The 71,107-nt window shown below is 34.3% G+C and overlaps 7 protein-coding genes and 2 long non-coding RNA genes across 11 annotated transcripts in view; 6 read left to right on the top strand and 3 right to left on the bottom strand.

Annotated features, from left to right (window-relative positions):
• The window catches only part of LOC114398044 (squamosa promoter-binding-like protein 9), a 4,876-nt gene extending 2,436 nt beyond the window's left edge, over positions 1–2,440 (top strand). The window contains exons 2-3 of the mRNA XM_028360157.1: positions 1,245–1,384; positions 1,522–2,440. Coding sequence (XP_028215958.1) covers positions 1,245–1,384; positions 1,522–2,114 — 733 coding nt within the window. The 3' untranslated portion in view covers positions 2,115–2,440. The remainder of the gene's footprint in view (positions 1–1,244; positions 1,385–1,521) is intronic.
• A 3,551-nt stretch (positions 2,441–5,991) lies between these two features.
• LOC114400025 lies at positions 5,992–10,063 on the top strand. The gene is made up of 6 exons (XR_003663886.1): positions 5,992–6,159; positions 6,571–7,012; positions 7,668–7,743; positions 8,476–8,547; positions 8,677–9,409; positions 9,657–10,063. It is a non-coding gene; the product is annotated as an uncharacterized LOC114400025 (long non-coding RNA).
• A 6,767-nt stretch (positions 10,064–16,830) lies between these two features.
• On the top strand, positions 16,831–19,929 carry LOC114400803 (outer envelope pore protein 16-3, chloroplastic/mitochondrial-like). 2 transcript variants are annotated; one of them, XM_028363438.1, is made up of 3 exons: positions 16,831–16,944; positions 17,556–17,904; positions 19,465–19,929. In XM_028363438.1, the coding sequence occupies exons 2-3, from the start codon at positions 17,571–17,573 to the stop codon at positions 19,611–19,613; spliced, it is 483 nt and encodes a 160-aa protein (XP_028219239.1). In that variant the 5' UTR covers positions 16,831–16,944; positions 17,556–17,570; the 3' UTR covers positions 19,614–19,929. The 2 variants fall into 2 exon arrangements, with proteins under 2 accessions (XP_028219239.1, XP_028219240.1); XM_028363439.1 differs by having other exon boundaries at positions 16,835–16,944; positions 17,563–17,904; positions 19,465–19,925.
• A 1,867-nt stretch (positions 19,930–21,796) lies between these two features.
• Positions 21,797–25,873, top strand: LOC114398290 (rhodanese-like domain-containing protein 9, chloroplastic). The gene is made up of 6 exons (XM_028360473.1): positions 21,797–21,955; positions 22,196–22,455; positions 22,542–22,692; positions 25,063–25,148; positions 25,225–25,329; positions 25,408–25,873. Exons 1-6 carry the CDS (start codon positions 21,849–21,851, stop codon positions 25,476–25,478), a joined length of 780 nt encoding a protein of 259 aa, XP_028216274.1. The 5' UTR covers positions 21,797–21,848; the 3' UTR covers positions 25,479–25,873.
• A 1,951-nt stretch (positions 25,874–27,824) lies between these two features.
• LOC114399651 (probable pectinesterase 8) lies at positions 27,825–30,315 on the bottom strand. The gene is made up of 5 exons (XM_028361859.1): positions 29,896–30,315; positions 29,350–29,521; positions 29,044–29,250; positions 28,459–28,718; positions 27,825–28,167 (listed from the first exon to the last, which is right to left on the bottom strand). The coding sequence occupies exons 1-5, from the start codon at positions 30,288–30,290 to the stop codon at positions 28,014–28,016; spliced, it is 1,188 nt and encodes a 395-aa protein (XP_028217660.1). The 5' UTR covers positions 30,291–30,315; the 3' UTR covers positions 27,825–28,013.
• Positions 30,316–38,545: 8,230 nt separating this feature from the next.
• On the top strand, positions 38,546–39,741 carry LOC114400030. The gene is made up of 2 exons (XR_003663887.1): positions 38,546–38,958; positions 39,094–39,741. It is a non-coding gene; the product is annotated as an uncharacterized LOC114400030 (long non-coding RNA).
• Positions 39,742–39,747: 6 nt separating this feature from the next.
• Positions 39,748–48,507, bottom strand: LOC114400029 (TBCC domain-containing protein 1-like). The gene is made up of 9 exons (XM_028362271.1): positions 47,745–48,507; positions 47,368–47,508; positions 45,574–45,954; positions 44,213–44,317; positions 42,452–42,592; positions 41,342–41,545; positions 41,045–41,137; positions 40,803–40,914; positions 39,748–40,247 (listed from the first exon to the last, which is right to left on the bottom strand). Exons 1-9 carry the CDS (start codon positions 48,219–48,221, stop codon positions 40,204–40,206), a joined length of 1,698 nt encoding a protein of 565 aa, XP_028218072.1. The 5' UTR covers positions 48,222–48,507; the 3' UTR covers positions 39,748–40,203.
• Positions 48,508–49,298: 791 nt separating this feature from the next.
• Positions 49,299–58,653, bottom strand: LOC114400028 (TBCC domain-containing protein 1-like). The gene is made up of 9 exons (XM_028362270.1): positions 58,029–58,653; positions 57,581–57,721; positions 54,436–54,819; positions 53,496–53,600; positions 51,517–51,657; positions 50,426–50,629; positions 50,195–50,287; positions 49,946–50,057; positions 49,299–49,637 (listed from the first exon to the last, which is right to left on the bottom strand). Exons 1-9 carry the CDS (start codon positions 58,503–58,505, stop codon positions 49,594–49,596), a joined length of 1,701 nt encoding a protein of 566 aa, XP_028218071.1. The 5' UTR covers positions 58,506–58,653; the 3' UTR covers positions 49,299–49,593.
• Positions 58,654–65,757: 7,104 nt separating this feature from the next.
• LOC114399669 (FT-interacting protein 3-like) lies at positions 65,758–69,522 on the top strand. 2 transcript variants are annotated; one of them, XM_028361877.1, is made up of 2 exons: positions 65,758–65,996; positions 66,773–69,522. In XM_028361877.1, exon 2 carries the CDS (start codon positions 66,921–66,923, stop codon positions 69,246–69,248), a length of 2,328 nt encoding a protein of 775 aa, XP_028217678.1. In that variant the 5' UTR covers positions 65,758–65,996; positions 66,773–66,920; the 3' UTR covers positions 69,249–69,522. The 2 variants fall into 2 exon arrangements, with proteins under 2 accessions (XP_028217678.1, XP_028217679.1); XM_028361878.1 differs by lacking the exon at positions 65,758–65,996 and adding an exon at positions 66,173–66,475.
• Positions 69,523–71,107: the final 1,585 nt, after the last annotated feature.

Genomic DNA, 71,107 nt, shown 5'->3' with positions numbered 1-71,107 from the left:
AGCTCGTTGAATTTGGTTCATGAACCAAATGAGCTGAATTTGAGCTCGTTAAATAAATGACCCAAACTTGAGCTGCTAATAGTTCAACTCATTTGATTCATGAATTGGCTCAATATATATATATATATAATTGATTGGGTTTTCTATTATTTTATATATATCTAGGGCAGGGTAGTTTTTATTTATGCAGACTTTGGTTATAATTATGTTTTTTTTGTCATACCTTGTGGCCCTACAAAGCTAATAGAATAAGTTCAGTTTTGTCTTTTCACAAAAATTAAACAATCATTTTATCTAAAATCTACCAATAAATTGAAAATTTGAATTGTATAGGATTTAAAAAATTTGACTTTTGGTTCATGTGATCCAAGCTAACAAGCTGAATTGAACTGTTTGTGAGCTTGAACTGAGTTGAGTTCGAGCTGAAAAATAAAGGTTCATGAACCAAAAGTCAAATTTTTCAGCAAAAGATATTAATGAGCCGAACTGAACTCGACTCGTTTCCGGACCTACTTCTGAATATTCTAAGTTAAAATACATATCATGAGAAAGATCGTGAAAAGATATTTAAGATGGACTTTTTAGCATCCAATCTCCCAGCATTTCAGATGTACTATCGGTGGATATACATTGTGGTTTATCCCCTGTATTTAAGCTTGATGACTTCTCTTTTGAATTATTCTGGTGTCTTTCACTAAAGAGTAAATACAATGCCATCCCTTTTGGTAATATAGAAGATAAACAACTTCATTGGTATTGTTTTGGTCTTATTTTACTAATACGTTAAAGCTGAATTCCAAGTATCATGGAGCCGCAGAATGTTACTTGAGCAATGTTTGAGGATTGCTTCAGTAAAACAGGGCTCAAGGAGCATCTTATACTGCTAATATGCCATCTCATTCAATGCCAAACAAGCTCACATGATGTGCATCATATGGAATACCCTTGTTCTTGGGTTTATACATATTGCTTATGTTCTGCAATCTTTGCAATGATGACTAATTCAAATAAGTTAGAAATTCCATCTCATTTGCATCTGCATTTAATGAAACAACAAATATTTTAAGTGCTTCCAATTTGTGGCAACAACAGCATGTCATGCTAAGGTAACAGTAGACTTGTCATGTTAGCATTTCTTAAGTCTTGGCACTTGGGTATGCTTGTACTCATTCACCTCTCTTTGACATAAATTGGAATCATTTATATTTGTAAAAGATAATATCATGTTTCATAGTCTTGCACAGGTTTCATCAGCTTCCTGAGTTTGATCAAGGAAAAAGAAGTTGCCGTAGGCGACTAGCTGGCCATAATGAACGTCGGAGAAAGCCCCCAACAAGCTCCCTCTTAACCTCTCGCTATGCCAGACTTTCTTCGTCTGCTTTTGGTTAGAAACTATCAGTAAAATATCAGTTTCATGTCTCTTCCAATTTTTTCATAGGGAAGCATATTTAGTTTCAGCTTGTGTCATTCCTGGCATACAAAAGTAAAACAAACTCTAATGTCTGGCACTTTTATTGACAGATAATAGTGGCAGAGGTAGCAACTTTCTGATGGAATTGACTTCATACCCAAAGCTTAGTCTGAGAAATTCACTTCCAACTCCTAGATCATCTGAGCTAGCTCCTGGAAATCAAACCTCCACACTTAGCTGGAATGGCAACTCAGAGACATCATCTGACCTTTTCTTGCAAGGTTCGGTGGGTGGGACAAGCTTCGCCAGCCCGGGACATCCTCCAGGGGAAAGTTACATTGGGGTCACCGACACGAGCTGTGCTCTCTCTCTTCTGTCAAATCAAACATGGGGTTCTAGAAACACAGCACCAAGTCTTGGGTTGAGTAACATGATAAATTTCAACGGGACACCCTTGACACAACTTGCTGCATCATCTCATGGTGCATCAATCCATCAACTTCCAAATACCTCGTGGTTTTTCAAGGGCATTGATTCTGGTAACTGTTCGCCCGAGGTGGTCCCTGATCTAGGTCTCGGTCAGATTTCACAGCCTCTCAATAGCCAACTTCATGGTGAGCTGGACCTGTCCCAACAGGGCAGGAGGCATTATATGGATCTAGAACAGTCCAGGGCATATGAATCTGCTCATTGGTCACTTTAATGCACTTGTTTTTTTTTGTCAGCTTTGTAATAACATGTAGCAGAAACCTGTGCCTACTTGGTTACTTACCAGATTGATGATAACTATTGCTTGTTGTTTTGTTTTGTTTTAACTGATAAGCAAGGTGGGTAGCCTTGCCTCATTTGTGGAACTTTCAGGCACCGAATGAATCTCACCTGAGAGTGTGTTTTGTTAGTAGTGTCTTAAACACAGGTATGGTGTTTTCTGCCATTGCCGTCACCTCTGGAATTATTTGTGATTGGGAGGACAGCCTCTTTGATGTTTGCTACCACCGCTCCATTTTATTTGATATTATCTTTTGACTATCTGTCAACTAAGTGTTGCACACATTGCTTGCCTAAGAACATTTTGCACAGCATTAAGTTGAATGACTTGGATAACAAGGCATGCTTGGTTTTCAGTTGGGAGGTGCTCAACGTACATTTCAGAAGGTAAAACTAAAAAAGCTCTTTGTATGGTTTTCAATTGAATCCAATTGTAAATTGGGTTTTGTCTCAAAACTTAGTTTCAAATGAAAGAAAAGGTAGGGTTGTTTTTGCAAAATGAAGTTCATATAAATTGAGGTTTGTAAACTTTAATTAAAACATGCAACCTGTTCAAAAATCACTTCATTTTTTCAACACAATATTAGGGTCACAAAACAATTCAGTGCATGTTTACATTAGAGTTTGTAAATCTAAGTTTGAACTCAGAATTTCATTTTGCTAATTGAGTTAGCAAAAAGAATCTTTTCTTCTTTCATTTCAAATTGAGTATCAAGACAAAATTGAGGTAGCTCTCAGTTTATAATATGATTTTTGGTATAAATCATAAGCATCCTCTAGTGTAGGTAATTTAGTTTGAGTTAGATAAGATTACTATAAGAAGCAAAGTTTTCTCTCCGTAGTTGCATATCTAGGACTCATTTGGAATCTTTGGTTAAGTTTGAATGATCTGGTGTAGTTGATTTACGTGTTGGACAGTAGTTTACAATAAAACTAAAACTAGTTTTTCAGTTTTACTTTTTGAATACATGTTGGGGCCTCCTAGATCAAAAAGAGATTAATTTTATTTATTAATGAATTTCGGTATGCAAATCGTTTAGAAGTTACAACTATTGGAAGTGATATTTCTATGAATACCATGATAGGAAAGGGAAAAAAACTTAAAGGAGTCTAGAATAGAATGAAACAAAAGGGGTGGGGATGCAGGTAATCAAAATTATGGAAATTCCAAAAATGTTATCATGATGAGTGAAGAAGACATGTTAAATGACTTTTTGTTGTTTTCAGAATTTTTGAAGATTTGGAGTGAATATTTTTTCGTTGCAAGTGTGTGCACTAAGGATATTCCCTAGATAATTTATGTTGAACTGAGGTGGACGGGGTGTTGGGAGCACGTGTTGAGGTTGGTTGTTGGATGTTGAGATCCTCTGGTGGTTGTGACAATAGTAATTATTTGCACTTTAACACTCAAGTTAATAAGAATTTTGGTAGAGTAATAACAATATTAACTGATGCGTATCTAGAGAAGGGAGGGTTCTGCTATTTATAGGTGTTGGGTGGTTTGAATTAAATGAGATTGGATTAGTTAAGCTGTCAATCTACTGTCTTAGAATCCCATACTTCATCTGTAAACACACATGGTGTTTATGCAATTGGTATGACTTATAAGGTAGTTGCTTAAAACAGTAGTGAGAATGACACTCCTATCAAAGTAAGTGTCCCACCTTACAAGGTATATGATGTGTAGGGCTTGGAATTCGTTTAGAATGGATAATGGTCGAATCTTTTTCATGTAAGCATCTGAAATCGAACCCTTAAAAGACTTATTTATTTACCAATTATGTTGAGTTTTGTTGGTGAGTTTAATTTTTAAAATTGAAAATAAAAATACTCAAACATATTTTCTTTTACATTTTATGTTTCACTGAAAATATAAAGAAAAACAGAGATGATGAAGCAAATAAAATAGGCGTCGGTTGATGGCTTATTTTTGCTTGGCTTTCGGGATTATAAGCTTGCCATTAATACCTTACAAGAAGTATTTGAATAATCTATTTTTATTATCATTTTTATGGTTGGTTCACATGCTTCCAAGGAACCCAACAGTTAGTGCGGAAATTATTGTTTGGTATTTCAAATAAAAGAACCCAATAATTAGTGTGAAATTATTGCTTGGCATTTCAAATAAAAGAGGTTGACTTGTTTAGCTTATAAATGATTTTGTTATCAACTTTGTTCGAAATTATTTTTGATAAATATTATAGGATAAGCAATAATTTTTATTCATATTATTATCATTTTATAAATTGGTTTGGCATAGAGCAGCAACTCAATCATGCGATTTTCTTCTTGCACTCAACATTTTTCCAATACACCCAACGATGAGAGGAAAAAAACCAAAAATACTCTGACATATACAACAACAACAACAACAACGCCTTATCCCACTAGGTGGGGTCGGCTACATGGATCAACTTCCGCCATAATGTTCTATCAAGTACCATACTTCTATCCAAACCATTAATTTCGAGATCCTTTTTTATAACCTCTCTTATAGTCTTTTTGGGTCTTCCTCTGCCTCGAATTGTTTGTCTTCTCTCCATCTGGTCTACTCTCCTCACTACAGAGTCTACCGGTCTTCTCTCTACATGCCCAAACCACCTAAGTCTATTTTCCACCATCTTCTCTACAATAGGCGCTACTCCAACCCTCTCTCTAATAGCTTCGTTTCTAATTTTATCCTGTCGAGTCTTACCACACATCCACCGCAACATCCTCATCTCCGCTACACCGACTTTATTCTCATGTTGGTTCTTGACCGCCCAACATTCTGTTCCGTACAAAATCGCCGGTCTTACCGCAGTCCGATAAAACTTTCCCTTTAGCTTGATCGGTACCTTTGCATCACATAACACCCCCGATGCTTTTCTCCATTTCATCCATCCTGCTTGAATGCGATGATTCACATCCCCTTCAATTTCCCCATCATCCTGTATTACAGACCCAAGATATTTAAACCGTGTGACTTGAGGGATAATATGGTCTCCTATTTTCACCTCTGAGTTAGAAACCCTCCTTCTTTTGTTGAACTTACATTCCATATACTCCGATTTGCTTCTGCTTAGGCGAAAGCCATGTGTTTCTAGAGCTCGTCTCCAAGTTTCCAACCTCTCATTCAATTCCTCTCTCGACTCTCCAAGGAGGACTATGTCATCTGCAAAAAGCATGCATCTCGGCGCTATCTCTTGGATTTGTTCCGTGAGGACATCCAAAATTAAGGTAAAAAGGTAGGGGCTAAGGGTTGACCCTTGATGTAAACCAATTGTGATGGGAAAATCGTCTGACTCTCCAAAAATACTCTGACATATAACCAATTTTTTTTTATTAAACCTGTGATTTTTATTTAAAATCTATATATGTAAAAAAAAATACATTATTAGATCAAAATTCGTTGTTACAAAATTTATTATGTAAATTTAAATTTGTATTAAATATACATTATAAATTTTAGTGTTATATATAGTGATGTTAATTATTTTTTAACATACTTGACCTATTAATTCAGTTGGTTAAATTACTTCGTAAAATACATTTTTAACAATCCATATCATATGAAGTAAAAAATGATAAAGTTAAAATTTTTAAAAATATATTAGGTGTAGAAGAAATTTGAATAGTGTAAGAAGAATAACCTCCATCATTTATACAAGGGCCCAGTTACCCCACGAAGCCCAGACCTAATTACTCAAATTGGGCTCAGGAAAAGTTGAGTGAACAAAAGCCTATTAACAGACCCAATAGCTTGTTTCGCGCCTAAACCAATATAACGGACTCAAACAGTTGAAGACACCAACCTCATTGTCACAGTTTAATGCAATGCAATCTTGATTCTTTCTTCCTTCGATTTTGTTTTCCGTTAAAAATCATTCTCTTCCATTCAGCTCTGTTCCGAATTCCGCTCAAGAACAAATTGCATGCATGTTTGGGAACTCAGAAAAAGAAAGCAAAGAAAATATATTAGCGTTCACATCCACCTGAAGGTAACTCAGATAACTATTTATTAACTCTTTTTAGTCTTTTATAATCATAGAATTTGTTCTTAATCTTGGAAACAAAGTTGGAAATTTATCCGTTATCATCATATTATGCGTTTGGTTGCTACGAAAATTGACAGATTATGCTATAGAATTTTAATTTTCATCGTCACTGAATCCGGTTTAATAATTTAGATTTACAATTCTGTTGTCCTGAACTGAATGGATTCTAAAACTTCGTTTCATGCTTCTGAATTGTATTGAGGACTGTGCTTGGTTATTGATATCATCTTTTAGAGTTGCATATTCAGATTTTGTTATTATTCTAAAATTAAGATCCATTTTAACTTAATTTGACGATGGACTAATTTTCTGATCATTCATTATATATTTGTTGTAATTGTTTTGGATAAACAGTGTTAGCTCTTCAGGATCTATACAGAACCTTTAACTACCCACCGATGCTCAAAGGATGGAATGGTAGCGATCCTTGTGGGGAGTCTTGGACAGGAGTTGCTTGTTCTGGACCATCAGTCATACAGCTGTAGTGCACAAAGTTCACTGATTATATTTCCTATTTAGATCATAGTTAATGTCACTAATAACTGTTAGTAATTCGCTCTGTCTACACGCACAAAATTTCAAGGATTAAACCTCACTGGGTATCTGGGAAGTATGCTATATAATCTACCTAACTTGAAGCAACTGTGAGAGTTTGTATGGCATTAGCCTCTTATCTGGATTTATTGTCAAGATCTGATATTTATTTATTTCCATGTTATGGTTTCTGCAGTGATGTCAATTCAAATAACATCGTGGGCGAAATACCATTCGGTCTAACCCCCAATGTCGTACATATGTAAGCCAGCTTATCTTCTTCACCTTGTCCCCCAGAATTAAATTCTATGCTTGCTGATAAGCATACCTGTACATGTATATATGTGTGTGTGAGAGTGCGCGCGTGTAGCGGTGTTGTTCTCATGATCATGATTTTGTATCGCAGAAATAAAATAAAGATTGTACCATTGCAACTATTTGAACCAAAATATCCCACACACTCATTGGGAATTGTAAAAATTTATGGCATCTGTGAGTTACATTAGGAGTAAAATGGAATTTTGTTCATTGATATGAAAAGGGTAAATATCCCACGTTTGCTATTTAGTTCCTGAGGTAAATTATGTTTTAAGTTATCTAAACTTGTTTCAAGTTACTGGCCATCAGAGATAATAAAAGGGGTGATATGAAAAGGTTTTTGTTGATTTACGGACCGAAACATGCAAGTTAAAATTTAGGACTAAATTGTGAGCAAGTATACTTTTCTAGGGTCCAGAAGGCTAGTTTACTTACTACATTATTGTTGATTTAGACTAAGCTCGGTAGAGATGGTACTACAAGGAAACATGCTTAACCTGCATATCAATTAAAGTTTATTCTTCACATTATCTCTTCTCTTACGCATGTCATAGTGATTGAGCTTTACTAATAGCTGTGAAATCATCATTGTCTTGCAGGAATTTAAACCACATGCAATTTACTACATGGACCCATTGGTGATGTATTTACTGGTATAGATAATCTCAAAGAAATGTATGTATTTTCCTCCTTGTTCTTTTGATGTATAAAATGAATAAGCAATTCAACCACTACAATATTTTAGGTACTTGAAAGTTGAAACCCTCCATATCCATGAGAAAAAATCTTGAATACAATCTAAACCTTTCCAATTTATAAATATTCTTGTTGGACCAAAATGGTATGTGGAAAACTATAACTACATAAAATATATTTAAGTAAAAGTAAATCATTCATCCAAAAAATAGATTAAAAAAAATCAAAATATAGATTGCAAGTCATCTTTACTGTTATCTTTTGTTGAATTAAGACAAATGATAGTTGAGAAGCGCCAGAGAAAGGCGGCTGCTTATAAAATTATAAAATATTTTCATAGGTTAGCTGAAGTCAAGCACTATGATAATACTATATAATGAAAATTGATTTGATGGAGTTGTGTGAAAAAAGACAGCCAAATGCAAACCCTTCGATTATTATTTTTCCAGAGAGAAGTGCTAGCAACACAAATTTTCAAACACATTATTATTAGGTGAAATTCACTAGGGAGCAGGACTCTCATGAATTCCACCCGATTTTAAAAGTCTGCCAATAACATCCTTCTTTGTTCAAATTTCATGGTTTGGATAGAAGTATGGTACTTGATAGAACATTATGGCGGAAGTTGATCCATGTAGCCGACCCCACCTAGTGGGATAAGGCGTTGTTGTTGTTGTTGTTGTTGTGTAAAGGATTATTTCCTTTCTTCAGGGACCTCTCATACAATAATTTCTCAGGAGATCTGCCGTGTTCATTTGGTTCCTTAAGAAACCTTGACAGATTGTTAGTTTCTTCTATCTGATGCCTTATTCATTTTTCTAATCTTGATTTATGTTTCATCATACACTTAAAGGCAGAATTATACTTTATTAGGGTCTGGTTTTTTATCTGTAAAGTGGTGCTTATGTGCAGGTTCCTGCAGAATAACGGATTCACTGGATCAATTACTAACTTGGCTGAACTTCCACTAACAGATTTGTAGGGTTATCATTCACATTTTCCCAATGTATATTTTCAGTTCTATAACTATTACTTTGCTCATTTGCCTATACTTCCAGGAACATTCAAGATAATCTGTTTAGTGGCATTCTTCCACAGCATTTTCAATCCATACTGAATTTATGATTAGTGATAACTATTTCAAGTGTTGATCACCTCTAGTTTCTTGCATCAAATGAAATAATGAACGTATAACATTGAATAATCACACTATACCTTCAATTAGGATTGGAGAGAATAAATTCTGTGTGGCGGACAACACTCCTCCCTGGAGTTTTCCTCTGGATACTGTATCAGTTGAGCATAACACTAGTAGCCCACCCACAAATCAAGCAAATGCCATAAAGAATTATTCCCCTCCCAGGGTAAGTGTGGCTACTCCCAGAGTAAATGAGGCTCCCCCTAGATTAAGTGAGGCTCTTCCCGGAGTAAATGAGGCTCCTCTCAGAGTAAGTGAGCACAAGAAGAAACGTATAGGTCCTGGAGGCATGGCATGTATGATTGGTGGAGGAACACTGGTGGCCACAGTGGTGGCACTCTTTGTTGCCAACCTGTTTGAATAAAATTCGTGAAGAGAGCCCAAACTCGAAGACCTCAGAAAGCAATCATGGCTCATTGCATTCTCATCCGACCAGTGCAACCATAGGTAATTCATACAGAAATGAATATGGACTGTGAGGCCCTTTATATGCCATCTGTCATGGTTGCAAACTGAGGTGCCCTTTTGAAAATCTAGAACAAAAAATACAAGTAAATTTTGATCTTATTGAAAATTCACTTCTACCTTTATATAAATTCAATTAGTATTTACTATACCATTCAATTTAGAATTTGTATGAATTCATTTATTATATCGTTAATCTTGCTTCTTTTTTTTTTCACTCTGGTGATAGGGATCTCTTCTACCGCACTAGAGGAGAGACAGAGCCCACAAATCCCCCCATTAATTTTGCATCCCTTTTGGGCCCTGTGGGATTGCCTTCCCTGACCATAACAATACAGAGGAGCCATTAAGAAGTTATTCCAGTACAAAATTAGATAATAAGAGGATGTTACTATAAGTTTTTCAGCAATAAGGATTGTATTTTATAAGTTATAGTAGCTAAAAGCTGCTTAAATTTCATAAACCAGCTGTTTCAAAGTGAATCAGAAGTTTGATAACAGTCTTCTTTAGTATGCTTATTGCAGGCATATATAGGTTCATTGATCGCTTAGGTGATTGTTGGAAATAGGCTAATGAGATTAATATTGAAGAGATATCTTAGCATTATGTAACTAGAGTTAGCTTAGTTGGTTAATCTCTACGTAACTAGAGTTAGTGTAGTTAGTTATGAGTTAGTTACTCTTGCAACTAACTATATCAATTGTAATAACCAACTTTATGAGCTAATTCATTCATGCTATTCTATATTTGTTTCTCTCTTTAACTTCCTCTGCAAGCTTTGCATTTATCCATGGCAGGCACAAGATTCATGATGGTATCATTGAAGAGCTCTGTTGTGCAACTCTCTGCTCTCGCTTCTTCTATAGTTTCCCTTCGATTTCTTCATCACGACTACCTATTCATCTTTGCAAGATCAATCTCTAAATATACACAACCCATACTATCTTCATCTAGGAGAAAATCCTGCAATTGCACTGGTTTCTCTAGTTCTTGATTCAACAAATCACAGCTCGTGGAGTCGATCAATTGAGTGCGAAAAATAAAGTTGAATTTGTCGATGGATCTATTCAAGGATGCATTGAACCATACACTTCATACAGCTTGGAAGAGGTGCAATAATATGGTGGTTTCTTGGCTTGTTTACTTAGTCTCACATTCGATAAGACAGAGCATCCTTTGGATGGATGATGCACGAGACATATGGAAGGATTTTAAGTCGAGGAATTCACAAGGGGATTTGTTGAGAATTTTAGAATTACAACAGGACATGGCATCTATCAAACAAGGTGATCAATCTATAACTGATTACTTTACAAAATTGCGAGTTATTTGGGATGAATTGGAAAGTTATAGACCTGATCCAGTGTGTTCATATGATCCAAAGTGTATGTGTGATGCTCTTACTAGTGTTATGGAGAGGAAGAAACAAGACTGGGCTATGTAGTTTTTTAGAGGCCTAAATGATCAATTTAACACTGTTAGATCCAATGTATTTGATGATGGATCCATTGCCTAACATAGCTAAGGTCTTTTCATATGCAGCAAGAGAGACAACTTGCCAGTAATGATGTAATGGGAAACATAAGTCTGATTAATGCAGCCAACACCAATTCATCCAACTTAGGAAATTCATGCACCTATTGTGGTAAAGACAATCACACTGTCGATAGGTGTTACATGAAGAATGGTTTTCCTCAGAATTATGCTTCCAAAGGAGGAAGAGGAAACCAAAGTGGCTTTGGCAGAGGAAACTTAGGAGGAAAAGGAAGCAAGCTTTGCACATATTGTGGCTTCACTAACCACACTGTAGATGAGTGCTATAGAAAGCATGGTTACCTTCCTAGACACAAGTTATACAAGTCTCTAGGTTCAAACATCAATAATATCAGTGCCGAGAAAGAAGAAAGTGATAGCTCAGCTCAGTAAAGGAAACAAGAAACACAAAATGAGGATGTGAAGCTAACCTCTCAACAGTATAAAGCTTTGATGACACTGCTGCAACAACAAAACACAATTCACAACAAATCCCATGTGAATCAAATTGGTACAATCAACAATAAAGGTAGTGCACTATCCATTACTTGTAGTGTAAGCAAGACAAGTCAAGATGAGTGGATCCTTGACTCAGGTGCCACAGATCATGTCACAGCCTTTCCTCATTTGTTTTCTTTATGTAAAAAGATAAACCTTGTGATTGTTAGATTCCATAACGATCATAAAGTCATTGCAACTCATGCATACATAGTTCAATTTTCTCAATCTTTATACCTAGAGGATGTTTTGTAAATATCTAGTTTTCAATTCAATTTGATTTCAATATTCAAATTGGTCTCTTCTTTGTCCTAAAAACTAACCTTCATGAATGACAAATGCTTTATACTAGATATACAAAACTTGTAGAGGATTGGTACAGTTGATATGATGAAAGGTCTTTATAGACTCAACATTGTTCCTCTCAAGCCTCATAGGGAATACAACTTCAATTCCATCATTATCCCTGTTTGTCCTAGTATTTCTAGCATTTTAGCTCTTTCATGTAATAAGAAACCCATAGATTTGTGGCATTTTAGACTTGTTCACCCATCTTATGAAAGATTGTTGTTGTTGAAACAATTTTATGTTGTTTTTACATCAGACAAACAATTCATATGTGAAACTTGTCATCATTCAAAACAAAAAAGATTGTCATTTCCTAATAGTGATTCTCATTCTTCTTGTGCTTTTGCTCTTATACATATTGATATTTGGGGCCCTTGCAATGTAACTTCTTTAAATGGCTACCAATATTTTCTCACTATAGTATATGATTATTCAAGGTTTGTTTGGGTTTTCCTTATGAATTCAAAAGCTGAAACACAATCTCCACTGGTTCCCTCCTCGGTCGTCCTCTTCTCACCTCGATGTTTCTTTATATCACATCTACACTTCTCGTGATGTTGATTCACCGTGAGGAATAAGTTACAAGCTTGAGCAGAAGACCCTAATTGGTTTTGTGTCAACCTTTGAAAAAAATCTTATCTGGTCAGTGTGGGTCCAAAATGCTATTGATTCTACCAAAGTCTCCCTCAAGCAAAATTTGGCGATCCTGGAAGAGAATGGGCAAGGGTACTAAAAGGTGCTAAGCACAGTGGCGTCCTTGGAGGCAGAGGTTGCCAAATAGAGGGTTATTACTCATCAAGTTTGGAGAGTGGGTAGCTAATGCCATTGTCGCCTTCATTGAAGCTGCGAAGTCGAACCACAAATTGTCTTCCAAGGTTGATAGTGCTTTTGCCAAGTTACTATGCACCAAATTAGATGGTCATGAGCTATTTAAGCACTGCAAAGGCTTGCAGAGGGAGAAAAATGAATTGGCTGGAGAGATGGAGAATACTGCTGCTGAGAAGGACAAGCTTGCCAAGGTAGTTGTTGACTTAAAGGCCAAGTTGAAGAAGTCAGAGTCCAGGTTGAAGGAGTCATAACAGAGGATGTCCAGGGAGAAGGAGGCCAACAAGGAGCTTGAAGAGAAGCCGCTGATGTACAAAAAGAAGGCGATTGAGTAGCATGAAAAGGGTTTTCATAAGGCGGTTAGGCAGGCCGGGTTCTTCCCTAGTAAATAAGGACCTTGGACACCATGAAGTTGGTGGTTATGATGGAGACAACCATGGGGTCGTCTTGGTTGATACCCTTGAAGTTTCTGTCGGTGAAAGTGACAGGACAGAGACTTTGTAGGGATGATAGGTCAACACAGTTGATGTCGATGTCCCTGATGGCATGGAGGTGACACTTTGGGGACTGACTGGATTGCCCTCGATAGTAAAATTCATTTGTAATAGTGTTGATTACCTCTCTGATTTGTTGGGCGGGCTCATTTTCCTGTTCTTTGGAGGTTGTTGCTCGCATCTTTGCTGGTGGTGTCTTTGTCTTCCTCGATCTTCTGCTCTGTCTCTTCTTCTGTTGGCACCGTGGTTTCTGTGGTGATCCTTTTGGTGTCCTTTGTGTCTTGCTCTTACTACATGACTGTCCAGCCTCTTCACTAATTAGGCTAGATACCTAGCCTGTATGAACTTTTTTATTTTGTCTTTTAGGGCCTAACAATTTTCTGTGTTGTGATCATAACTGCGATGATATTTGTAGTATTTGGTTCTGTCTAACCCTAACCTAGGAAGAAGTGGCAGAGGTATTTTTATGGGTACCTTCGCGTTGAAGGCTTCCTTAAGGATTGTAGTGCAATTGACCGTCAGAGGTATGTAACGCTCGTACCTGGGCCCTTTTGGGAGAGGTTGACGCTTGTCCATCTTGTGCCTTTTGTCCTACTTGTGTGAGTTGGGCTTGGTACCTCCTTCTCTCTCGTTTCGCTTTTGTCCAGTTTGTAGGACTTCGTTTTTGAACCTGGATATCCCTTCCATTTTGGATATAGTCTTTGGCTCGTTCATGCAACTCATCCCTGCTACTGGGTTTTTTTTTTCACAGACTGTCCGTAAACTTACCAGGCCGTAGGCCGATGAGCATGGACTGTAATGATACCTCTGGGTTGAGATTTTGGATATGAACGACAATGCGTCCAAACATGTCCATGAATTTCTAGAGAAATTCATCATCTTTTTGTTGTAGGCTGACCAAAGCAATCGATGTCATATGATGTGGCCGGCTTGTTGCATATTGAGAATTGAAACACTTAACAAGAGTGTCGAAGCTGTCGATGGACCAAAGGGACGTTGGGAATACACGGCACATGATTGCGTTGTCATTGGTGTATAAATTCGCCTGGGTGAGAAAAACGTCTAGATGTTCATCTGGATCAATGGTTTCATCATACCTCTCTTGGTTGAGTGGTTTTCAACTTAAGGGTATGTCAAATTCCTTGATACAGTCGACAAATGGGTGTCAACGAGTATTTCGCCTTTCAGGACGGTGTATGTGGGAGAGACTAGGATCATCTTGAGTATTGACTATGTGTCGGGGTGTGATTCCCCTTAAGTGTGTTCAGGCAATGTATGAGCAGAGTGTTCGTCGCCCTAGGGGCGTCTAATATGAGCCTCCAATTGATTGTGGTCAGTCTTTAGCTTTCTGAGCTCCTCCTCATGGCGTCACTCCATCTCCGTAATGCGGTTTTGGAGTTGTTGAAGAGTATCAGTATCTGTTGTGGTTGTTGGAGGAGGATTGAAGCCTTTGAAAGGGGTCTCACGTTTGAGGCTAGATTGTGTGCTAACCATAGGTGAAAAAAAGAGGTTGCGAGGTATGTTTTACTGCGGCCCTACGGTGGACACCAAATGTACTTACCAAAATCTGGAGCAGTCCCACGTCATGGTGGATGTGGACAAGGTGGGCTCCTAGATCTCGCACGTCGGACTGAGAGTTCCTTTTGTTAAGAGGACAAGATGGGGGGACCTTAAAAATAAAAGATTTCGACGCTCAAGTAAGTACATGAGTTAAGAGAGTATGAGTGAGTATAAAAAGAGTGAGATGAAACTTGATACTTATATAATAGAGTGAGAGCTGCGAGTCCTTATTTGTAAGGATTGTTACGGTGGTGTAACAATCCATGCAAATAGTGACTAGCTTATAGATAATAACTAATAGATAATTATAACTTATAGATAATGTGTAGCTTATAGATAATAGAATGCCTGCCATGAGATAATGTGTGTGTGTGTGATACTAACATAAAAGCTGCATCCTTTCAATTCCAACTGGGTGACATTAACGTGCTAGAAGTTTGAGGTTGATTTTTGTTGTGGCAATTTTCTCTAGTAAATATGAGGAACATGTTTTTTTTTATTTGTTTGTACATGAGTGGGATGTGGAAACTGTAACCAACCCAATTAGTTTTGTCACAGGCAATAACTCTAGTGATACATGATTAATAGATAATAATTACACAAATCACACGACCAATGACCATAAGTTTTTTACAATGTTTGATAACACCATTGTTTTCAAAGTGAAGAGTAATGAAAATGGTGTTTTCTTACTGGCCTAGGAAAAAAGTGGGCACTTGCTATAGAAAGCTTAACATGTTTGAAACATATTTATGATATCTTATATGTGCATGATATAAAATCAAATCTAATAAGTATTGCACAATTGATTGAAAAAGGCTTTAAAATCATATTTGAACCAAATATGTAAAAGAAAATATGTATTTAAGGTAAAAATGATAGTTATTCCCTCTATGTTCCTTTTTAACCATCACATTTTTGAAATTTTTTTGTTTTTATATTTTATTATTTTAAAAGTTTAAGATAACAATAATTATTTTTTTGTTAATTATATTTATATCCTAACTTTTCAAATGAAAAGGAGTAAAAATAAGAAATCTCAAAACTATTTTATTAAGATAAAAAAAAGTTTATTATATTTTTTGGTTTCTATGTAGAAACCTCAAAAGACAAATAAAAAAGAATGGAAAGAGTATAAGATATGCTCTAAATTGGATGGAGGAGGGGGGAATAGATTTTTCAACAATTGTTAGCAACACTGAATTATGACACGAGACTTGGACATTTTTCATTTTGTTGGACTCTTGAAGATCATAGATATCCATCATCTTATTCTATCAACATTACTCTTCACTATAAAGGCATATAAAAGTGACCTAGCAACGGAAACCAACTATCACTAAAATTCTAATTCTATTTTCACTCAACCTTTTCTTAACTTTGAATGCTTCAATCCTTAATAATAGCACCATATAACACTCATCCTGAAAACTCATCTTAAGAAAACTCCTACATCAACATATTAATCCTACTAGTTCATGAGAAAAACCTGATCATCAATCTTAAATTACTATGGAACACATAGATAAAAATAAAATAACAATACTCATTAAGATTAACCTAATAATAAAGAGTTTTAAATGATTTATATGAAATTCAAAATTTAAACCTCGTTATCCTCGTTATATTCTAGAAAATACCTTTTACTCTTAAGGTAGAAAACCACTCTGAAATAAAACAAAATTCATTTACAATTGCTAAAATTCCGAATTTTATAAAATTCATAATCAAATGTTATTAAATAAAATTAAATAATTGCTGCTTTTATATTTCACGAATATAATAATGTTATTGAACAAAAATCCATCATGTGATAATTTTGTAGTGATAATAAAATAATATAGAATTGTTTCTCTCAGCAAATAGTATCAGAAAATAATAACATATTGAAGGATAATTAATTTAAAAGGTTAGAATATTACAAAATCAACATATAAACAATTAATTAATCATATCATATAAATATACATTTTTAAGCAAAAAACGTTTTTTCTGTAGAATACTTAACATGTTAATTTGAAGGATAATTAGTGACATATTATTATGCCAATAATTTTAGTCATATTACTTGTCAGAATTTTTTTAGTATGTTTTTTTTTAAAATAAAGTATATTTAAAAAAGAAATTGAAAATATAATAAAATTTTCTCAACAAGAATAGTGTAGGCAAAAGTAACTGCAGCAGCGCTGAGTCGAGGGCGTTCAGTGTTCACCACAGTTTACACACGAGTACCCATTTTCTCTTCTCAATTTCTCAGAGGTACCTATTTATCTTCTCACAACTAACTCTTTCTGGTTTTTCTTCATCCACATCGCATTTCTGTGTCAATTTCTCTTCTCTAAAACCCATTCGTACCTTCTTCATACATCTTTTTAGGGTTTTCAATCTGATTTCTCTTTTTAAGTAGCACACGCCCTGGATATGAGTGTGTGTGTGTGTGATTATTCATACTCGTTTTTATGATTTTTAATATTTAAATGCGTCGTTCTCTGTTGCTGATGTTTCCAATGTTATTTTCCGGTTTGGAGTTCATTTCTTTCTGGATCGGTTGTCGTCTTACCGTAGAATTGGTTCGGCGTATTTCTACTTGTTATTAATGCCACCACTGTTTCCAGCAATTCTGTTTTTTTTTTTTTTTATCAATGGAAAAATGTTTACTGAGGTGTTTTAGAAATGTATTAAAATCATTTTGTTATTTGGAACCTTAATCTCGTGTTTTTGGACTTGGTTTCTATCAAAATGGTTTTTGTTGGGAGAGGTTAAAACTGTTTTTCCTGTTCTGTTTGAGTGGTAATTGGTTGTAGTCTACAATATTGTGATGTGACTTTATCTTCTGACATGCTTAATGGGTGGTGTTAATATTTTGTTAGTGTGCAGAGAAAATCATGGTGGACGCAGCAGAACGTAGGTACTTGGAGGATGACGATTCATCACTCATGAAAACTATTAAGGGGGCAACAACTGGTTTAGTTGCTGGCACTATCTGGGGGACCGTAGTTGCCACCTGGTATGATGTCCCTCGTGTAGAGAGAAATGTTGCTCTTCCAGGGCTGATTAGGACTTTCAAGATGATGGGCAACTATGGTTTGACCTTTGCTGCCATAGGAGGAGTCTACATAGGTGTGGAGCAGTTGGTGCAAAACTATAGGATGAAGAGGGATTTAGTCAATGGAGCTGTTGGCGGATTTGTTGCTGGTGCAACTATTCTGGGTTACAGAGGTAGCCCTTTCCTCTAATAAATGTTTATATTTGGGAATTGGCATATTTTAATATCTCGATTCTGAAATGTTGCTACTGTTATTGAGCTATGTATATTTTCTCATATAATATAATTAAAATATGGTAATGAAGCCGCATCACATGAACAAGGACTTGATCCACTTTCTGAAAATTAGTCCATTTTGAACATTTATCTTCTTTTTGACATGATTGCGTCATTGTGCTAGATGCATTGGCACTTTTGATGTCTTGCAGGGAAGCCAATCTATCATTGGCTCCTTCTTTGGCTTGCAAGAATTGATCTTCTTGTGGTTGTATGTGTGTGTTTGTAGAGGGACAGGTATCTGTGACCAACCCTTTCTTCAATATCCCTCATGTCATTTTAGGTTGTCATAGAAAGCTTGTTCTTTTGTGCTTTTTCACTGTCACTCAAGGATCCTTATATTGGGAGGTTTATTGTCCCACAAAAGAAGCTGAGTTATACCTTCTGGATTGCTTTCATTCAATTGTGCATGGTTCATTGGTTGGTGGTAGCATGATGTTTTATGAGAGCATGAAATGGAATTTTGTAAGAACTAGGAGGCTATAAGTTGTAACCCATGTTATAGGTTGCAGATTCACTTTGCATTTTACCCCCATGTTATACAACACAACAACAAAACTACAACAAAGTCTTATCCCACTAGGTGAGGTTGGCTACATGGATGAAACAAAGCCATTCTGCATGGTTAAAAACCAAAGCTATGGGAAAATTATATTCCCCCATGTTATAGTAGGAACTTCATGTTGTGTTGGGCAGGAAAATGCCGACAAGAGAATAAAATCAATGTAGTAGAGCTTCAAATGTCTGTTATTGGTATTAAGATTTTTTGTGGAAATCCTTTACTTCAAGTTCTGACTTCTTTATTACTTGTGTTGGATTATTTGTTCCATTTTTCAGAGGGTTTTGGAGAGAAAGGGAATGGAGGGTGAAACTTTCATTCTTGAATTAATAAAGTTTTATGATGTATAAAAATGAATTAAGGGTGATTGGAACGTTTTGTGAGAATATATTATTTTGTTCCTCTCATTCTAGAAATTTCTTAAATCAGAAAATATTTACTTGAGATGAAAGATTTATCCTCCCTTTCCTTTCACTTCAAAACCCTCCTAGCTAACTTCCAAGCATACTCTAAACATTTGTTAGTTTCTTGTCATCACTATTGTCTTATGCTGCAAACTTTATGTTTCTTATGAGTCTGTCCATTTGTCTGCCTATACAGGGGATCATTTTAATTTTGATCCTGGTTGACCATTTTGACATTTTGTACATGGAATACCCCATTATTAGCAACCTTTTGCATTTTTGCTTGTTATCAGCTGCAATGGTCTAATTTAAACATGGTTCCTGAGGATGATGTTCAACCCTTCTTTTATAACCTTCTTATGAAGTGTGCTAAGTTACCTTTCTGGATCTAATTAATTACGAAAACCAGGATTACTAACTTCATAATCCAAAATAAGTCACCCTGGATCTGCTGTTTTTCTAGCAAGCTTTATGTTCTGTTCATTCTATTGTAGGAAGGAGCATCAAAACTGCACTTTCTGCTGGATCAGCATTGGCATTCACATCTGCATTCCTTGATTTCGGTGATCAGACAATAAAACATGATACTGGGAAGGAGTACGCGGCTTACACCACAAAGAAAAGACCCAGTACTGAAGCATAATTGTTAATGTGCACTTTTATGATTGAAGACATTTCAAGTTGATAGGAAAGAGTGGATCACTCTTTTGTTGACCCAGTTGTTTGTTGAGTTGGAATTACATACTGGGCTATCTTTCCATATTGTTTCTTTTGTAAGTTGCTGGTGCTGAACTGGTTAAATTCCAATAAATGTGCTATTGTGTTAGTTCACCATAACAAATTACTCAATAGACGATTCTTCCTTGGATGGAGTGAATGAAACCAAGAAGCGGAAAATTGTAGAGATTGGTGTTAAGGCTGAGATTCTCAATACAATTTGAATCATGATTCTTAAGGTATGTTGATACTGCACCAACGATTATGGTGACTAGATTTCGCTTTTCTACTATTCAAGATATGAAATAATGAAAAACAGTGTGAAGAAGAGACCTCGAGCTGAATTTCCTATCTACGTACCCCATTGCCCAGAGGCTCTTCGCTATGCGAAGGTATGGGGGAGGGATGTTGTATGCAGCCTTACCCTTGCATATGCAAAGAGACTGTTTCCGGATTCGAACCCATGGCCAACAAGTCACCAAGACACAACTTTACCGCTGCACCAGGACCTCGAGCTGAATCATTTTACAATTTCTCGCATCTTACGCAGGTGGAGAACTTTTACGCTAGAACATGTGTTCAGGAGAGAAATATATAAGGTTTAGCTTCCGACGTAAACAATAAACTAAAATGCAAAAGTGTTCAGGTCTCTTTGATTCCTTTTGTGCTGAAAGAGGTTGTTTTCACTGACATGAACATTCAAGTTGTTGGATGTTTAACATAAAAGGGCTTATGTTACGCATACAAAGGACTTGTGTTCATGAATTTACTCAAGTTTTTATAACATGCTACTTATGAGATTGAGGTCCATTGACAAGAAAGGAAAAGAGTGATGATTACTTTATTTCTTGATTTCAAATACTTCTATAGAAAAATATAAAAAAAATGTGTTTTTACTATTTTATTTTATCATTTTTTAATATAAATCTTTATAAACAAGATTTTTTTTCAAGTCAAACATGCTTTAACAGATTCTATCCTAACTCGAATTAGAGTCTCATTAGTCAAATTAGTTTGACCTGATATATATTAAAAAATATAAAAATAATATAACTAAGTAACTAACATAATTTAATCTTTCAATACTTTAAATTTAAAATGATTATCATTATAAAGTAGCTAATATCTCAAATAACAACTAACATGCCAATACAAGTCCATAAATAAGTTTTAAACACAAACAACCATCTAATGTCTTAAAAATAATCACAAGTTCACAAAAAATAACGTAGAAGAAGTTCATAATTTTTTTAAAAAAAGAGCAACATCAGATTCAACCAAAGGCCCACCTCGATTCAACCAAAAGAACTATCATAGTTCAATCAAATACCCACTCGGTCCAACCTAGGATTACATTAATTCTAATGCATTTTTTATCCTCTTAACAAATCAAACCGATGTGTCCATTGGATTTCGATTAGACCACTGGGTCCGCTTTGATTATTAAAATGATGCTTAAAGAACTCTCAATAATAAATGAGGGACTATAACAAGAAGAAATGGATAATAATTAATAAATTTTATGGATAATGAGATGAATCAAAATTTAACTTTGATCTCTGAATAACTTTTTTTACTCTATTATACAGAAAAAAAAACTAAAGTTTATTTACTTGAGTTACACCACGCGCATATACAACCCTGATATTTGACGTTTCTTGTTTTTTGAAAGAGCTATTTAAGGTTTATTAACTTTGTTTGTTGTCTCATATTGTAGCTAAAATGAATGATTCGGTGACTTTCGCTTGTTCTGCTATAACTATTTGCTTCAGTTTATTAGAAACAAAATAACTTTTATTTTAATTTCAAATTAAATTTTAAGTGTTACTATCAAATATACACAAGATGTTGTAGCTCTTGAGCTAAACAGCTGTTACTGTGAGCCTTTACCAACTGTCATATTAGAGAATGACATCCTAGGAATAGGAAATGGTATATATTAGAAAATTTTCCCAAAAGATATGTATTTTAGGAAAAGATAAAAGAGAAGGTGTATTTTGGGGAAAAAAACCTATCCTTGTCCTTGAAGAAGTTATAGAATATTCCAAGGCTTAAGATTAGAGAAGCGCATGTGTCTCTGATCATAGATATTTTCCACGTGGCAGAAAACCATTGCTGATCCCAAATTTCATGGCCCACTAAATTTAACAGGTGGCTTGAGATGAGTTCAGCTTTGAAAGCCTACTTCACTGGCACAGATATGAGTGACAAACTATCTCGTACAATGGCAGGAACTGGTTTCTCCACCTCCTGTCTTTCCTCTTCCAGGTAACTAATTAACTCATGTTCTTATGTTTCATTTTTATTTAACATCTTCAATGTTATACTTATAGTGATAGCATAACAAAACCCCAAGCAAACAACTCTATTTTATCTTGGGGTATTTAAAATTGTATATTCTGCCTTACAAATTAACCATGCTGGGGGTGAAGGGAAAGTTGAGTTAATGTTTGAAAATCTATGTATGTATGTGGACATGGTTGTGAGGGATTAAGGTTGTGTTTTCAGCAACTTAGGGACATGTTGGTTGGTATTAAAAACTCACAATGCAAGGGCCGTGCCAGGGAAACTACCTGGAACTGTAAGGAGAAGATTGTCATTAATAAAAGCAGAAGTGAAGTATGTGAACGCTGAAAAGGCTAAGGAACTTGTGGAAGCTGATGGATATACTGTTCTTGATGTGCGGGACAAAACTCAGTTTGTGCGAGCTCACATAAAATCTTGTTCTCATGTGCCTCTTTTTGTTGAAAACAAAGACAATGATCCCGGTATGGAGTTTCTCCTTCCCAAAGATTTTATGTGTGAATGTTTTCGGCTTCAATTTCTTTACTTTTGTGACATTCACTTTCTGTAGGTACTATTATAAAAAGGCAGCTGCACAATAATTTTTCTGGGTTGTTCTTTGGGTTACCATTCACTAAGCCAAATCCTGAGTTTGTGCAATCTGTTAAGAGCCAGTTTCCGCCTGAAAGTAAACTCTTGGTTGTATGTCAGGAAGGACTGAGGTTAGTTTATGATTTCCTACACAATTTGATTGCTAATCATTTATACAAAATGTCTATGGTCATGGTGACAGGAAACTAGCATATATTTAGGTCCTTAACTTCCCCTTCTTGGAACATGGAGACCCTAACTCTGATTTAGTTCATTTGTTCCTTATTTATGTTGGCTTCCAAAATTACATACTCCAAATATGATTCTGTAATATAATCACTATGTGCAGTCTGAAATCTAAATGTTTGATGAAAAAGAACTAGGAGGAGATGTAGCTTTGGTTTGATTATTCAATACTAATTGGTCACTTAGAAGTGAGTGAAGAAATGCCAGTGCTGTTCTACGAGGGTATTAGCTTAGAAGAAGTGCTAAGCACACGTATTTGAGAGTGTGTTTTGAAGGTACTCTAGCTTGGAAATAAAAACTCATCGAAAACTGTTGATGATATAAAAACATCTCTTGGCCTTTGCCAAATAGCTCAATTCTAGGATGATTGGTTTTGGATAAAATATGTTTTCGATCCCTAATAAATACCCGAATTTTGTGTTTGTTTTTAATAAAAAATTTTTTTGCATTGAGTCCATAATAAAACAATATTTTTGTTTTTGGTTGTTGACACTTTTTTTAGTATCTGATAAATTAACGAATTTTATATTTGCTTCCTAGTAAAAAAAATTCATTTGTTATTAGTCTTTTTTGAAGGGATTAATTACAAATGAAAAAAATTATCAGGAAACAAACACAAAATTTGATAATTCATAGGGAGTAAAAAAAAGTGCCAAGAACCAAAAATAAAATTTTTGTTTTATCAAGGAGAAAAAACAAAGAAAAAAATTATTATGGAGCAAACACAAAATTCGGGTAATATTAGGGTCACAAACATATTTTAGCCTTTGGTTTTTGACAAAGTGAAACACCATAACTACTTCTGGCATTGCCTATGGAGTGCTGTTAAATTCTCTGGTAGAATCAGATGCATATATAGTTTGTGATTAAAACATTGATCTGAGGTGTACTTCTTTTTGTATAATGGAAGATGAAGGTTCCTGTGTTTTGAATAAGAAGGAAAGATCAAGAGTTGTAAGTGATGACAACTATCATTCCCAGTTATGCTACATTGCTCTTTAGGACCTAAACCATTCCTATTAAATAAGGGAAAAGAAAGTTGCTGAAAATTATTCTTAGTTGGAGGTAATTTTGTTGATATAATCCATTTATGATAGTATTACTGTGAAAAACCTCTCAGTTATGTTAGCCAGAGTAATGTACAAGAATTTATTCTATAAGCTTATACAGCTATATATTATAATCCATCTCTAAAGCCACAAACTAAAAAGTAACTGTAGTTTGTTTGCATTGGGAAGAGAGGGGTGTAACGTACAAGATATCTCAATAACACTGTTCCATTCTTGGACAATCTAAGAAATTTGTATTCATCCTCGTAGTTTCATTGCCTATTTTTCTTCAACCTTTTATGACATTGTAGGCCATCTAAGGTGGTATTTATCTCAGCTTAGTCAAATCTATGAAATAAGACCAAGGCCTTTGCCTATATATGAATGGGTTCCTTACTTCAACGTTCTGCACAAATGCTTTTAGTGTCAAACTGCCAAGGTCTCCCCTGTGTTGTAACTACTTAGAGAAGCCGAGAGTCCATCATCCAATATTTTAAAAACCTTCCATGCAAGAGAATTTCATGGTAACTTCATTAAATGGGAGATTGAATGATGCGACAGAAAAGATTATATGCATGAGATTTTAGAGTTTAAAAAGAGAAAGTAGAGTTGCTCTTGAACTCATTTTGCTAGCAAACCATCTGAAGTTATATGCTGATATTGACCTTTCAATAGAAGTGAGTTTTAATCCAAGAATGTAATATTATGCATCATCAATTTTAGCCTCTGTGTGATTTAAATTTTCATATTCAAGCCACTAGGGTCGGGCTACTGGGAGGCATGGGGTTCAAACCTCAATGCCAGTGTTGTACCCAAAAGAAAAAAAGAATCATATTCTACTCGAGACTAGACAAAAGCTACCTGAATAATTTACTAACAAGGACAAGCATTATGTGTGTTTGGGGATTCTTAGCAAGTACACTCAATTACTTTTGGTGATAGTTTGCTGGTACCAAGAGTGAATTGTTCTGCTAAATCCTTTGTGAACCAACATAATATTCAGCATAAATCCTTAAGAATGTTAGTTAAGAGTTGATGATAGCAAATTATGTTAGTCATTGCCTCAAGGACTTGAAGATGTCTTACATGTGGGGACAAAAAGATGCATCAAAATCCTATAAATTTGCATGACTTGAATTTTCACTGTACTTGCATCGAGTTTTAATAGACTAATATAAGAATTTGAGATTTTCTTTCTTTGTCAAGGTCTGCTGCAGCAGCAAGTAAGTTAGAAGAAGCTGGTTTCGAAAATATAGCATGCATAACATCTGGCCTTCAAACTGTAAAACCAGGTTTAGTAATTATTTGACTTGTGTTTAGAAGTTAACTTATCTTTTAGGATAACATTAAACTATTTCTACTCTGTAGGGACTTTTGATTCTGTAGGGTCTACAGAGTTGGAGAATGCCGGCAAAGCTGGCTTGGTGACAATCCAAGGAAAAATCTCAACTGTGCTGGGAACTATTCTTGTTTGTAAGTCTTTTTTTCCAAGATTTTTGTATTACTATTTTTTATGCTCGTATTGATTTTTTTTTAAATGAAAATTTTCAGGTGCATATATATTCGTTACCTTCTTCCCTGACCAAGCAGAGAAGCTATTCCAATTGGCCCCTACAGGCTAAGCCTAATAAATCCATTGTAGTCTTTCTTGATTTTGTTCTTCCTCACTCATTATGCATTTATGCATGTAGCATAATTAAGGAACGTGTGATTAGAATTGAGGGGAAAAAACATGAAATGTGAATAAAGTAATGTAAGAATTAGTAATGTGAGTATATGGCTATGATGCTCAAGAAACCAAATGGTTTATATCACTGGTAGTATTCTCCATTAAGCAAGAAGTATACCCATTTCCATTGTTTAAGATACCAGTTATTTCGAATTTACGTTCCTAGGGAAGTATGTTGCCTTGTACTGGATGGCATAACCCGCTAGATTGCCTTCATCTGTACTTACAAATGACTTTGTTGACACATTTGAATTTTGAATCCTCTAATGAGATTGTATTAAATGTATATTCACTCCGTTGTAATTATTGTGTAAGAAAAACTTTTTTGTCCCAATATATATATAATTGACATTTTAATTTTTCAATGTAACATTAATTATTTTTTTTACTTATATCTCTTATTTATATATATATATATATATATATATATATATATATATATATATATATATATATATATGATAAAATACATAACTTAAAAATAAATTAATGATGATATAAGGTTAATTTAATAAATTACTACTTTCTTCATCTATTTAATATTTTTTTTTAGTATGTGTAAAATTACTCAGGATGACTATTATTTTAGAACCCAGAAGCAATCATTGTGAAAGTAATGATATACCACATTATTGTGAAGGCAATAAAATAAGAGAAGAATTATTTTAGAATTTTTATCTTAATAAAAGTTGACTTAAATTACAAAATTCATATATGTGTCTGATTACTTTAATGATGTTATCAGTTGATAACAAAATTCTTATATATGTGATTATTTGAGATTAAAATAAAATTCTAGAGATGGTTAACTTAATTTTGGCATTATATCACCAATGTTCTTGATTAAGAAACTTGTATATAATAATGGCAAGCAAGTTGTCGATAAAATTTTAAAATGACATTTTCTTTTGATCCTATTTTTTTTTTATCTTTATCATTTAGAAAAGACAAGAAAATTTTAGGATAACAAACATTCTCTAGAATTTTACTTAAATTCAAACCCATAATTGATGATAAAACTAGAATAAATATTTTTTGTTTCCTACTCACACAAGTCCATATCCTTGCTTTTTTTATCAATCTCTAATTCTAATATAGTTTGATATTATGGTGTCAATATAGACCAAAATTCCGTTAGGGTCCAATTCTGAACAAGAATAAATACAAGGGCTTTGCAATTTTGATTGATTACAATTTTGTATATTCCATTTATTATAAAAGTTCCCAAAGAATTCATTAGAGGAAGGTTTTCAACAAAAATAGTTTGTTCTCATATGTCCCTACTACTTTTCCAAATTAATCCCACATATGCAAGTAATTCATATACATCATCTTTTTCGTTTATCAAGGATTCTAATAATTGATATGTTTCTACATATAATTGAAATTCAATTTTTTGATCTATATCCTCAATTTTTGGAAACTTAAAAAGCCCTTCTGATAAGTCCCCATCAATGAACCTACAAAACCCTTCAAATTGTATCTAATTCAATTCAGGTAGTCTAGACATTCCTTCATTTCCATCCCCAAACATTTTCAATTTTCTCATGAATTTTATCGAAAAATATCCCACTGATTTATGTCATTCTTCATCAAACCACATAAATCAATTTAGCAATACTGAAATATCTATTTTTTATGCTAAATTACATGAAATTTTAACTAATCCCGTGTATGAAATACCTATTATGAAAAGAGGAATAAATAAAATAAAATTTTATACTCAATTTCTAAGGAAGGAATTTACAATAAAACAAATAGATAGAATCTAAATTCTAATCTCAAAATGGAAATGAATTGAAAATTTCGATCTAAATTTTAAGACTTTTTTTTCATTTTAAGAAATATAAAAAAAAATGCATTCCATTTCTATCATTATTATAATATTCTATATTCCAAATCAATTGGATACTAGAAAAAATGAATTTGGGATTGTAAAGAAAAGAAATATTTTTAACTATTTTTTTTGGAAAATACGATTAATATAATTAGAGTGCGTAATGTGTAATTAAGGCTTTTGTATTTTTTAAACATGTATAGATTAAACTCTAGCTATAGATCTATCTCCAACTTTATTGCAGTCATATTTGTTGGGCACAACACATAACATGTCATGCTTCTACTTATTTTGCAATCTTTCTATTCAATAAATTGTCACTATAAAGTATACGCAATTTTTCTATTCAATAAATTGTCACTTTAAAGTATTCAATAAATTGTTCGGGACAGCACATAACATGAAAGATATAAAGGATTTATAATAAATTACAACTCTTGATAATTTGTCACTTTAAAGTATACACAATTCAATGAATTATGTCTATAATCTATTTTCCCCATTTGTTTATTTTGTGTACTTATTTCCCATTTGTATGAATGGAAAAGGAATTAACAAATAGGAAATGGATTCAGGTATGCGAAGCTAAGCTTATTTGGAAGTTTCCAACCATTGGTCGCCATCAATAAAACTTGTGTTGAGGAATGCCAAAGCTTGTGTTTCATTTAATTTCTGTACATAAGGTGCCCTGAAGTTCGTATTAGCCCCAGGCCCCGAGCAATTGTATTCTCCATAGAAGATAGTCCTGCATGCATGCGTTAAATTAATATGGATATATAGTCAGCAAAAGTATATGCAAATTGCAACTAAATTCGTTCTTCTTGTTTGATCATATAACTAGTACGTATGCAAAAGATAAGATAAACGTAAAAATAAGCAACCCCAGTTCAATATTTTTAGAGCAAATTATACTTTTTTTAGAGATGTTTAATTTGCATTACCCCTTTTTATAATTTTAAAATATACTCTCTTTCTTTAAGTGATAAATAAGTGTTTTAACTTGATCTAGGGAATAATAATTTATTTATACACTCACTGATCTCTTGAAGGGTCGTTGAAATCATTCCAACCTTCAGGGGCAATGATATCTGACATTATTGAGAAGGCAAAAACAACACGAGAGTAAGGTCTCCATGCCCGACCCAACCATATCCTGCCGTTTCCTCCTATTGTACTGTTCACAAATGCAAATCCTGTGTTTTCATCCCCTGAAACTCTACCATGAGCTGTAACTGCACCATTTATGCTCTTTTGTCCCGCAGGTACCGGGTTCGCTATAGACACTATTTCACAATTCTGTACACAACACCATTTTCATGTTAATCATAATTTTATGAGTATGTGTAAAGTGAATCAAACAATTTTGGTATAACAGTATGTGTAAATTTTACATCTTCTCTTATATAATTTAACTCACTTTTAACATATGCAATGCTGCAACTTACGAGAGAAAATACCACATTGAGAGTGTAAAATAATTTTAAACTGCATTCAATTATAAATTATTTATTGATAATGTAAAAGTGTTTATACGCATGACAATTAAAGTCTTAAATCATAAAGCAAAAACTCATGAAATGAAATTATTATGATAGGTGACTATTAATTGAGTTAAAGATACCTCGTAGAGTGACCTTGCATTGCCGAATATAAAGTCAATGGAGCCTTGGATGTAGCAATCTTTGAAGTAATGACGACCCTTATCATCATGAAGGGTGTCTTGGGCTCCGAAGAATCCACAACCCCTAAATTCAGATTGATCTCCCGATACTCTAATAGCTACTGCTTGTGCCCCTACGGCCCCAGGACTGGGCATTGGCGCTAAATTCTATTTCATGTACAAAGTTTTTAGTGTTAGTGTTAGTGTCAGTGTTATTGTAACATTTATATTTTCTTTCTGCTAGACATACAAATAAAAATTATTCACCATGAAGCTTATGTTCTTAGCAATGAAATTGGAGCCGAAAACTTGTACAGAGCCACTATAAAATGTTCCATTCGCGGACAATGCGGTATCATTCCATGCAATTGCAGTTGACGTGTAGCCTTGTCCTTGAAATGTAATGTTGGGTTTGGTTTTAGGCACCAACACCTTCTCACTGTCCAAAATAAATGACATGATATGATCGATGTGATTGAGGTTATCTTAGAAAAACAACTATTTCTTGAGTAAATTATCTATGCTCTCACAGTATAGAGTTATTATATTATAGTATAATCACAAACCGTTATTATATAATAATTTTATTGACCTTTACCATAACTATACCAATAATAATTTTTTATTGACTAACAGTCTTTAGGATTCATTAAACTTTTCTTTTATCAAACTTTTTCAGAGAGTTGTAGAAAATCAAGTTATTTTTCCTTTAAAAAAGTTGCCAAACATGTGTCGGCTGATTCAAGTCCAATGAAACAAAACAACGAAAGCTTAAAAGGAGGTTTGTTTGATGAATGATGAAGACCAACTTACTAGTACATGCCACTGTTTATCCATATTATGGTTCTTTTGACACTAAAATCCGGAACTGCATTCACGGCCGCTTGTACTGTTGTGAAATTACAACACCCTTTTCGATCAACACAAAGATAGGAAGTGGTATTGGTATTTGGAGGTGGAATTCCCGGTGGAAAATCATCACAAATAGAATCGGTATTGCCACTGTCAGGGTGTTTCTTGTGATGATGGTCTCTCCAGAAGTTCCAAGTTAAAGGTTTTGCCAAGTATGCAGATGATGGTGACAAGGTTGTGAGACTAAAATATGTGAAGTTATTGAGAAACTGTGGAATTGGATTTATCAGATTCAAAGATGCAAAAACTGCGGCCAAGGCAACCAAAAGAGATAAGAGGTTGCTTTGGAGACTCATTTTCTGATTTTAGAATGTAGGAGAGGGTGTGAAAAGGGATGAGGCTGAAAATTTTGAAATCTGTATATATATACCAATAAAAATATGTCAAAAATGCACTTGAAGGGAAAGGTTTAATGGCATGCCTTGCAAACTACCCTGTCCTTACTCATTCTTGGGGAAATTTCCAACTTTCACCAAACTTCTAAGTTGGTTGTTTTTCTTCAACCTTTTTCATGACATTGTAGGCCAACTAAGGCAGTCTTTATCTCAGCTTAGTCAGATAAGTTTCATGTAAAAAAACCAAGGCCATTGCCTATACATGAATGAGTTCCATACCTCAAGTTTTTGCATAAATACTTTTAGTGCCATACTGCCAAGGTCTAACCTCCGTGAATCCTTTCACAAAAAAAAAAAAAAAAAGCTTAGATTCCATCATCCAAGATTTTAAAAGCTTTCCATGTAGGAGAATTTCATGCTAACTTAAAATGGGAGATAGAACACTGCCATAGAGAGAAGATTATATGCATCAGATTTCAAGAATTTAGAATGAGAAAGGAGGGCTGCACTTAAACTCATTTTACTTAAGCAAATCACCTGAATGGAAGGGAGCTTATGTAATAATATGCATCGTCAATTTTTGGCTCACTGTTATTTTAATTTCATATTCAAGCCACTAGCCAGTATGGTTATTAGAATTAATGTCTCATGTAAGAGATATCTGACTTATAAGGACTAATAAATAAATAATTAAGAATTAAATTGTAATTGGATTAAATAGAAGAATTTTTAAAAATTACTGTTACTTGATCGGAGTAGTGATTATAAAAAGATTAATACCTACTAACGTGAGACAAAGTCTTCTTCCTGACAAAAAAATGTTTTCTTTAACCCCTAGTTATCATAAACATAGATAAACAGAAAAAATAGTCAAGGAAACAAAATCTTATTTCTCTCCTTTCCAAGGAATCAAAGTATACAAAAGAGAAGTCTCAGTATAAAAAAAGGTGTGCATTGTTTATCCATTATTTGTGAGAATCATATATTTTAAGATCATGTTGATTTCCTATAATTATTAATTTAGAAAATCCTAAAGTTTTATATGTGATATCAGAGTATAGATTATGAAATTTATAATTTTTAAAGAATAATTTTTTTTTAATTATTCATTAATCCTAATTATGAAATTTAAGAATTTTATTTTTCTACTGCAAGTAGTGTTTTTTCACTATTAGCTAATTGATATATAATAAAGAGAAAGTACCTTAATTTGGATGGAATGAAAAGAATTCGAAAAGTCTAATCTCTGCCATGTACGTTTTGAAAGGAATTCTTTTGGAATTGTTATTCTTAGTCCACTTTTTGTTATTCTCAATCTCATGGGCTCATTTTTTTTTTAATATTATTGTTGAACGTCATTAAAGAATTGAAAGTTTATGCTTTGAAATTAAATTAACATAAATGCTTTAAAATTTTTGATAGCATTAAATATGTATATGCTATATATATTTGCTTGAATGTGTTTGAATACAAAAAAAAAACAAATAAATGTAAATATTATTTTATGGCCTAGAATGAAATTAATAAAATGACTATGAATTGTTAATAGTAATAAGTATATGCATGTCGCGTATTTGATTGGAATTAAGTGTATGATGGATTTGTTTGTCACCAAAGTGTTCAAATCCATAAGTTTGTTTAATTCCAAATTAATGATTACTTCAATTACTCATAGAATAATGGATGCTAAATTATATGATTATTGGTTTATGTGTAATTAAAATTCATTGTTATAAGCATTTATGGATCGTCCAAAGGTTGATTAGTTGTTTTTATAATCAATGAATATAATTTTAGGTAATTTGTGTGTACCATTAATTTATTTATATACCCAAAGGTAATAGATACTACTAAATGGTGTATATTTAATTGTCAAATAATGTTAAGACTTTTATTAGCATCATCATGTTTGTATGTTGTGCGTTGGTGTATCACCCAAAGGAGAGTATCAATATACATAGATCGTTATCCGAATGAATTATATGTATGACATGTGTTTTATGTCTCAGAACGCTTATGTGAATTTTATTATGTAGTACCAGTTCCCAATTCATTGAATTCTCATATATCATCTGTGTTAATTTTTAATGGGCTTAACTTCTCTGACTGGAATGAGCAAGTTCAATTTCACCTTGATGTATTGGATCTTGATCTTGCTATATTGGAAGAGAAGCATGCTACTATTACTGACATTAATAACAATGAAGAGAAAGCCCATTATAAAATTTAGAAAAGATCTAACAAAATCAACCTAATGTTCATGAGAATGACTGTTTCAGACAGTATTAAGATAACTCTCTCTAAGACCGATAGTGTTAAAGAGTTTATAAAGTTAGTGTTAGTGAGAGAATGCTCTCAAACAGCTGATAAGTCCCTTGTTGGGACATTAATGAGTACACTGACCATCATGAAGTTTGATGGTTCACGTACTATGCATAAGCATGTCATTGAGATGACAAATATTGTAGCAAGACTTAAGACCTTGGGAATGGTCGTGAATAAGAACTTCCTTGTTCGTTTTATTTTGAACTCATTACCGTTTGAGTATGGCCCGTTCCAAATGAGTTATAATATCATGAAAGATAAATGAAATGTGCATGAATTGCACAGTATGTTAGTTCAGTAAGAAACGAGGCTTAAGAATCAATGAAGTCACTCAGTCCATTATGTAAGTCACCAAGAGAATCAAGGAGCTGGAAAGAAATTTGTGAAGAAACATGATAAAGGCAAATGGCCATTAAAGATCAATGACGACTCTTTGCAAATCTAGAAGAAGGTATCAAAGGGCAATAATTTCCATTTCTGTGAGAAATCTGGACACTTCCAGAAGGATTGCTCAAAGTGTAAGTCTTGGTTCAAAAAGAAAGGTGAGCTTAATACTCATGTATGTTTTGAATCAAACTTAGTTGAAGTTCCCCATAATACACGGTGGATTGATTCTGGATGTACGACTCATGTTTCTAATACTATGCAAGGATTCCTTACAATCCAAATCATAGCCTAAATGAGAAGTTCATCTTTATGGGAAATAGAGTGAAAGTTCTAGTGGAAGTAGTCGGGATTTATCGTTTAAAACTCGACATTGGACATCATTTAGATTTACTGGAAACTCTTTATGTACCTAGTTTATCTAGGAATCTAGTTTCATTATCTAAGCTTGATGTTACTGGATACTCTTTTAATTTTGGTAATGGATGTTTCAGTTTATTTAAGCATAATTATCTCATTGGTACTGGTGTTCTTTGTTATGATTCATATGAATTGAAATTAGATGGGTTGTATGCTGAAACTGTTTTAACTCCTCATCATAATGTTGGCACTAAACGTAGTTTAGTGAATGAACGGTCTGCTTTCTTGTGGCATAAATGTTTAGGTCACATTTCTAGAGAAAGGATGAAAAGATTAATAAAGGATGAAATTCTTCCTGATCTAGATTTTACGGATCTAAATATTTGTGTGGATTGTATAAAGGGAAAACAAACAAAACATACAAAGAAATGAGTCACAAGAAGAACTCAACTTCTTGAAATTATGTGTACTGATATTTGTGGGTCTTTTGATGTTAATTCTTTCGAAAAGGAAAGATATTTTATCACCTTTATTGATGACTATTCACGTTGTGGTTATGTCTACTTACTGCATGAAAAGTCTCAGACAGTGGATACCTTAAAAATTTACTTGAATGAAGTAGAAAAACAATTAAACAGAAAAGGTGAAAGTTGTTACGTCTGATAGAGGTAGTGAGCATTACAGAATATACAATGAAACTGGGCAACACCCAGGTCCATTTGCTAAACTCTTTTAGAAACGTGACATTTATGCGCAATACACGATGCTTGGCACACCATAACAAAATGGTGTGTCATAAAGGTGTAATAGATCTTTATGGATGTATGCCTTGAAAATTGTCATGTATTTGTTGAATAGGATTCCTAGTAAGGAAGTTCCAAAGACACCTTTTGAATTATGGACGAATAGGACACCTAGTATAAGACACCTGCATGTTTTGGGTTGCGAAGTAGAAATAAGGATTTATAATCCACAAGAAAGAAAATTGGATGCAAGAACAATTAGTGGATATTTCATTTGTTATCCAAAAAAGTCAAAGGGGCATATGTTTTATTGTCCTAATCATAATACGTGAATTGTTCAAACTGGAAATGCAAGGTTCATTGAAAGTGGTGAAATCAATGGGAGTACAGTTTCACAAGATGTGGAAATTAAAAAAGTTAGAGTGCAAGTCCCTTTAGCTTGTGCCTCTAGCAGTAAAGTGATTGCTCCTTTAGTTTTTGTTCCAAACAACAACGAAAAATAACAAACACAATAATGAGCCTATGATACATAATGAACATATTGTGGAAGAACCACAAGAAGTAGCATAAAGGAGGTCTCAAAGAGAAATGAGACCAACTATTTTGAATGACTATGTGGTATACTTACATGAAATAGAAATAGACTTAAGCATTAATGATAATGATCCAGTTTCGTTTTCACAAGCGGTAAGCTATGATAATTCTGAGCAGTGGTTAAATGCCATGAAAGAAGAGATAAATTTCATGGAACATAATAGTGTTTGGGACTTCGTAGAATTTTCAAAGGGTTGTAAGAAAGTTCGTTGTAAGTGGGTCTTTAAGACTAAACATGACTCTCATGGCAACCTTGAATATTACAAGGCTAGACCTTTGAAATGAAAGATATGGGTGAGATAAACTATGTGATAGGGATAGAAATATTCCAAAATAGATCACAAGGATTCTTAGGTTTATCTTAGAAAGCATATATCAATAAAGTACTAGAGAAATTCAGGATGGAAAAGTGTTCAACATCATCCGTTCCAATTCAGAAAGGAGACAAATTTAGTATCGCACAATGTCTTAGAAATCATCTGGAACGAAAACAAATGGAAGCAATTTCGTATGCATCAGTTGTTGTTGCATCTATCAAGGAAGCTGAATTTGTAGCATGTTTTAAGGCTATAATTCAGGCTAATTGGCTATGGAACTTTATTTCAGGGCTTGGAATTGTTGGCAATATTTCTAGGCCACTAAAAATGTATTGTGATAACTCCGCAACAGTATTTTTTTCTAAGAACGAAAAGTAATCTAAGAGTGTTAAGCATATGGAATTGAAGTACTTTGTTGTAAAGAAAGAAGTTCAGAAATAAAGAGTGTCAATAGAACATATTAGCACAAACCTTATAATAATTGATCCTTTGACAAAGGGATTACCCCCAAGACATTTATAGAACATGTTGAAAGTATAGACATTATTGTTATTGATGATCATTAAGTGTAATTTAACTTATGGATTTTACTAACACTCTGAGTTTATTTATGATATGTCTCTAATTATCTGTTCTTTATGTTTGTATGCTTATTTGTATTAGAGTAATGTTAACAGATTTTGTTTTGAATAAAGACATTATGTTGGACTAATTATGTACTCCTAACTAATGATCATATTAAGGAGAAGACTAATTCGTAGTAGATGAAAGGAACTATGTCGATTAAGTGATGTACAACCATCATGACTTAAATTGGTTCTTGTTCTTAATCATGAAATTATGTTGTACTTAATGTATAGAACAGTTTAGTCATTTTAATGCACATTATGTTAGTTTAATCTATTTATTTATTTAGTCCATAATGTTTGGTAATGTCACATGAGTCAAGTGGGAGAATGTTAAAATTAATGTTTCATGTGAGAGGCATGTGACTTATGTAGGGACTGATAAATAAATAAATAATAATTAATGATTAAATTGTAATTGAGTTAAATAGGAGAAATTTCTAGAAATAACCGCTACTTGATGAGAGTAATGGTTATAAGTGGATTAATACCCACTAACATGAGACAAAGTTCTCTTCCTGATAGAAAAGTGTTTTCTCTAACCCCTAGTATCATGAACATAGAGAGACAGAAAAAATGGTCAAGAAAGCGAAATCTTGTTTCTCTCCTCTTCCAAGGAATCAAAGTATACCGAAGAGAAGTCTTACTATGAAAAAAGGTGTGCATCATATATCTATTATTTGTAAGAATCATATATTTTAAGATCCTATTAATTTCTTATAATTGTTAATCTAGAGAATTCTTAAGTTTTACGGTGGTGAGAACCTGGGTTGTTTGCTTGATTTCCAAAAGAAAAAATAAACTGATTGAGACTAGATAGGATTACCTGATTAATTTACTAATACTTAGCAAATCCAGGCCATATCTAAATGAACTTCTCATGAAACAAATACAGAAAAAGAAAAAGAAAAAAATTAATTTCTTTTATTAATTTAAAATAAACTTATATACCCCAGCTTTTAGAAAAGTAAGATTTAAAAATTTCTTTAAAAGTTAAATTACATAAGTTTATTTTAACTTGTGTATAAGTACTTACTAAAAAGTTTATCACAGTCAATGAGTTTTGATGATAGTTTGCCGATAAAACGAGTGAATTGAGCTGCTAAACCAGCACTGTGCTCTGAATAAATTATGTTGTCATCTCCTCAATGACTTGAAGATGTCTTGCATGTGGGGACAAAAAGATGAATCAAAATCCTATAAATTTGCATGACTTGAATTGTCTCTGTACTTGCATTGAGTTTTAATAGCCTAATTCAATGAATTTGAGGATTTCTTTCTTCTTTGTCAAGGTCTGCTGCAGCAGAAAATAAGTTAGAGGAAGCTGGTTTCTTAAATATAGCATGGATAACATCTGACCTTCAAACTGTAAAACCAGAATTTGTAATTCTTTCCCTTAATTTCAGAGGTAAACCCATCTTTAGTATAAGAAATAGAACTAATTCCATTATGTAGGAGCATTTGATTCTGTTGGGTCCATTCACGGAGTTGCAGAATGCTTTCAAAGCTGGTTTGCTGGCAATCCAAAGAAAAATTTCATTGTAATCTTTTCTAATTTTGTTCTTCCCCACTCATTATGCATGTAGCATAATTAAGGAACGTGTGATTAGAATTGAGGAACAAAAAAGACAAGAAATATGAAGTAAGCTTAGTGATGAAAGAGTTGAGTATGGTTATGATGGCCAATAATAAGGAAGCAAGTTTTTTATTCCAGTGGTAGTATTCTTCGTTAAGCAAGGCATATGTCCATTTCCAATGTTCAAGATACCAGTTATTTCGAATATACGTTATTAGGACATTGCTGGTGTAGTTTTCCTTTGAAGATAGCTCTTTTTTATTTTTTCTTTCTTTCTTGGTTTCCTTCTTGTATTAAAGGAAGGTGAACTACGATTCGCATTGTCTGATTCTGATGCTTATGATGTGATGCTTTATCTGCGCTTCATGTCTATCAGATTTTGTAATGAGAGTGTTTTTTTTTTAAAAGTTAATTTTGTAATGAGAGTTAAGTCATAAGTGTGAGGAACTATTCGTCATATTATTGGAATAACTTCAACTTCTAAAACAATAATTTGTAGTATATAACTATATAGTGAGCGTATTTAATGTAAAATTATAACAATTGGATCCTATTATAATATAATATTTTGGATTTTTCAATTTCTGATTATAATTATAACTTTTTTTCCTCTTCAAAGTTCAAAGGACATTTTTGACATTGAGATTAAGTTTATTGAAGGAAATTGGAAGGAACAAATAAATAGATCGAAAGGAATAATGTATTCTATTATTAACTTAGTTTTTTGGTTGGCTATCATATAGATTATTTAAAGCATGTTATAATAAAATTAAACTCAATAAAATGCATTCCTTTTTATTTTCATTTAGTCCGCTTCTTCTTTTTTCCTTCAACTTTGGGTTATGAACAACTTTTTTATCCCATCAGAAAAAATCTAAATAATGGAGTGCTAATTTCAGTCAATTATATCCCATTGCATTCTATCTCATTTTTACCATTTCACTTATCATTATATATTCACAGGATAAAAGAGCAAAACTTGATTAGAAATTACATGCAAAGTGCACATGTGCTTTTCTCATTCAATCCAAGACGCTGGCTAGCGTGCGTCATCCCCCCGGGGTATGCACGGTGGGACAGAATAGTTTTACAAGGGTTGCAGGATGGGAAACAAATATGGTCCGTTAGATATGGACCATTTTAAATTAGTGGTTAAAATAAGTGATAGACTACATGAGGGTATCACACTGGAACAAAGTTGGTCTAAAAAAAAAAGAAATTGAATAAATGACTTAGATTTTTCATTTTATCTTTTCTTGTTTTTTTTCTTTTTTTCTCTCTTTCCCGGAATACCCTTCTTATTCCTCATCCGTCCCCTCCTCCCCCCCTCATCATTTCATCTTCATTCTTCTACACTCCCAAACCAAAAAACATCATCCACAAAAAATGAATTTTTTAACCCAAGCTATGAATCCCAGATCAACTAGAACATGCAACAGATCTGATAACTCCGGTGAAGAACGATGTCGTGAAAAAGGTTGCGAAGGTGTTTGAGGATCGCCGACAGAAGAACGACGTCGTGAGTATTATCAACCACGGCACTGGATCTGCTGCCGGTGGCAACGAAACCGATGCGAGTTGCTGCTATTGTGCATTTCGAGTCTCAAAATATAATAATTTAGATTCACTTTTAGATCTACACGTTACAACAACAAACAAAGAAATCTCAAAGTCATGCGAGGGCATTAGATCCGTTAATGGATGGTAGGGAGCGTTATAGATCCTAAATTGACAAGAACAAGTGGCTTTTAAAAGTCTAGGCTTTGTAATTATGTCTGTTTTTTTGTTACTTTGCTCTTTCCGTTTGTTGAATTCTTCTGACTCAAATCGATATTGCAGTGGTTTGGTCGTACTTGTAAATCTGGAGAAGAAAAATGAAAAAGAAAAGGGGAGAAGAGAGAGAGAGAAAGGAGAGGCAGAATGTTATCGGAAAAAATGAACGTTGTCGCCGGGAATCGTCACTGGCGGCTATGTATGGTGGTCGAAATGAGTAAGGCGTCGACGAGGAGGAGCGTGACAGCGAAGAGGTTGTCGAGGTCATCGGAAGAAGTAGATGGAAGACCAAGAAGAGAGAGGATCGGTTTTTTTTTATAAAAAAAAAAAAAAATCTAGTGTGGGCAGTTCTATTTAACCCCATATCTATCTCAAGATCCTTCGGCTAAAATAAGTTTCTCACGATACACACCATGCATACCATGTAGGGGTATCGCACCCAACAAGCCGTCTTCCATCCAACCATTCAGTAGGCCATCCAGACGTTCTAACATGTTATATAACAATCATATGGTGACATTGATATCGTGAAGAACACTTGAACATCATACAACGTCCACTATGCTGCCACTTCCATCTCATTAGTCACCATATACACCGAAATTATGGTGGAGACAAACTGTACTTCTACGGGCAAAAATTTACTGCGTATAAAGTTCAGAAATACAGAGATTAGTTATTTACATTGAACCGAAGTTAGATCATTTATAGTCCTAGAGCAATCTCCAACCCATTCTCGCTCATTACTTCTCATTCAGAATGCTACAAGGTAAATTCGCAAAGCGAGAGGACCCAACAGACACTCGGGAAGTTTAATTAAATGGAACAACTCGAAGTTGGAAGACATGAAAAGCAGTACACCAGATGCTGGCAGCTGGAATTTTTCACAAAGACCATTAATTTAGGCTAACAAAATACTACTACATTACAGTAATTATTTTCACAAAAAAATATTACAATCAGATTAGCAACTGTATTTTTCATTGGATTCTGTGCACCGGTGATGTCACGGCATAAATATGTGGGCACTCTAATTCACGTCATCTGATAATGATCTCAGCTACCTATGCGGCCAATAGAATTGTCGAGAGGAATTGAAGAGGAAGTTCAAAAAGGAAGCCAGAAACCTCGTTCCTGTACCATCATTCACTGAGCCATTGCATTGCCTGACAAAGATCAATCACCTTGTAGACAGTAAAGCTGACGAATGTTTCCCGAAGCTGCCACAACAGAAAACAAATTAACATTCGTAGCAAGGTGTTCCTTCACGAAAAGGAAAATTAAATCCATCAAAAGCCATATTGTTTCTTAATGAAACATTGACCACGAATATGCTCAATCATTTGAGTAATAGAATAGAAGATACTATGGTTACTTGATTAAAACTTGAAAAAGAAATCAAGTTTTATGTGTCACGTTAAACTATATCTCATCCAAGGCACAGGAAGACACAACAAACCGCCAATGCTATATTGATTTAAAAAAATGTAAAATTCTGTGGTAGCACTGCCCAATTGCAGTTATATTGACTGTTGCGTGACTATTGAATGAAACTACTATTGAATTCAGAGGTCATTGTAGCAGGTTCCACAATTAAAGGTATCGGAGAAATCTCCACAAAACATTTGTCACCAAAATCATAAGCTTGGTAGAGAATTAGTCCAAGATCCAACTTCAAGGACATACATAAGAAAAATTACTTAAATGGAAAGACAGTGTTCATTGTAAAGATGAAATAGAATAAAAGACAATGATAAAAAAAGAAAGACAGTTACCATATAACCAGTCCTTGAAGTAGACATGGAGCGCAGATGACAATTCTCGTTTGCGACTTTCTTCTAAAGATGCTTCTCGTAAGAGTTGCCTTATCTCCTCTAAATTTTTGTGCTGCAGAGAAGATTAAACTTCATTCAAATGAAAATATATTTCACCTAAAATACAGCTTTTTACAGTTTGATCACCAGAAAATTGGAAATCCAGTCATTAATATATATTACTCAATTGATTCCGTACATACATTTTTATGCTGAGATGCCATATACGCATCTGGTAACGTGAATGGATTGTCTTTTGTAGACCCAGTGGACTCTTCTACAAGCCAGCTTGGAATCTGTGTGCCAACAGCATGGACCAAAAACAAAGCATGTGACTAGATAAAGAAAGAAATATGAAACCTTGAACATTCTTCATCCCAGAAAATTTACCAAACAAGATACCAGCCAATAGTGAACATAATGAAGTCCATTAAATGTGACTAATTTAAAATAAATATCTCCATTTTCCCTTTAAGTCAGTATAAGAATAATGTCCTTACCACAAAATTAGTGAACTGATCAGGGTCCACCAGTGTAGCAGACTCAGCTTGAACATCAGAGACACCAGCTGGATGAGATAATGAATCATGGGGATCAACCATGCCTAATGCTAGAGGTTCATTCCATCGGTTCACTGTGGGCACAATTCCAACTTCACTCATATGCTCCTCCAATTGGGCATAAAATGTATTATAGGGAGCCACCTGTTAACATTATGAGAAACAAAAATCTCATGCAATGAATCCAGATAAGAAGAGTGAGGATACATTATTAGAAGCTAGTACAACTAGAAGAAGCAGAAGTGTGAACAGAAAAAGTAGACCTTTCGCAAGAGGCCACAGACATAATAAAAACTTCATACCCCATTGCCCATTGCCCAGAGGCCACAGACATAATACCATTTTTTTTTCACTAACCAAAATCCACACTTTTAGTGATCTCAAAAATGGTTAAGAAAGAGTAAGTAGTCTATGCACTAACAATGTAAAGAAGTTTTACACACATCCAATTATAAATCATCATGTATGATAAATTTGTTGACTTTTACAATCTTAAAGTTATACCAAGTTACTAACAGTGACTTTTGATTAGTTGACAGTGCATAGCCATTAAACTCTTGAGTCTAAAGAAGTTTTACACTATCTGTTACTAGATTTTGAAGATAAATTCCAATGCTTGCTCTTACAAAGAATCAAATATACTAATCTTGGAATAGTATGAGCTTATCCATTTCATTACTTAAAGCTTAATCGTTGAGTTAACGTTGTCATCTATTTCTCTGCAATTAAATCTACATTAACAATAACATATAGGTCAGAGACTGAGTTCCCTGAGTTATATAATTTAAAAATTAAAACACTAGTATAAATTATAACTATAATTTCTCTATAACCAAGGATGTGACAGTATTTTTTTGCAGTGCTTGGATATATCAGATAAGCCACATATGATATCAAAAATCAATCATTTTTGTATTTTCTGTAGGAGCATCTCAAATAAGGGCTAAACACAATTCCGAAATTTTGTAGTTACATTCTAATGTAAGAAACAAGGAATGGCAGAGCACCAACTTCATATATCATGCAACAACAGTGAATGAGGCAGCTTACCTGCAGCTTATGGTTATCACCAACAATAAGTGGTTGCTGATTCACCCCCAAAAAGAAAACACATTCACGGCAATTAGCAATACAAATACGTTTTGCTGCTACAATTACATGAACTCGTTCACAGTGTTCTACTCTCACAGCCTGTCAAAGTAAAAAATAGGCAGAGATCAATTTCTTTCCTGCCAATTATGTGCCAGTTATTCTAACACTCATGGTAGGCATAGGATCAGTAAAATGCTTCACAGTTACCAAGTCTTACTCAACATAGACAGCTCACATATGGATAAGATAAGCAATGATTTTTAATATGATGAGTAAATAATTTCATTGTCTTTTAAAGTAGAAGTCCTTTGAAACGCAGGCAGATGAGTCCAGAAGGGTGAATTATCCAAAAGTAATTAACAAAAAAATGCATCTGAAAGTACCTTGTTGAAGGTTTTATATGTGATGGATGACAAATAGTTTAGGTAAAAATCATCAAAATGCCCTGATTTTCATCCAACAATAACATATTAATGGCCTGGAAGTACTGTTCACCAAGCACAGATTCACTGAAGCGAAACCAAATGAGGAAAATATTCCTTCCAAATTTCTTGTAATGAAGAAATGGTGGCAAAAGAAACTTTGCATTCAAATAAGTTTAGGCATCAACAATGATCCACCAACTCAACAAAAGTTGAAGTCTTTACTTTTTGCACATTCAATCTTTCTGATTGATTGCCACCTTTGCATCTTTTCATTTTCTCTTTTCTTTTATATGATAGCTACAATCACCTTAACAATATCTTGGTTACAGTATTCCTTGGGAATTTATGATATTCAAGGTTGGATTGGTAAGAAATACTACCTCTGGTCCTATATATAAGAAAAAAATACCTAATTCGGAAAGACCAATAAAAGTGGTTAAATTAGTTAATTTTAATTAATATTGTCATAAATTTAAATTTTATTCCAAAATTACCCATAGAGTTAATTGGTTTAAGTGGTGGTTAGATACAATGACAATACTCGTAATCCAAGGAATAATTTTTTCAACCAATGAGTATTATATTGTTAATAACTCAATAAATGTATCCACTTTCTTGGAAAATGTGTGATATCTCATTAATAGACTTCACAATAAATTAAGAGTATAAAAGGAAATTAGTAATTAATACATTTGAAAGTGGTCAAATGTTTCTTATAATTAGGACAAAAAAATACTAACATTTGTTTTTTATATATAGGACCAGAAGCAGTATGAAAATCTTGGTTCAATTGAATTAAACTTCTGAATGAACACTTATAGGAAAAGAAAATAAACGAATTAAAGAGGTAAAGTGAATCAAATTTCTCCCATAAGTTAAAACACATTTATGCACCACAACTTGCAATTTGCAAAAAAGTTAGACGTGGGAGCTTATGCAAAGGTTAAGGTGCATCAATTAATTTTAACTTATGGGATAAGTTTTATTTATTTTATTTTATTTTATTTTACTTCTTTGATTATTTCATTTTCTTCTACTTTAAGTACTTGTTGAAAAGTTTATCCAAATAAGCTCCTAACAAAAAGATCCAATTCCATTCCCATAGCCTAATAGAACTTTAATCCTAAGGAAATGTCATTCACTTGAAGGCCCACTTGACAGCTATCATCATATCAGTATCATCTTCCAATATTTTGGTAGGAAAACACATTCCATAATTGTTCCTTCTAGATGCATAGAATGATAGAATCATTATGTTCTTTCTAAAAGCAGGCACAAAGCTACTAGTTATTACCTTGCCAACTGCTCCTAGAACTATTGTTGCATCTGAGCATCCATAGACAGTGGCATATCTCAATGGTGCTAAGATGTAGATGGCAGATTCGTGGCAATTTAGAACCTGCAATGATCAAACATAATTGATAAGCATGCCTATAGTGACAAAAGTTTCAAGATATCAGTTTCCAAAATATATGAAGTAAGATGCATAAGAAGCTGACTGAGTAGAAAAAAATGTTTAACACTTAAGCACTCAAACTAAAATTCAAATATCAGCTACCCTGCCATTTCTTTTCAAGGAAAATTGTCACAAAAAAGCTTAAGCTGTTAGTAGTGATGTTAAAAACTTAACTCATCTTGAATTAACAAACTAACCCAATACAAAAAGATCAACTGGTGTTGATTATTTTATATGGTTTTTTCAAATATATCTATATCACCAGTATCATTATGTGTATATTGGTTTTACAGGCATTCCAGTAGAACAAATGATTGATAATTCAAAATTCCTCACTTTAAAGCTTTTCAGTGTAGGCATATTTGACCCACAATCTGCCTCTTATAATTAAGTTCGAAAGGAAGCTGAAAAAATGATTTGTCAAAATTCAACTTTAATAATAAAACACTTAATATTTTTTCATAATGTTAAGAGCCTGAAAAGAGATGGAAATTTGATAGAAACAAAGGAGACAATATTACTGAACAACTGAGAATAGGAGAAAGAAACTTCCTCCAAGGGTTTCCCTTTTCTTACAAACTTTCAAACCTTTGAATGGCTACTTCTCCCCTCCTTTCCTTTATTTATCTAATTAATCTCCTCTAACTAACTACTCTAACCGCCACTAACTGATTTTCCCTTCCCTTTCTCCCAAATCCTAATAGATATACTATTCGTACTGTAAAACCAATGCAACAATTAGAATACATGGTACAAGTCTTTAATGCATGTTAACAACCACAAGATCCACGTGGGATATGGCAACAATAATGTCCAACACTGGTTGATAATACATTAAGCACTCTGAATAATGTTTAAATAAAGAACCTAAATCTACTTGTACATAATTTGTTTAGATATGAAGCAGACTAACTCTAGCAGCTCCAAATTTAAAACCTTTTGACAGAAAATATTATCTGAATAATACCCAAAAGCAAACACCAGTCATTTAATTGCATCAAGTTAGAATACTAAGAGCTAAAAAGCTATTTATTCAGAAGCAGATGCTTATATGGAATGTAATTGCACTTATTCACAGTTTTATAAGAAAGAATAATATTAAGAGTTAAAAGCTTACCCAGGATCAATAGCTCCAATAGTCAAATTACACGCAAAATTATACTTGAAAAAAAATATATGGAAATATGTGTAAGACAAACCTTAACAGAGGAACCTTTAATGTCAGATGCATGCTTCGCATATGACGATTTAGAGATCCCTTCAATGAAACTTGCCCCTCTAGTACCTGTTGAGACCTTAACTGAGACAGTGCTTGCATCAGTCATGGCAACATCCTGATCAGAGGCACTAGCTGGGCCATTTTCCTTTGAAGAAGTCCGTTCAGAAATATATTCCAAAGCAGCCGCTACATTTTGCAGAAGCCAATCATGAACTTGTGCGGCAGGAACAGGAACAGCAGGCATGTCAGGGTCTGAGTTTGCAAAAAAAGGAGAACATTGACTAAACGAATTTCCTTCTGATCCCTTATCACCAAACTGAATTAGGAACCCAAGATGCTCAAATCTATCCATGGTTAAAACCTATCAAATAAGCAAAACAATAATAGGACTAAGAACTAAAAGAAAAACATATATTGAAGAATAGAAAATTAATCAAGGAAATGAAACATTTAATTAAAGAAAACACAAAAAATTCCTCATCCTTTCCTCCAATAACAAACAAATGATCTAAGACTACAAAGTTGAGTTCACTAAAAAAGTGTCGGCCCAATGTGTAAGGCTCCCGCCTAATGGGGTCTGGAAGGTAGGTATACCCTATACGCAACAATACATCCACATGCGGAGAAATTGTTTCCAGGATTTGAGGCAGCAACCTTTACCACTCTACCAAGACACTGCCTTAAAGTTGAATTTACTATGATTAAAGAAAGAAAGAAGGAAACCCACTGCTGCCACTATATAATGCCCAAATGAAAAGGTGGCAGTATGATGAACTATGTGATACACTGATATGTGATGTCGGGGTAAAAGAAAGTAAATCTTACTGTATCTCCAGCATATCCTTTGAATATTATTATTTTTAATGACAGCCAAAGTATATAGGCATTGACAAATGCATGTGAAACAAAAAAAAATGAATTAACTAGTGAGGGGAATAGTATTAACATCAAGAGAAGTTGGCATCATCAAAAAAGAGTAGATGGCTGACATCCTTATCAAATTAATACCAAACAAGGACAAAGAAATGGCCATCAACCCACTTGCCTGTTTTTGTCCCCACCTCCAAACAAAAACGAAAAGGCTGCTTATCCGTCGAATAGAAATGGACCAGTCATGCTAATTCTCTTTAGGGCATGCATATAAATCAACAGACTGGATCCACTGATTATTAGCACAAATTGTCAGTTGGCACATCCATAACTCATTGGACCATAGCTCACTCAGCAGATCACAACCCCAGCCTCATTCTTAAATACAAATAGATCACTTATAAATTGTGTATGAATCTTATAAATAAGTAAGGATTGTACACAAGAGTTTTTATCAAATGTAGTAGTACTTGCATGAGATTCTTACTCTTACATGTAAACCACCATGACCCCAATTAAATCAAATGAGAGTGGGACATAGTATACAATCATGTTTCTGCCCTCCACAAGGATACTGCAAAGCTAGTGAAATGTCATAAAATCAGAGTACAAATTTTCAATCATACTAGAAGGGAACATGATTAAGCAACAAATAAATAATGTCATTTAACAGAAGCTAGGAGCAACCGTTGGACACAAAAAAGAATACAGCAAACAATGGAAAATTACTTTCCATGACACTCAATCACTTTCAGGTTAGTATTTGACCTCACCAAAGCATCATATCATATGAATTACAAGAATCGATCCCATATGCAAAGTCTGGTATTGGGAATATAAGAAATAATGGATTGCAGTCAAAATCAGCAACAACCCATAGGTAGCATACAGTAAATTAACAAACCAGGGACTCATCGCCTTCTCCCTCCACAGGCTCTGCTAGAAGAGACACAATGTTAGCCAAGTGCTTTTGCAGATACGACAACTGATGCGCCTCTTCATCAGCCTGGGACGGCATAAACCGCCGACTGTTGCTGCGTACGAGCTGCAAAACATTCAATATCAGAATCAACGCTTTCTAGTTTAGTATCAAATCAACAACAGAATCACTCAAAACAAAATTGCCAGCAGTTTAATACAGAAATCAAATAGAAATAGAGTCATCACGAACAAAAAAGCACCAAACACCAGCTAAAAAATAAAGAATACCGAATCCGGTATGATAACGCATCGAATTGCATCACGGAAAAATCTAGGATGAAAGGAAAACGAAGAATTCACCTGAAGCGGCGAGAGAGCGGACAAGTAGCCATCGAAGGCGGAGGTGGAAGGCCAGACGTCGGTGACGGCGGCGGAGTCCTTATGCGTGCGCGGGAGGAGCCTCTTGTAGGATTGAATGTAGAGGAACAAAACCAAATCATGGACGTCGACGCCGACGGAATCGATTTCGACGAGATTGGCGACGACGAGAGGTTCGGAGTCGGAGTGCAGAATCGAGGCGAGGGTATCGAGGACGAGCCTGGCGTGCTCAATGGAGATCTGCAGTGACTCGGAGATTGCCGCCAAGTCGACTCGCTGGTTGGAGGATAACTCGAGAAGCTTCTGCTTCAACGGAATTAGGGTTTGCGCCGGGTCGGAGAAGATGAGGCGCGGGATTGGCAAGAGGCCGTGCTCGAAGGGCTCGCGCCTTGGGTGAACCACGGTGGTTGGGTCCCTCGCCAATGAAGATGACGTGGATGGCTCTGTTGGTTCCGTCATGGCAACGCCGAGGGAAAAATCATGAGAGAGAGAGAGAGAGAGAGAGAGAGAGTTGCAGATCTTTGATTCGGGAACAAGTAGAGGGAGAAGAGAGAGATGCGGGTGCCTTCTGGTGGAGTTCACTGTATGGTTGTATGGCTACGTGGCGTATTTTGATTGGTTGAGTCTGAACAGTGGCAAATTGGTTAACTTTTCAGAACGGATTTAAATGCATTTGTACTAGTCGGAGGTAGTATTTCTCATGCAATTCTGTTGTGGCACGGAATTTTTCATTGAGGTACAACTACAAACACTGGGACTGAGCACTGCTGCTGCTAAATTTCGAATTTTTCACGTTTCTGGTAGTACTTAATTATGTATTGCTTTCTTTTCTATTTTTCCTGCTTGGTTGAATAGTAAAGAGTTACTAGTACAATGCTGTTCAGTTTTCTCACGAACACGGAAACTAAAATTACTTTTAGGGAATCAATTTTTTTTATCATTAGTTATGTTAAATATTACTGTAAATCTAGCTAAATCCAGCTTGGCTTGTGCTTGATCATACCATTTTGATGACTGGACCTGGCAACTGCTTCTGCCAGGAATTTTCAGTAGGTAATTTAGGATTAAATGTATTCATCAAATTGCGTTTGACAGATTTTGATATTCGTCTTGTATTTACACGGTTAGGGGACATTTCTCATTCAATTCAGCCATTATTAGGATATTAAGGCATCGTAATTGTATTGCCTTACAAAACATTATTGCGAGGAACAATTCGACATCATCAACCAACGTCTGTCATGCCAAGCATTATCACCCAATCCAAACCACCATTCACATATTTCCTTCTTAGCAGTATCCACCGGCAGAAGAAAATGACTTCGTGTAAGTTCCGAAATTCAGATGTTAGCTATTGTACATTGAGGCAAAATTAAAACTATATCTCCAACCCATCCTCTCCAATTACTTATAAATCAGCCGCGGTAATATACGATGTGAATTCATAATGCGAGAGAACCCAACAGAAAATCCCGGGAAGTTTAATTAAATGGAAAAACTCGAAGTTGGGAGATATAGAGTACACTACGCTAGATATTGGCCGCTGGAATTTTTCACAAAAGCCATTAATTTAGGCTAACAAAATATTACAGTAATTATTTTCACAAACAAAAAAATATTACAATCAGATTAGCAACTGTATTTTTCATTTGATTCTGTGCACCGCTGATGTCACGGCATAAATAGGTTTTACTCTAATTCACCTCATTTGATCTCAGCTACCTATGCCGCCAATAGAATTGGCAAGAGGAATTGAAGAGGAAGTACAAAAAGGAAACCAGAAACCTCGTTCCTATACCATTAACTGTGCCATTCCATTGTCTGACAAAGATCAATCGCCTTGTAAACAATAAAGCTGACGAATGTTTCCTGAAGCTGCCACAACAGAAAACGAAATATTAGCAAAATCTGCTTAACTTCCTCTTGACAATAGTAATTAATTAGAGCAACCCGCTTTGTACCAAACTTCTCCTTTTATAACATACTGTTCATCAATTGCCTTTCTGATTGAAATTTCTCCTTTTTAGAAGCATGATCAATTTTAACTTCTTATGTAAAAGTTGATTTTAACTTGTGAAAAAAGTTTGATTCATTTTAGTTTATTCATTTTATTTTCATCTCCTACGACTACTTATTGAAAAGTTAATATACATTGGGCCTAAAAGACAACAAATGATAGTTACCATATAACCAGTCCTTGAAGTAGACATGAAGTGCAGATGACAATTCTCGTTTGCGACTATCTTCTAAAGGTGCTTCTCGCAAGAGGTGCCTTATCTCCCCTAAATTTTTTTGCTGCAGAGAAGAAGATACAATTTCATTGTAGTTAAAACATATTTCGCTTAAAATAAAGTTTTTTGAAAATTTGATCACCAAAAGATTTGGAAATCCAATCGTTAATTAATATACAAATCAATTAATACCACACATACATTTTTATGCTGAGATACCATATAGGCATCTGGTAACGTGAATGGGTTGCCTTTTGTAGCCCCAGTGGACTCTCCTCCAAACCAGTTTGGAATCTGCATGACAACAATACAGACAGAGAAAAAGCATATATGAATGTTAAAGATACCATCTACTGGCGCATACACATGTGTGCACACATATATCCACTATTTTACTTTCCTTACAAGTCAATGTTAAAGAAACATTCATACCACAAAATCAGTGAACTGATCAGGGTCCACCCGTGTAGCAGACTCAGCTTGAACATCAGAGACACCTGCTGGATGAGATAATGAATCATGGGGATCAACCATGCCCAATGCTAGAGGCTCATCCCATCGGTTAACTGTGGGCACAATTCCAACTTCATTCATATGCTTTTCCAATTGGGAGTAAAATGTATTATAGGGAGCCACCTGTTGACATTATGAGGAAAGAGTTTTCAAACCATGAATCCAGCTGAGAAGAGTGACATTTGTAAAAAGAAAAATATACATACATTGTAAGAACTAAGAAGTTAGTATCACTAGAACCAAAAATGTGATCACAAAAATTAAGATGCCACAGACCAATTTTTTCCTTCTAAAAAAACAAATACTATATTTGTAGTGATCTAAAAGAATGGTTAAGTAATCTGTTACTAGATTTTGAAGACGGACTTAAATGATTGTTTTTGCAAAGCACCAAATATACAAATCATGGATGACTTTTAAGGGATTATCCATTTCATCACTTAAGCTTAATCATGTAGTTAACCTTTTAGTTTCTTTCTCTGCTTATATTAACTGCACCTTATCGATAACAAATACCTTATCAATAACAGTCATATACTATGCGTACACTGTTCTAAAATTGAATAATCAACATTAGTATTTAATGAAAAAAAATATATCAGTACACCTACAAAGTACAATCCATAACATTAACCAGGGAAAACACTCATTAGCCAAGAAAGTACAATTCATAAACATGTTAAAAGTACACCTTTCAAAAAAATATTGAGATGCATTGTTTTTTAACATTTTATAATATTTGAGCTGAATATTTTTCATAATATTGTGTCCTTAAAGTCTCTATCCATAGAGGTTTCGACTAAAATGTCCAAGTGTATAGGATATATAGCAAATCAATCTTTTTGAATTTTCTGTAGAAGCGTTTTATGAATTTTATAATTTTCTGCAGAAGCGTTTTATGAGGCCTTAACATGGTTCCCAAATTTCATAGTTACATTCTCATGTAAGAGACAACCTGGATGGGTAAAGTACCAACTTCATAAATCATGCAACAGAATGAAGAAGCTCACCTGCAGTTTATGATTATCACCAAGAATAAGAGGTTGCTGGTTCACTCCCAAAAAGAAAACACATTCACGACAATTAGCAATACAAATACGCTTTGCTGCTACGATTACATGAACTCGTTCGCAGTGTTCTACTCTCACAGCCTGTCAAAGAAAAAAGTAAGCAAAGATTCCTGTTAATTAAAAACTATTATAATACTAATGGTAGGCAGAAGAACAGTAAAATGCCTCCCAGTACCAATTCTTACCCAGAGTAAACAGCACGCAAACACACAAGATAAGCAACAATTTTTAAAATGATGAGTAAATAATTTTATATCTTTGATAGTAGTAAAATGCAGAATAGGGAGTCCAGAAGGACGAATCATTATAAATAAATAAAACCAGCACCTAAAAATACCTTGTTGAAAGGTGTTATATTAAATGGATGACAATTAGTTTAGGTAAAAATCATTATATTTAATGGTTTTCAATCAACAAAGTAATAACAATACTGTTACAAGCATAAGTGTGGGGATAAAGCAATAATCATCATCTCTCACACTTCTCATATACCTGGAAGAGCTGTTCACAAATTATATATATATCCCTTTTGAATAATTGAATTTATTGCGATGAACCAAAAGTTGCACAAGACACTATTGCATTCAAACAAGTTTGGGTATCAACTATCATCCCCCAACCAAGAGAAAGTTAAAGTCTTTACTTTTGCACATTCAATCTTTCTGATTGATTGGCATCTTGCCATCTCTTCATTTTCCTTTTCTTTTCCATTCTCAAACATGAACTTCAATCTCCTTTAACACAATTGAAGAATTTTCAAAGATCAGAATTTCTGTCACTTCACATGGGACTCAAATATGAGTCCATGAGAAGGTTAAGCTGCCTTCGAGAAAAATAATAGGATGCACAATTGTCCAAAAAAAAGATTTACATGAGGAAATTTTTATATTCTTTTGAGTCCCAGTGTCCATTTCCTTGTACTTGTGAGTATCTTTTTGTTAACCAGTCAGCAGGCATGAATAAATGGAAGGAATAAAAATTCCCAAATTGTGTCATACAATGGCAGCAACAATTACCTTCACTGGAAACATATTTTTGTTATAGTATTGAGTAATCCTCAGGAATTCATATCTAATAGTAAGACTATCTAATAGAAAGAGTTAGTTCCATTCCCCGTACCTACTAGAACTTTAATCCTAAGGAAATTTCATTCACTTGAAGCCCACTGCTTAGCTATCATACCAGTATCATCTTTCCTTGTATGTCACATTACCGTGTAAAATGACGAAATAATATTGTTTCCCAAATTCCAGCAGAGTTATTAATGGTGGATAGCAGTTCATGACCGCAAGCAAAAATTCCACCATAAAAATACGGGAAAGGACATTGTGGCCTATGGCAGAGGTGTGGTGACTATAACACACAAAATAACAAAAAATCAGCAGAGTTATATAAACTAAAATTAGCATTGGGTAGTTATACCATGAAAATGTGTTGGCTCAGTTGAACCTGTTTCTATGTGTGTCTGTGTAAAGTTTTCTGTCATTTCTGCCATCAGCGCATTGGGTGCCATGAGGATCGTGGGCACCATGATCTGCCATACCAAAAGGCCATGTCATAGCCTTTGTATGGCAGATTATCAAATTTCAGCCACAACATATTACATATTGCCATGCAGTGTTGTTAAATGGTGGCGCTATAGACACCATGGCATGGTGGGGTTTTTTGCCAACCACCATAGGCAATTTACAAAGGGAGGACCACTATGGCGGCACCATAGGCCACAATGGCATGTTTATATGGTGGAATTTTGGCCTTCCGCCATTGATAACACTGCTGCCATGGAGCCACCATGGCCATCATTTAACAACAATGCAGTCTTGTACAAAGTCAAAAACAAATTCGATAATTGTTCCTTATACATGCATAGACTCATCATGCCCCTTTCAAAAGCAGGACACAAAGCTAATAGTTATTACCTTGCCAACTGCTCCTATAACTATTGTTGCATCTGAACATCCATAGACAGTTGCATATCTCAAAGGTGCTAAGATGTATATAGCAGACTCATGGCAATTTAGAACCTGTAATGATCAAACAGAACTTTTATTAGCATAATATATCAACCATAATCTCAAGTGACCTCTCAATTTCCAAACACGTGAAGTAAGATGCATAAAATGTTGATTGAGAGAAGAAGAAAAAATTAGTGCTTAAGAACTCAAACAACTTTAAAATAGCTAGCCTGACATCTTTTTAAAAGGAACTAATTATTCAAAAAGCTTGAGCCATAAGTAGGGAGGCTCAAAAACTAACCCATCATGAAAAACCAAACTAAACCAATAGTAATAAAAACTGATCGGTTGTCATTATTTTTATATCATCTTTTCAAATATGCCTATAACATAACCAATACCAATATGAAGACATTGGCCATATATGCATTCCACCTTAATTCAAGCTCTAAAGCCTTTACTTGAATAACATCCAGGAGAACAGATAATTGATAATAAAATATTCCTCACTTTAAAGCTTTCGAGTGTAGGCATGTTTGACCTAAAATCTGTCTTGCTTAAATAAGCTTGAAACTAGAAAGGATGTTGAAAAATTCATTTGTCAAAATTCAATTGTAACTAATAATACAGCACTTTATATACAGCATGTCAGTATTTCTATTGTTATAAAATCAATGCAAAAACTAGAATACAAGGTACAAATCTTTCATGCATAATTGCATATTAACAACTAGATTTGTCCAAGATAAAGCAGCAATGATGGGCAACACTGACCGATGCTATATTGGGTACCAGAGTAGCCTCTGGTTCAAAGTAGTGTAAAGAGGAGGAGGAGGGAAAGGATAGATGGGGGAAAGAGTGAAAGAATTTTGTTATTTCCAGGAAAGATGTGTAAGAAACAAACCTTAACAGAGGAACCTTTAATGTCAGATGCATGCTTCACATATGACGATTTGGAGATCCCTTCAATGAAACTTGCACTTCTAGTACTTGTCGAGACCTTGTTAACTGAGGCAGTGCATGCATCAGCCATAGCAACATCCTGATCAGAGGCACTAGCTGGGCCATTCTCCTTAGAAGAAGTTCGTTCAGAAATATAATCCAAAGCAGAAGCTATATTCTGTAGAAGCCAATCATGAACTTGAGCAGCAGGAACAGGAACAGCAGGCATATCAGGGTCTGAGTTTGCAAAAAAGGGAGAAGATTGACTAAAAGAATTTCCTTCAGATCCCTTATCACCAAACTGAATTAGAAACCCAAGGTGCTCAAATCTATCCATGGTTAAAACCTGTCAATTAAGAAAAACAATATTAGGACAACTAACTAAAAGAAAAACATAAAATTTGATTCAACAGAAAATAAATTGCTGCAATGGAACATTTAATCAAAGACAAATTAAAAAAGTTAAAAAATTCCTTAATCTTTCCTTGCTTTAACAAACCATATGATTTTAGGTTACAAAGTCGATTTCACCAAGAAGGAAAAAAACTGGGAATCCACAGCTTCCTAGAACAATATATATCATACCCCAATGAAAAGGCGGTAGTATGTTAAAATATGTGATATGTGATGCCTCGGTGGGTAAAATAAAGTAAATCTTACTGTAACTCTAGGCTCTAGCATATCCTTTCATTATTATGATAACTAATTACTAAATACAACCAAACATATAAAGGTTATAACCATAGCCAAATGCAAATAGAGGAAGAATTAATTAATTAATTAGTGTACAGAAGTGAGGGGACAAAGAAATGCTGAAGTGGCCAACAACCAGCTTGCCTGTTTTTATCCCTCACCTAAAAATAAAATGCTTGTCTGTAGAGATGGTTCAGCCATGCTAACTCTCTCTAGTGCATGACATGTATATAAATCAACTAACTCAATTTCACTCATTACTAATGCAAATTGTCAGTCAACACATCCATATCTCGTTCAACCAAAAGCTCACTTAGCATATCACAACCCCAGCCTTACTCTTAAGACAAAACAGGTCAATGATAAATTGTATATGAGTCTTAAAACAAGTATGGATTGCATGCAAGAATTTCAACCAACATAGAGGTACTTGCACAAGAATCTTATCTCACATGAAACCCCCCATGTCCCAATAAATCAATAAGAGTGAGACAAACTATAGAATTATGTTTTCTGCACCCCAAGAGGATATTGCAATGCTAACAATAGGTCACAAAAACAGATTAACAAGTTGCAATCATATTGGAAGGTAACACAGATGGGTACCTATCATGGTAGTCAAACTGAGATCTTACTTAAGATCAAGAAGAAGAACTTGGATAGTAAATCATGAGATAGTAACATGGACCGTAAGATCTTACAAAATTCATGAAACACACCCACATATATAAGAAATGCTAACAACACACTCTCTTACACATTTTTTTAAATACACTCTCTTATTTGTTGAAATTTCTTGGAAATTACAAAAGAAATGTGGACCCCACTTCTTATTTAATGACTCTCTCATGATTTTGTAATTTTCAATAAATTTCAACCAATGATAGAGTGTGTTAAGAGGAGTGTGTTAGAGAGTGTGTTGCTAGCACTCCTAATGTGTGTGTGTGTGTAATGTATAATAATAATAATAAATAAGGAAAAACATTTATTTAGAAAGACCAAATTACCTTTTAAAAATTGGGAGACCAAATGAAAATCGTGTAATATTTAGAACAATACATTTAAGCCTTGTTAAAAGAGATACACCTTAACAATTTAATTTTTTACTTATTATTAATTTTGTAAATTCCTAATAAGATACCAACAAGTTGTTGGTCCAAGTGATACTAGACTCCGTCCCCTTAAGTAAGGTCTCAAGTTAAAGTCTTGTGGATGGAAAAAATGTGGTTGGGAGGGGAGAACCCCACTAAAGCTGGCTAGCCAGGTTCCCCGATGGAAATTAGTCATCGACAAATTCGGTGGATACTTCATACCAATAACATGGTTACCAAAAAAATTCCTAATAAGATATATTTGTAGTTTTTTATTATTTTTCCTTTAATTTTATTACCATTCTGTTAATACAAAGTGGTATTATTTAATAAAATATTTAAAAAAAATTCCCGATACCAGAATCTGTTATAGCTCAAATAAGATGAGTAACACCTTAGGTAAACTTCACTGTAGTAGAAGTTGGAATTGGAATATTAGGTTCATGATTGTATCAAGCATAACACAGTGCAGAGGCATAGCAGCTGCTGGGCTTGGATTTGAAGACATTTTAGTGCAGAACCAACACTGCAGAAGTCCAACAGAAAAGAGGAAGAGAAGCAGGGCAGAGAGGTACAGAAACAGTGGAGATGTGGAAGAGAAGAGAAGCAAGAAATTCAGAGACTCAAAGCAGAGGAAAACAAGAGGTTGAAGCAGAGATTTAGAGAGGGAAAGCAGGAAGCGAGAGATAAAGTTTTGGGATTTAGAGAGGGGAAGCGGCCAGGTTTCGTGTATTTAAGTGCCGAAACAGGTTTTTATAATTGGGCTGTGGAACCCAACCCACAAACCCAGTGAACATCCCGCTCACTTGAAATACATAATTCACTGTTTCCATGATCTTCAACGACAATCCAGACCGATCCTGCAAGATTACGATTCATGGCCCAATCGGGATCAACCGTGGCCAAAAAAATCGTAGGATCATGCAATCCTAGGTGCTGAATTGCGATTTTGACTACGATGATACCTATCTGCTACCAAATTCTTAACAACTGGTGTCTTCAGTGTATGCACAGTGTATCAAGTTTGGACATTAGACAAAATTGATAGCAATGAGCAAACAATAAAGTAATATGATTAAGTAATAAATAAACAACATCATTTTACAGGAGCTAAGCAACAGTTGGTCACAAAAAGCATACAACAAATGATGCAAAACTACTTTCCATGGGACATCACCAAAACAGTATACAAATTACAAGAATGGATCCCAAACACATCACGCACACACGTGTGTAACTATGTGAGTCTACCGAATTGCAGCCATAAACCAAGTAATCGGCAGCAACCCATAGATAGCAATAGCATACAGTAAATTAACAAACCAGCGATTCTTCGCCTTCTCCCTCCACAGGCTGTGCTAGAAGAGACACAATGTTAGCCAGGTGTTTTTGCAGATACGACAACTGATGCGCCTCTTCATCAACCTGCGATGGCATACCCCGCCGACTGTTACTGCGCACAAGCTGGAAAGCATTCAACATCAGAACTAACATCTTTTGTATCAAATCAGCAGAATCCCTCAAAACGAACAGGTCAGCAATTTAATACAGAAATCGAAAAAAGAATCACAACGAACCAAAAAACCAACGAACACCAGCTCAAAAAAACTAATCCAAGGGTTTGAATTTGAAAGTAATAAAATTGATCCAAGATTATAGGAACTAAACAATGTATTGGTCCGAAGCAGCATCCCTGTGCCTAATAGCGTTTAACAACAAATCGAATTGTGTCAAAGAGAATACAAGGATCGAAGGAAAACGGAGAATTCACCTGAAGCGGCGAGAGAGCAGACAAGTAGCCATCGAAGGCGGAGGTGGAAGGCCAGACGTCGGTGACGGCGGCGGAGTCCTTGTGCGTTCGCGGGAGGAGCCTCTTGTAGGATTGAATGTAGAGGAACAAAACCAGATCATGGACATCGACGCCGACGGAATCGATTTCGTCGAGCTTGGCGGCGACGAGAGGTTCGGCGTCGGAGTGCAGAACCGAGGCGAGAGTATCGAGTACGAGCCTGGCGTGCTCAATGGAGATCTGCAGTGACTCGGAGATTGCCGCCGAGTCGACTCGCTGATTGGAGGATAACTCGAGAAGCTTCTGCTTCAACGGAATTAGGGTTTGCGCCGGGTCGGAGAAGATGAAGCGCGGGATTGGCAAGAGGCCGTGCTCGAAGGGCTCGCGCCTCGGGTGAATCACGGTGGTTGGGTCCCTCGCCAATGAGGATGACGTGCATGGCTCCGTTGGTTCCGTCATGGCAACGCAGAGAGAGAAATCATGCGAAAATGAGAGAGAGAAAGAGTTGCAGATCTTTGATTCGGTAACAAGTAAGAGAGATGCGAGGTGTGTTCTGGTGGGGTTCACCGCATCGGTGTGTGGGTACGTGGCGTATTCTTATTGGTTTCGGAACAGTTACCATTTGGTTTATGCTTTCCCCTTTTAACTCTGAGATCAGATATCAGATTAACGTATTTGTACTTTGAAGGCATCATCTATCAATAGTATTCATACAATATATATATATATATATATATATATATATATATATATATATATATATATATATATATAATATCTGTCTCACGTCTTGATGGGACATAAAAATATTTTTTTTATATTTACTTTTTTTTCTCTATTTGTCTTTTACTTTCTGATTTTTTATAAAAAAAAATCGTGAATAAGCACGGCTCCATTTTAGTTTATATTGAATTTGACTTATCTGTATCTCTTTTCATGTGATAATATTTAATAGTTATATTTAATTTTAAATATTATAAAATTATATTATTTTAATGGGACAGTATAGTAACAATATAAAAAAATAACAGATAAGTAGTCAAATCCGTTTATACTATAGCAACAATTCTCATAATCAGATTCTCAGTTGATGCACTAATTTAGCCTATGTTTTGATATAAAGGGGTAAAAAAAATTAAAAGCGTGAAGAATGAAAATGAATGAAATAAAATAAAAAGAGAATAGAAAGTTAGGTGATTTTATTGTGATGAAAGAAATTTAAAATAGATAAAATATTTAAAATAAAGTGTAAAAAAAATAGAGATTCAACTAATGTCTATTTTATTCTTTAAAAAAACATATTTCCTAACTAACCGTATAAGCGATTATGGTTACAGCATAATTGATTACCACACAACAAATCTATTACAAGGCACCACACGTGGGTGCTAGCAAGTAGCGAGGATCAAGAGGAACAATTGTGGCAACAAAGAAAATTATGTATTGTATTGTAGTGGAGCTTATCCTTTCACTCTCTTTTTGAGATGAAAGTAAAAGCATGGAGGTATCACATTTTTTTCAAAACTTCATTTCATACATAACAAACATCCAAGCCCATCAACTTTCACCCATTTTTCATATCATTTCATTTTCATTGGTGTTTAAGCCCTCAGAACCAAATACTACATTATTTAAGATGAGTCTTATTTTAACATATTTTTATTATTAAATTAGTTAAAATTTATTTGAACCATTTTCAAAACATAAAAGACCAATGTAAAATTTAAAAGATGGGTGATCAAATTGAAAAAAAAAAGTACCAAAAGTGGAATTTAATCTTATATGTACAAGGTTAAATTACTTTGTTGGTACCTGAATCTACTTAAAAAATTTCTATAGATTCATAAACTAAAATAATAATAATAATTAAATATTATGTAATTTTTTTTAATTGAATCCTGAGATTTTTAGAGCTACCATAACTTATCATTTTATAGCAATTTTAAGTTGTCATGAACTAATCCCAGGGACTTACTTTTTTCAGTTTAGAAACCTTGAAAAATTTTAAATAATCTAAAGACTAAATAAGTAATTATTATTATTATTATTATTATTATTATTATTATTATTATTATTATTATTATAACATATGCTATATTTCTTTTCATTCCTATTTTTTCTGCTTGGTTGAATAGGTAAACACATAGGTGGACCTACATAGGATGAGGGGTGCGGATGCATTCACTGACTTTAAGAAAAATATAAGTATATATTTAGTATTATTATTTTTTTCTGTCTCTATTTTGATAATTTGAACTCATTGTTTCCAATTTTTCAATGTTTCTATGGGCTAGTTTTGTTTCTTATGTTTTGTTCTATTTTCAGCTTTTTAGGTACTTTTATGTTTTATTCAATTCTACATTTCATTTCATATCATGTTTTATTTTTATATGTATGATAACTATGCTTTGAATTGTGGTCTGCATATGCCATTGCAGTTACAACACTAAATGCATTTTGACTTATCGCCACAGCATCAGAAAAACAATTACAATTGTGTCAACCACGTTTTTTTTCTATTTTCTGCGATGTCAAGAATCACAACAAAACTATAATCATGATTGTCACTGTATAACTTAAAATTGTGTGGTAATAATAATTTTTATTTTTAAAAAATACCCCTACTGACTTTGGGTCCACTGGGTAATCACAAACCTATTTTCCCATAAACAGAGAAACTAATGGTCTATTTGAAATGAATGAAAGTTGAAGGGGAAAAAACATAAATAATGATATCTTTTATTTTATCTAGTTAGAGAGAAAGTGAAAAAAAAACTAAAATATTTTTTTTTCATCTTCATAAGTATAAAAATGTTATCATTTTTGTAAATTTTTCAATTCATTTTTTTTCTTCACAAAATTAAAATATATATCAATCACAAAATTAAAATATATATCAATTTTTACTTGAAGTAAGGTTTTAACCTTCAGACTTATATGTATTACTCTTTTATATCGGTTATATACAAATTTTATATTAATTATATACATAATTTATATAAAAAATTATATCTAGATTTAGATTTATCGAAACTTATATTCGAGCAAAAAAAATAACACCAGATGAAAAATAAACTAAAAATTTTATAAAAATGAATTTCAAACATTGCTTTATCAGAACCAAAATATATTTTAGAGAAAAAAATAGTTCACTTCTAGAAAAAAAATCAACTTTTATTTCTTTTCACTTTCCCTCCGATTTAGATTTTGAAATTATTTTTCCTTCTTTTTCTTTCTCCTCTACTAAATATAGGGTGAAATGACCTTAATTTTGTCTGCTTTGCTTTTGCTGCTTGGAGTGGATCATTCGGTGATGTAAATTGTAAATCTAGCTTTTCATATGGTGTTTGATTATTCCACTTTGATGAGTGATCCAACCGTTATGCTAGGAGTTTTCAATGGCTAATTTAGGAAAGAAGTTGTTTTCATAGCACAATTGACCATTTCTATCAACAATGGTCCTCTCTTTGATTTCTTTTTTTTCTTTCTTGATTGAGTATTTTTTTTTCTGGTTTCAAATTAAATAAAATGAAACCATTAAAATTTGTTGCACCTTTTCATATTGGCAACTTGTTCTGCCTTGAAGGCATGGAAAAAAGATGAACAATATTCACGATAGTGTGATCTCAATTAATGATATAGAAATACACTGGTAAGAATCTCCTTCCTCATCACAAACAAATTGGACCTTACTTTAAGTAAGGTTTGGAGATGAAAATGGAATTGGATTCAAATACATAGATTCTGAAATTACAATAAACACAAGCCTTTGGGGGGCAGTAACCAATGATTGAAGAAAAGAAAAAGAAATGATAGCTACTGGAAGTGACAAATCCACCCAAAGAAATGCTAATAATACACCTGAAAAATAAATAGGTACATAGAATAGTCACGGAGTACAATTTGGAAACAATCCATTCCATGATCACATGTAAGATTAAGAACATGGACACATCTTGAAGTGTGCAATCTGAAAACACAACCAACAGTCAATCACTGAATTAGTGATCTCAATCATTTTCACTGCATTAGTATGAATCTGAGATTAAAAAAAAAACACTTTATGCTGAATGTTAATCCAACAATGGAAAATAATTGCATGAGCTTGTGTTGGTTGCATATTCAATCTCTTCACTTTTCTCCAGCAGAATGCTCAATAGTACTGCACCGTATCAGCTTTTTACTTTAACTCAATAGGGCTTCAGTTATTTTACGAAAAGCAAAATAAAAGGACGGAGGATTATTAACAAAAGAGAAGGAAATTGAAGAGCATGAGTCAAGAAAAAATAATGTGTACTTCAAAAAATGGCAGAATAAAAACTAGCCTCAACCTCCTCGTATAATTAATTAATATGCATTATGTGGTGTGAAGAGCAGGAAACACAGAAATACACACTCCAAATAGTTGAAAATCGTTGCTTATTTCATACTCAAACAAAAAAAAAACGTGAGTGCATGATTATTGACTGAAAAAGACTATTTTGATTTTTGGGGTGTCATCTTATATTCTTTCATCTTAATTCTACCGTTACAAAGAGACTGGAAATAGAGATCACAACCTAACATATTATAGGAACATTAAACAGCTAAAATAAATTAAAAAGTTTACTAACATATTATATATATATATATATATAATTTTTATCATCTCAAATAAGTTTGTTAGAAGTTCTTCCAAATACTCATTCATTCAACCTCAATAATTCATATAGTGAAGATTTTTTTAAGATCAATATAGTAAAAATTTATATATATTAAACATTAATATAGGTTACTAAAGTGAAATTTTAATTTTATTTCGGAGAACTAAAAATTTATTAATTTTTATCTCTCGATTTCACTTTGAGAACTACAAATAACATTCTGCAATTTTGAGAGAAAAAATAACAAATTATTAATTAAAAAACCAAAATTATAAGTACCTCAAATATAATAAACTAAAAATATTAATATTTAAGCAAATATATCATAAATAAATTATTCCAAACCCTCAAAGGCTCATACTAGATTGTAGCATTGACGCATGTCATTGAAATAGAGGCCATTTATTAGGGTGGATTACTTTTATACTGATTCATAGTGAATTTTTTTTTTCTAACCGTCAAATTAATTTCTTAATATAAGATAGTTCACATCAAATCCCCAACCCCTGTCGACAATTATCTATTCAATCGCCACTAACGCAAATCATGCCGACGACTGATGCACCTTGTAATAGAACTATGGTGACAACTCCCTTCATTCATGTGAGTTGTGCTTACTTGCCCAAAATTTCCAATCACAACAAGACCTCATACCTTCATCTTTTCATGCTTCCTCCTCTTCAACCTCCAATTCTAGTTTCTCGATCTTTTATGGTGATTTTAATTTTAAACTCCTTACTTCTTAATTCCCTAACCTTCAATTTTTCAATCGACTTGATTGTGAATATGTTAGTGCTCAAACAAAGTTTTTGCTAATTTGTTTCATAGGCCAATTAAGCATATTGATCATTTTCATTTTTTCATCATCGTCTTACCATTCTTTGCCTTTTGTTGTATTGTTGTGTGCACACAAGAGATTGGTCTAGACGTGGGAGAGCAATGGTGTCCACCCCTCAAGGTTAGGGTGATGGGGTATTGTGTGGATTGGTGCAAACAACATTTGGATTTGGAGTAGGCATTGTGGTTGCTAAGGGAAGAGATGTGACAGTCGTCGATGTTTACAATCGGTGGTGGAGGGGTGACCAAAGGAAAGGAAAGAAGAGAGAGGGAGAGAGAACGTTGTTGCCGGTGGGGATTGCCTCCGACGGCATCAAACGATGACTAGGCGAAAACTTGTTGCTAGAGGTTAGGATTTTGGTGTGGACAATGTCATATCAAAAGATTAATATGATGGCTAGAAAAAAATGATTCACTATACATCACTATCGAAGTTGTCCACTCTAACCATGACTATCATAAATATCTCCTATACTTTTGTAGTCATCAAATTCAATCCTACAACTTTGATTGCAATATAAGGATCATTAAATACAAATCAACAAAGTTTTTAATAATATCATTTAAGAAAACCACAAAAATGGTTAGCAATGAACAAGGATGATGAAACAGGTTCAATTTGCCTAATGATCTTATAACAAATAATATTATATAAAATTGATTAATTTTTGTTGTTATAAGTATGTTATTATTTTCAAATTTAAGTTAAATTTTATTTCATTTTAAGCTTTAATGAATTCCATTGTCTTTAAAATATTGCTATACTAATACTATTATTTTCAAATTTAGATCAAATTCAATGTTTTTATATTACTTTTTTTATTTATTTTGATTAAGGGATTTTAATTTGTATAATTAAATAATTGTATAAAAACGAATTTATTTCATGTATTTGCATAAGTTTTTTTTTTTACAAGGGAAAACTCATATTTGAGTGGTGTTTTTAATGTAATCTCATGGTAATGAGAAGATCTCATGTACTGTTATAGCTTGGCTTGGCCACACCTTGTGGCCCAATCATGCTTTATTTTTAATATATGCATTTGCCCTTTTTAAAAAAGAAATCATTCATGATAATATAATATATACAATGTCTGTAAAAAAAAAAGAATAAATACAATAAGTGTATTTGTTTTTTTGTTTGTTTGACAGAGGTGTATTTGCATAAGTTAAAATACTAATAATTCCTTAAAAAAGTTAAAATACTAGGTGTAAACATGAAATCTTTAAATAAATGCATATGACAATTTTGATTTCTTCGCCAGTTTTTAAACAATAATAAAATCCGTAACCAATTCGGAGATGATGCACAAATAAATGGTGAACAAACCTCCCTACTCAATTCGTTCAATCGAAGTAGTTAGTTCAAAAGAAGTATCATTAGTGGGTCACACAGGGAGCCATGTTTGATGTTTGCTTTATTCATTCAGTCAATATAAAAGTGCATAGCTTACTACAATTGCCAGCATCGTCAATAAATAATAGTAGTAGTCCAAAAGTGTGAGGCTGAAATTCCATCCTTATCATCCTTCCCCATCCACTTTTCACTTCGAGAATCCAACAATGCAGATAGCCTAAACTAGGCCAAGTCAGTGTTTCCTTCTTTTTTCAAAATAAAAAGAGAAACTTATTTATGAGCAAGAAATGATACAAGAAGAATTTATTGCCAAGTAAGTTCTGTTTTTTTTTTTTTTTGTTTTTTTACAAATTCCAAGTAAGTTCTATTTGACATTTGATTGTAACTCATGTAAGCGTCCACTTTGTATGTTTACTCATCCTCATCTAACATATGGTTAAATACACAAAAGTTTTAAAAAATATAATAAAATATGTAAATGATGACAGTTAAGTAATAAAATACTTTTTTTACTTCCTTATCACGTCATGTTAGCATGTTGTTATACATTTAATAGATCAGTACAAAATGAGAATGCATAAAATGAGAATGCAAAAAATAAAATTTTAAATGTCTGTTGTACAACGTTGCTACACATTCAATGAATCAGTAAAAAGGGAGAAATTAAAAAATATGATAGTAACATATGCAATAAAATTTTTTTAATAATGATAATTGTGTAATAAAATATATAAATTAAGTGTTAATAGTAGTATTAAATATAGAAATCTTATTAGTATCACACGTGTGAGTACCGACCGAAGTCCTTCACACGCGTGAGGCGGGTCCACCGCCACTCCAACTCCCTGTACAGCAAAAGAGGCTCAGCCAGCACTGTGCAAAAAGCAAAGGGAGCACCTTCTCTGTATATTTTGCATAGATTCATTAGATCCTATCCCCACACCACCAACACCAACAAAGAAAGGGAAAAAGAAATACCAAAACACAAAAAGCACCCTCCTCTCTTCTCCTTCCCCTTTTTCTCTCTTCTTCACTCTCACCCTTATCTTTTTCTTCAAATCCAGAAACAAACCATCCCCATTTCATTTCAGAAGAAACCCTTTTCTCTCCAAGGTAACAACATCTCGGCATTATACTTCTTTAACCTAAAAGCCTCTCCTTTATTTCTCTCTCTCTTCTTCTCCTTCATTATTTGGGTGGTACTGAAAATTCTCTATTTTTTTTTAATTCTATTTGCTTATTTTTTTTCCAGCACCCATTTGGTAAAAAAAATGTTTTTTTTTTTGGTGAAGAAAAATCTGGGAAAATCTGTTGAAATGAGAAGAACATGAACCTGCTTATCATCAGTGTGTAGATGTTTTTCTGTTTTTTTTTTCTTTTGTTACAATTTCTGTGGGTGGGTTAGGTGGTATGAAAGAAAGTGTGCTGAAACAAGCGAAGCAAAAGTAAACCGAGGGCGATGTTTGTTTCCTGAAAATAAGTGAACACTAGTTTAATAAAGGGTCTTATAATGCAGAAAGTGTGAAATTTTGAAGTGGTACCTCCTTCATCTCATGCTACATTCTGTCGGCAGCTACCCTGGAACATTCTAGGTTCAGATTGATTTTCTGTACTTTTTTATTCATTAAAAAATAAAAAATACTTTGTGTTTTCGTCTTGTGATTTTGTGCTTTTACCGAACACAATCGGATCTAGACATTTAAGCTTGCACACTCTTGGTGTGACCATAGATCTATGCTTGCATCTCTGTTTATTTATGCATTTAATTATTATCTTTGATTTTCCTTGTCTTCTATGATTTTTTGTGTTTTAATGTTTTCCCGAATATTTAGGTGGCTCGATTTGTTAGCCTGTAACGGCTATTTGACAGTGTTTTTTCTGTTTTTTAGGCTCCTCGGAACCGTTGTGCTTTTTTATTTCTTTTAAAGCACAACTGTTCCTGCGGTGGAACATTGACCATTTGAAAATAGTTGTACAATAGCTTCCATTATTTGGAAAAAAAAAAAAAGGGGTCTTCTGATTCTTTGAAGCGAGAAGATGCAGAGGCCTCCACCAGAAGATTTTCTGTTAAAGGAGACCAAACCCCACCTTGGAGGGGGAAAGGTCTCTGGGGACAAGCTCACTAGCACTTATGACCTAGTTGAGCAAATGCAGTATCTCTATGTGAGGGTTGTGAAGGCTAAGGACTTGCCAGCAAAGGATGTCACTGGCAGTTGTGACCCTTATACTGAAGTCAAGCTGGGGAACTACAAAGGCACTACTCGGCACTTCGAGAAGAAGTCTAATCCTGAATGGAATCAGGTTTTTGCTTTCTCCAAAGACCGCATTCAGGCCTCCATACTGGAAGTCACTGTGAAGGACAAGGATGTCGTGAAGGATGACTTCATTGGTCGTGTCTTGTTTGACCTCAATGAGATCCCGAAGCGTGTTCCACCGGACAGTCCTTTGGCACCGCAGTGGTATAGGCTGGAAGACAGAAAGGGTGACAAAGCGAAGGGGGAGCTAATGCTGGCTGTTTGGATGGGTACACAAGCTGATGAGGCGTTTCCCGAAGCGTGGCACTCAGATGCTGCAACAGTTAGCGGGACTGATGCTCTTGCAAACATTAGATCAAAGGTATATCTATCTCCTAAGCTTTGGTATTTGAGGGTTAATATAATAGAGGCACAAGACTTGCAGCCAAGTGATAAGGGTAGATACCCTGAAGTTTTTGTGAAGGCTACTCTGGGAAATCAGACCTTGAGGACTAGAATCTCTCAGAGCAGGACCATCAATCCAATGTGGAACGAGGATTTGATGTTTGTGGCTGCTGAACCATTTGAGGAGCCTCTGATTCTGAGTGTGGAAGACAGAGTTGCACCTAACAAAGAGGAGTCGCTGGGGAGGTGTGCAATTCCTTTGCAGATGGTGGATCGGAGACTGGATCAAAAGCCTGTTAATACTAAGTGGTATAATATTGAAAAGCACATTGTTATTATGGAAGGGGAAAAGAAGAAGGAAATCAAGTTCTCAAGCAAGATTCATATGAGGATCTGTCTGGAAGGCGGTTATCATGTTTTAGACGAATCAACTCATTACAGCAGTGATCTTCGCCCAACTGCGAAACAGCTGTGGAAGTCCAGTATTGGAGTTCTTGAACTGGGTATATTGAGTGCTCATGGTTTGATGCCGATGAAAACAAAAGATGGTAAGGGGACAACTGATGCTTATTGTGTAGCGAAATATGGGCAGAAGTGGGTGCGGACAAGGACAATCATTGACAGCTTTGCACCCCGGTGGAATGAGCAGTATACTTGGGAGGTTTTTGATCCTTGCACTGTCATTACAATTGGTGTATTTGATAACTGTCATTTGCATGGTGGTGATAAGCCTGGAGGCTCAAAAGATTCCAAAATTGGGAAGGTAAGAATTCGTCTTTCCACCCTTGAGACTGATCGTGTTTATACACATTCCTATCCACTTCTAGTTCTTAATCCAAATGGGGTGAAGAAAATGGGTGAAATCCACTTGGCTGTAAGGTTTACATGTTCTTCTTTGCTTAATATGATGCACATGTATTCACTACCTTTGTTGCCTAAGATGCATTATATTCACCCACTAACTGTTAGCCAGCTTGACAATTTGAGGCATCAAGCTACTCAGATTGTTTCGATGAGACTGAGTCGTGCTGAGCCACCCTTGAGAAAGGAGATAGTGGAATATATGCTGGATGTGGGTTCCCACATGTGGAGTATGAGAAGAAGCAAGGCCAACTTTTTCAGGATTATGGGGGTTTTGGGTGGATTAATTGCTGTAGGAAAATGGTTTGACCAGATTTGCAACTGGAAAAATCCAATCACGACGGTGCTGATCCATATCCTGTTCATAATATTGGTCATGTACCCTGAGCTTATCTTACCCACAATCTTCCTTTACCTCTTTTTGATTGGAGTTTGGTACTACAGATGGAGACCAAGGCACCCCCCTCACATGGACACTCGCCTCTCTCATGCGGATTCTGCGCACCCTGATGAACTAGATGAAGAGTTCGACACATTCCCAACCACCAGGGCTTCGGACATTGTGAGGATGCGATATGACCGACTTAGAAGCATTGCTGGGAGGATACAGACTGTGGTTGGTGATTTGGCCACTCAAGGGGAGAGGCTGCAGTCTTTGCTCAGCTGGAGAGATCCAAGAGCCACTGCCCTCTTTGTGATTTTCTGTCTGGTTGCTGCAATTGTACTGTATGTCACCCCATTCCAAATTGTGGCCCTTTTCACTGGAATTTATGTGTTGAGACACCCGAGGTTCCGCCACAAGCTTCCTTCAGTGCCTCTGAATTTCTTCCGGAGGCTGCCTGCAAGAACTGATTGCATGCTCTGAGTCATGGATAGTGCACAAACTACTGAGGGAGCAGCTTGCTTTGCTTTCATTGTTCAGCACCAGATTTTGTGGATTTGCATTTCATTATGTCATAGGATTTTCTGTTTTGAACTTCATGGTTAAATTTGTAATTTTGTAGGCTGAGTTGAAATTAACTTATGTTTAATCGATTTCATGTTTAATTAGATGTAGTAAAGTTTCTCAATGGGAGTTTGAACTTTACCCCCTCAAATGGCTATTGATTTTGAGCTTAAGTGATTACTGATTTCTGTTCCCCTTCGCCTTTTCTCCCTCCCCTTAACTAAGTTTTCTGAAGTTGCTGATTCATAAAAGGTACGTATGAGAATATACGTACCTTTTATTTTCTGGTGCACAACCCGTGCTACTACTAGTTTCATTTGTTTATTGATAGATACCTTACTTGTTCTGCGGTTTTCTCTTCATTTTCTATTGTGTATGACTTGGACCTCTGCAGTTTTCTGACAATAATATTGCTATTCTGTATAAATATAGATAGATGAATACATGTGTGTTCCTGACATGAAAATAAAGAAGCTGCATATAAATAGTTGATTTTGCAATATAGAAATTTTGTAATAAAGCTAGATGGATGAATACATGTGAGTATCGATGTGTCTCTAGACCGTGACAATAAAATAAAGAAGCTGCATATAATATATGCATTGTCCATTTTACTATGCGATATGATATGATGCTACCTAATTTATTTCCGGCTGTATTTATTATGCTTCAGAGGACAATAATTCGATCAGTGGGACAGAGAGGAATGCTTCCCCAATAATTGGTTAATTTATTGAGGGTTTCGCTGCAAATAACGTAATTTTACGCATGCAAATAACTGGTTAGCACCTGTCTTTTTTTTATAATACTATTATTTTTTGGCCAAATGTTTGCGTTGATTTTTTTGGGTACAAATTACAAAAAATGCTGTCGATAATTGAATAACAAGTTAGCTTTTGAGCATAAAAAAGATTATTTTTTAATGAATGTAAATAGGATTGAAAATCTGATTATTGAATTTATTTTACTTAGTTGTTTACACATTTTTTTAAAAAAAATATACTTTTACTTATTGTATATATATATATAGTTATTATTTCCTATATATATAAATTATTCTTTTAGGAGTAACACGGAAAGATTTATTTTTTAATTTGTTCATATATCACGAAATAAAATATTTATTCTTAATAATGATAACATCTCCCGTTATATTTTCTTGATTTTATACTATAATATTTTGTATCTCTTTTGTTTTAACTTATATATCTAAATATGTTTAGAAATTAAATATTTTTTTCGTTCCAACAAAAAATTTACCAATCTACTCTTTTAGCGTTGATAATTCGTTGTTTATGATTCCTCTAATAGTTGGACAGTACAAGAAAAATCAGGAAACAGTAAGAAAATGTTGTATTTTTTGAAAAACAACTTAGCCGCCACAATTGATAAATAAAACTTTCACAATCTCTCTAAGAGATTAATGTCCTTACACAGACAACCAATCATATCTCTACAATTTGTCACATCACGTAATATTATTTTAATTGATTAAAAATTGTGAACACACCACGTTTTGTTTTACTTGCACCTATTTCGATTCACAAAGCTTCCTTTTGCTTTCATTATATACCCTCCCAAAGCAACACATTGAGTCCAGAGGGGTCAAAAGTATACATAGATAGTGCATTTACGATTTTTAATTAATTAAAATAAAGTTATGTGATGTGACAAATTGTAAACATGTAATTGGTTGTCCGTGTAAAAATTAATTTCTAATTTTATTTTGTTTTTTCAAAATTAATAGTATTTTATTTTGAAATAAATCGGCCAATTAC

This window comes from Glycine soja, chromosome 19 (genome assembly GCF_004193775.1).
Source record: "Glycine soja cultivar W05 chromosome 19, ASM419377v2, whole genome shotgun sequence".
In the NCBI taxonomy this organism is placed as follows: domain Eukaryota; kingdom Viridiplantae; phylum Streptophyta; class Magnoliopsida; order Fabales; family Fabaceae; genus Glycine; species Glycine soja.
This window is presented reverse-complemented; position numbering and strand designations above follow the sequence as displayed.

Bases quoted from the DNA above. Each gene is read 5' to 3' on its own strand.
- LOC114400803 (XM_028363438.1), top strand. From the start codon at position 17,571: ATGGTGGACGCAGCAGAACGTAGGTACTTGGAGGATGACGATTCATCA. The intron at 17,905-19,464 runs GTAGCCCTTTCC...ATTCTATTGTAG, and splicing joins AACTATTCTGGGTTACAGAG to GAAGGAGCATCAAAACTGCA.
- LOC114398290 (XM_028360473.1), top strand. From the start codon at position 21,849: ATGAGTTCAGCTTTGAAAGCCTACTTCACTGGCACAGATATGAGTGAC. The intron at 21,956-22,195 runs GTAACTAATTAA...TTGTGTTTTCAG, and splicing joins TCCTGTCTTTCCTCTTCCAG to CAACTTAGGGACATGTTGGT. The intron at 22,693-25,062 runs GTTAGTTTATGA...TTCTTTGTCAAG, and splicing joins GTATGTCAGGAAGGACTGAG to GTCTGCTGCAGCAGCAAGTA.
- LOC114400028 (XM_028362270.1), bottom strand. From the start codon at position 58,505: ATGACGGAACCAACGGAGCCATGCACGTCATCCTCATTGGCGAGGGAC. The intron at 57,722-58,028 runs GTGAATTCTCCG...AATGCTTTCCAG, and splicing joins CTGCTCTCTCGCCGCTTCAG to CTTGTGCGCAGTAACAGTCG. The intron at 51,658-53,495 runs GTAATAACTATT...TTTCTTTGACAG, and splicing joins TTATAGGAGCAGTTGGCAAG to GCTGTGAGAGTAGAACACTG.
- LOC114399669 (XM_028361877.1), top strand. From the start codon at position 66,921: ATGCAGAGGCCTCCACCAGAAGATTTTCTGTTAAAGGAGACCAAACCC.
- LOC114400029 (XM_028362271.1), bottom strand. From the start codon at position 48,221: ATGACGGAACCAACAGAGCCATCCACGTCATCTTCATTGGCGAGGGAC. The intron at 45,955-47,367 runs GTTTGTTAATTT...CTTATTTGATAG, and splicing joins GAGAAGGCGATGAGTCCCTG to GTTTTAACCATGGATAGATT. The intron at 44,318-45,573 runs GTTTGTCTTACA...TGATCATTGCAG, and splicing joins TTAAAGGTTCCTCTGTTAAG to GTTCTAAATTGCCACGAATC.
- LOC114399651 (XM_028361859.1), bottom strand. From the start codon at position 30,290: ATGAGTCTCCAAAGCAACCTCTTATCTCTTTTGGTTGCCTTGGCCGCA. The intron at 28,719-29,043 runs GTATCTTTAACT...TGTTGTGTACAG, and splicing joins ATGCAAGGTCACTCTACGAG to AATTGTGAAATAGTGTCTAT. The intron at 28,168-28,458 runs GTGAGTGTATAA...GCATGCATGCAG, and splicing joins AACGACCCTTCAAGAGATCA to GACTATCTTCTATGGAGAAT.